Source organism: Taudactylus pleione, unplaced genomic scaffold (genome assembly GCF_031769625.1).
Source record: "Taudactylus pleione unplaced genomic scaffold, aTauple2 ptg000038l, whole genome shotgun sequence".
NCBI classification, from domain to species: Eukaryota; Metazoa; Chordata; class Amphibia; order Anura; family Myobatrachidae; genus Taudactylus; species Taudactylus pleione.
In genome coordinates, this window is record NW_028284440.1 from 2,506,597 (window position 1) to 2,562,972 (window position 56,376).

Consider the following 56,376-nt stretch of genomic DNA (forward strand, 5'->3'; position numbering starts at 1 on the left):
ATGGGCCTGGTGGGCTATAACACTTAGCACATGGCCCATCCTGTATTATATCCTCATTTAAACCTGCATCACATAATTTGCATGAGAGCAGTATGGGTGCAGCTGCTTGCCTGCTACTCTTGCCTTTGCTAGACATAGCTGCAGAGTAGTATAGCACACAATATGGCACTGAGTAACATGCAACCACTAGGTATGTGATATACAAGTGGGAATGCAATATACTGATCCTGTCTTATGCTTGGGCAAGCTGCAGGAGCGCACAGCACAAAATATGGCACAGTGCATTAACTAACTGTATGTGACAACTTTCACAATAACAAGAAATGTGAGGTACAGAAAACCCTGAATACACCTGTATGTTAGGGCAAAGATGAGGAAAAAGGGAAAGATATATGCTGGCAGTATAGAGAGAATATACAGACAGACAGCGCTAGCATAAGTCACATACAATGCAGAAATACATATTATCATCATTTATTTATATGGCGCCACAAGTGTTCCGCAGCGTCTTACAAAGTACAAAAACAAATAAGTTGAACAGTGACTTACAGTACAATACAATACAGGACAAGGACATGGATAATATACATTGCTACATTATACGACCGTAACACCCAGATAAGCAACAGAGCAAAGCAACCAAGTGTTAGGTGCCCTAGTGGGGAGTAAGAAGTAGATGAAAGTAGAGAAAGAGAAGCCCAAGAGGGTAGAGGGCCCTGCTCATAAAAGCTTACATTCTAAAGGGGAGGGACAGACAAACAGGTGTGACACAGATGGGGTAGGCAGGGAGGAAGGAGTATGTAGCAGCAAGCAAAGATGAGAGCTGGAAGGCTTTAATGAAGTAATGGGTCTTGAGAGCCCGTTTGAAGGATTATAGAGAGTCTGATGGGAAGAGGGAGAGTGTTCCAAAGGTGGGGAGCAGCGCGGGCAAAATCTTGGAGGCGGGAGAGGAAGTAATCAATTGATATGAGAGGCGGCGTGCATTTGTTGTACGAAGAGGGCGGACAGGAGAGTGACGTGAGATGAGGTCCGAAATGTAAATGGGAGAGGAATGGGTGATGGCTTTTTAAGTGAGTGCGAGAACCTTAAATTGGGTTCTGAAAGGGAAGGGGAGCCAGTGGAGAGCTTGTAGTAGAGGGGAGTCGGATGCAGAGCGTTTGGAGAGGAAGATGAGCAGCAGCAGCATTGAGGACAGACTGGAGAAGGGGAGGCCAGATAGGAGGTTACACTAGTCCAATCTAGAGATGACCAATGAGGGTTTTAGTGGCGTCCTGGGTGAGAAAGGGTCTAATCTTGGAAATATTTTTAAGATGAAAACGACAGGACTGCGTGAGATTCTGGATATGTGGTTGAAAGAATCCAGGATAACTCCAAGACAGCACACTTTGGGGCTAGAGGAGATAGTTGTACAATCAATTGATAAAGAAATGGTGGGAAGTGCGGTTATTTTGGGGGGTGGGAAAATGATCAGCTCAGTCTTAGACATATTAAGTTTAAGAAATCGCTGGGACATCCAGGAAGAGATAGCTGAGACACAGTTGGATATAACTGCAAAATGGCACTACAATCAACTACTCAGTCCTTACAGGCTGGTAGGCTATAGTGCTACATAACCTGTCTCCAGTGAGATGTATTTAGGGGGAACGGACCCTGTGTTTCCCTGAGAGAGCCGTGGCTGAGCCTGTAGAAGATGGCCACTGGAGACCTCTGAGGAGGCGTGGCTAGAGAGCAGCTCAGAGAAGCTAGGCCTGAGGTGAGGGGCCGCTGTAATTGGAAAAACTGACCTCCCCATGCTGATTGTTAACCACCGGGACGCTGGATTCCCGCTCCATATGTACCCTGGTGGTCTAGTGGATCACGTGGTCAGAGCCAGTGTTTACTCTCAGCACATCCGGTCTGTCCCGAGATCAGAGTTAAGACTTCCCATCTGCTTACCTGTCCCCATAGAAACCAGGCTGCAGCCCGGGTCTGTCCACTGGGCTGGCTAGCAAGGTCCCCGGAATGCCCGCTGAGAGCACCAGGCGGAGCTGGCATTGCGGCACCCAGAGGGGTAATGGAGTGGGAGCACAGACATCCCGCCAACAGTCTGCTGCTGCCGCTCAGAAGAATGAATGTAAAATAAAGAAGATCTTAAAAATAAAAGCATCTGGGCTGCTGAAGCAGTGTTATAATGGTGACCCGACTCCGGTCGGGCACAAACTAAACTGAAATGCCTCTGGCTCGGGGTATGGGGAGAACCTTTGCATCCTGGAAGCAAAACTTTAACTGTTCGGTGGCCGGTCCTCAACCACCACCTCCACCCCAAGGTCTCCCTGTGGCTCCTAAGAAGAAATGAGCTTTGAAAGCCTGTTTGAAGCTTTGGAGCGCACTAGAGGAAGGGATGTGGTCTCCAGTTTGAGTGGGGGGGGGGGGTGAAGGGATGGCATCATGAGTGAAGTTTGAAGTCCTGCGAGCAGGAGTGGGACGAGGTAATCATTTGGGTAGCTAATTGTGGGATATGTATTCCTTCATATAGATTATGTTATCAGCCACTTTTATTTATTTGTTGCATATGGGTTCCCCCTCCCATAACTTCTGAAGACAAGGGAAACAGATTAAGTTTATTGGTTGTTTCAATTTATCTTGTCTCCATGCATGAACAATTCATCTAAGTCATACTAGTGATCTAGCGCTTCAGTTATTATGATGTCATGTACTTTCTCTCTCATTTACTACAATAGCTTTAGTAAAAAAAAAAACTAAAAGTAACCTGATTTAGCATACATTGAAGTGTTTTCAATTTTTTTTTTTTTACTAAATGGATAAATGACAATTACTATTGCAGTACTGTTTAGACATACAAGAAAATAAATGTGTGATTTTATAGTACTATACTAGAAGACTCCTTATAGGATACTTATAAGGATGCTGTAGCTTTCCTTTTATTTTAACATTCTCAATATATATTAATGATAATAAAAAAAGGGTACGTTAAGCCTTTGCTGTCCTTCTGCCTGAACTAGATTATGTTAAACTGCCCCAGACGGAATAAATGCAGTTCAAACAACTCAGAAAAAAATAGAACATTGACTTGAAAGGGCAGTAGTTCACATATTCACTTTAGACAATGGAAGGTGAATACATAAAAGGAGTATAGATGAATAAAGAATGCTGCAAGTTGCCTGAAATCTCCATGAGGCATCCACCCTTATTGACTGAGTTAATGACCTTTGTATTCATCACAAGGAATAGGATCAATAATATTTTTTTCTAAATAACGGGCCATATTCAATTAGCGGCAAAAACTGCTGTTTTTTTGCTATTGGCGAAAACGGTTTTCGGCAAAAACCGCGAACGGCAACAGGCAAAAAGAGTTTTATCCATTCCAGACCAGAAAAAAAAAAAAAAAGGATACAAAAATGCGAAATCCCCATTTTTGGCTAAAAATGTGGGGATTCCTTTCAGAACCCTTTGAACACCTCCCCCCCCAACCTCAAAAAAAAATGTTAAGTTACCGGTCATTTTTTTTTGTAAGTTGCGTACCTTGGCGAAAAACAACTGCACAAATTATGGGCGAACAAAAAAAGTGGGTTTAATGTATTGGGTCTGATTTTTTGGGGGGCGTTATGGATGCGTGAAGTGTTTTAAACATCGCACGCGGTCGCAGCAGGCATTTTTTTTTTACGTTTTTCAATTGCGTTTTTACGATACGAAAATATACTTGCACCCATTTTAACGTACCCCCAATTTAAGTGGAAAAGTAATTTCCTGGAAAAAAATTGCTTTCCATCTTTTTCCAACGATTTTTTTTTTTTTTCCACCCAAAATTTGCGCGGTCGTTTTCCACCAAAGTGCGCAACTTACATATGTGTTTTTCGGTAATTTATCATTAAGGGGGGGTTGTCTAAAGAGATCCCCGCATTTTTAACCAAAATTAGGGATTTTGCTCTTTTTTTCTCCTGGTCTGGGGTGGAGAAAACTTTTCTCCAGAATTTTTTTCACCTGATGCCGTTTTCACCTGTTTTTTTTTTTTACAAAAATTTTGCATTTTTTTTTTTTTAATAAATTGTCATTTTCGCCAATGGCACATTTTCGCAGCTAATTGAATACGGCCCAAAGTTTGTTCCAATGAATAGCAGCTTAAGGGGAGGAACAACACAGGATGAACATCCAAGTGCCCTAAAACTGTAGCTACCACCAATCTCAAATCATAGTCACCAGTTAGTCAGTGGTATTCAGGCACAGACAGGATTTGTATTTGTAATTTGATGTCCTCCTGCTATACGCAAACACCTGCCATAGTATCTGACTTTTTGTAATTATCACACATGTACTATGAAATAAAAATTCCAGAGACACAAACTGGTACAGGAGCAGTAAAAAAATATCCTTTATTTTTTTTTCATATTAACCACTCATCATGTTGTGGCATAACACTTTTAATCACTCAGGTGTATATAAATTGGGAGTTACAGTGGGTGTGCATTTTCTGACATTGGTTCTTTGTGCACACATCTTATCTTGGGTACTTGCTCTACAAAACAATAACAGTCAATATGGTATGGGTCTTATCCAAAATTATAGTGTGACCTATTAATAATGTGAAATCATGGCTTTATGAGATGTTCTGCTCATATTACTCCTGTTTAGCTAATAAAGAAACGCAGTGTTAGCCTATAAATTGAGTGAGCAACTTCCATGTATTTTAATTGGTAACTAATGTCAGAGTTGTCTTCGCTCACTTGCACAGAGAGTGTCTTATAGACATGGTTTGTTGCGATACTGATAAAGCAACCTTTACGTTCATTCTACCTGGCTGACTCGGTATAATATAGAGATGAGTGATGTAGCTTAGGGTGTGCTGGCATTTTAGAGAGTAAAACTAAAGCTTTGTATTAACATAATAATAGCACACTCGCACAATGTCACTCTTAACCCTACTTCTGCTGAGATGATCTTTAACTAGCCAGCTACCCTTGTCAGGTTGAAGTAGAGGATTGATAAATACTAGAATATAGGGTGATTATGGGCCTGCTTCAGAAGTACTAATGCCGCAACAGATTCTGAACTTACCGGGATGCCCACTTGGAGCATCTTTCGCTGCACTATCAGTCATATCATCAAAGCTTGCACTAGCTCTATGGCATGTGTAATTTAACCACCCCCGTTACTTCCCAGGACTGCCCACTGAAATTCTTGGATATTTTACTTCCAGATTTGTTCTGTGACTCCAGGTGGTCACCATCAAGACGCATGCATTGTGCAACTCGGACCGATGCACAGTACTACCAACATCGCCAAACTGTACAAATAACAGAATTGCGTGCAGTTAGTGTGCACCTCTGAATCAGGCCCTATAGGTTGATTTTGAAAACAAATCTAATATGCCAAGTTCTATTTTGCACTTTTACAGTATGAATGTCTGCCTGCCTGTCTGAATTTAATTTATTAAATCCCATATAAAAATGACCAGTCGTTCCCCTAATGACCCAGTAAACACCCTTTCCCATTACTCTGGGTAACTGCGGTCACTGAAGGAGGATGTACTTAGTGATGCCAGCAAGTATTTGACTTATTTGTATTTCCTGTGTCTAATTAGTGGAACTCTGGGTAAAAGAACCAATAGCTGTAGATGATTACACTAATTCATAACTCCCGATTTCCTAAATAGTAAGACTGCACAAGTACCATTTTATTCATGTAAAATTAAGGGATGGATCAGGTGATCCATACTTCTGTTTCCTACCTAATGAAACATAAAACAGCATTTCTTACACCAATATTATCTAAAAACGTAAAATGTAGCAATAGGAGATTTGCAATATAATTAAGTATCTACTGTTAATGAAATGTTCTTCACATTTATTCAATATGAATACTGAATATTTGGATATTTTTTTTCTTCAAACTTTGAGTTAGCACTCACAGAGGTTTCAAAGTTCCCTTACATATAGACCTCTAGTAATTACACATTCCAACTCAGAAAATGGAAATCAACATTTATATATGAACCACATCATATCAACTAACATATCCTTCTGCATTTCAATATGATAAAACTTTAGAAAATTACAGATTCTTGTTTCATATCAACCTTAGTAACCAAACTTACACTTTTTGGTGTTCTCACAAATTATAAAAATGAAATGTTCATAAGCATCATGCAGGCAAATAGATTAGGGAACGGTCCATAGTAATATATTTACATTAGATCATTGCAGTAGCCTTCAAACTTTACTTCCGCAAAACTTCAAAATACCGGCACTTGTTCATTTAATAAGATGCACTAAATGCAGAAATGGCAGTCACTTCTTTTCTTTGTCTTTTTTTTTTTTTAATAAAAACATTTCTATATCATACTTAGGAAAATGGTCCTTACTAATACCGCAGTCTGGAGAGGCAAGCATTATGGCTTCTGAACTAATTTACTCTTATTCAACTCCTGTTCTTTTAGTTTGAAGTGTGTATAAGCTAAGATACCAAGCAGTGTACACAGTATTCCGGCTCCCTGATTAAGTGAGAGGGGGTCCTGAAATATGATGTATCCTCCCAAAAGAGTGATGCAGAACTTGAAGTGTCCAAACATATTGTATCTAAATATAAGTTAGGGATTAATAGCAACACAGAATCAAAGATGGTCTTCAATAAAACACTTTCAATAGAACCCATTATTTTCAATGAATGCTCCATAAAACCAAGGTTTACAAGTTAATAAGCAAACAGAACTTTATTTATCTACATATTTATTTTATTTAATAGACACATAAGCTGTCACACAGAAACAGGATTTCTGTTGATGGATGTAATAAATTGTATTCATAAAGTTGCTAGAGGACGTGCACATTGTTTTTTTCTTACTAAACTTACTAAATTCCTTCTAAGTCTTTTTTGTTTATTTTAAGGAACACATTTTTATTCCCAAGAGGAATGATTATTTTCATTGCCTTAAGCTACAGCACATAGTTCATTGTTGGGTGCAAATGCATTTAATGCGGAAAAATATTAGTGCTGAGGAAAATTTCTCTCTGCCTTAACGCGTTTCTCTGCCTTCTAAACTGGCAGTTTCAACCTTTTGATGAACCTGCCAGTTTAGAAGGCAGAGAAACGCATTACGGCATAGGTCCTGTGACTGCCAAAGACAGAGTTACCCTGTCCATTTACATGTACCCGCGGCACACTGCAGGAGTCCTTAACATATTCACAGCCATATCTGCCCACTGAAGCTACTGCCCGGTCAGCACTAACTTTACATAGCTCGCTATCCAATCTATTTATGCAGCGGCAGGAATACAACTGTTTACAAGGGGGTTTATACTAAAGCCGGAGAGAAAGAGGTGTGCGACCGGCTAACTGGAGTGTGACTGCCGCTACCAGAGTGTTTAGCTCCCATGCCAATTCGAATAACAGACTGCTCCTCCACAGATCCAGACACCTCATAGGACCCAAAGCAATTGTCAGGTCCTGGCGAGGAGACTGCAAAGCGTTGAAATCCACCCTACTTATTTGTCTCTGCTTACAGTTTAATACACTCTTTGCAATTACAAAATGACCACCAACTATGGCTATAGGTCAACCATAAAAGCATTTTTTATCAGCTTTAACTATCTATTCTAATGAAATCCTGATAGTATTAACTTCTAAATCCAGAAGACTTTGTGTGAAACTGCACACTGTAATTTGCAGCTTGCTGTGACAATCAAGAAATCCTATAATGTTACCACCAGGGGCGTATCTATAATGGGTGCACAGGCCCCGCACCGCACACCCATAATATACTTACCTCTCCGGAGTCCCACGTCGGCGCAGGGGTCCGGCGCTGTAAAAACGTCTGGAAAATTGGCACGCGGGCCCCCTCCTCACTAGAAATGCCCCTGATTACCACTTATTTCACCAGCAGTTATTTTTACTTTGTCTTTAAGTTATGCAACACCTTAGTCTTTAAATCCAATGAAAGTTCCACAACATTGACTCTCATAATCAAATGATTTGTGTCAGACTGTATGCTGAAATTTGTCTTTAAACTACTGCTCTGTGATAATTGAGATTCATTGCAACATTACCATTTAATTGCAAAAATTGTATTACAATGTACATTTTTTGTATCTTTTTTTATTGTGCCTTTTAGTTTATGGGAGTATTCAATTAGCCACAGGGTTCACCCCGCAACTGCTTGCCAGGAAAAATCCCTGTTGCGTGGGGAAAGGCTATTCATTTAAACAGCCTTTTTTGGCGCCGAAAAAAAATCGTGATTCAGGCATGGAAATCAGATTCTCGTAAGCTGCGGAATCAATGGTTTTTTTCCCACGTGCGAACCAGATTTTGTGTTTCTTACGCAGACTTTACTCATGGACCTGTGAGAACTGTTAGTCTTAAAGTTAGTGCTGCCTGCCTGTGGGGACTCGCACACCGGGTAATCCCCACTAATTGAATACCTCCAGCCTGGCATACCCCCCTATGTATTTTAGCTACTCTGTAATAAATTGTATTTATTGAAATTTACTATATCTCCTTCTATTATACAAACAATACACTTCTGAGAGCTTCTCTTAATTTCACCCCCTTTATGATAATGACTTTTTATAAAGTACATATGTGACAACCTTACAGACCTTATACTCAACACAGAAATATTAATTTAAAAAGGATACGTAACAGGTGAAGTATTCCCGATGATCCAGTAGATAGATAGGTTTACAGTGAACGCGATAATTCCAGAAAGAAGCACCATTATCTGTTAAATAGAAGAACATGAATTCATCTAAATACATTCCAGCATGTATTAATCTAAATACCTTCAGGCATAATATAACAAATAAAAAAATAAAAATAAAAAACTTACCAACGCTGTGACTGACCATGGTCCAAAAATCCCCCCCTCTCCAACTACTGGTTCAAAGATTGGTACAACAGAGAGCAGCATAGCAGAGGACAGAGGTGCCTGGTAGTACAGCAGTTGCATAGAGTTCACCTGTAGCTCATGTTGCTTGGATCCGACCCACTACAAACAAACAAATAATCCAGACAGTAAGTAGAACCATAGAGTGGAGTTCAAAATAAACTATTCAAACTGCAACTAGACTTCCCACAAAACTTTAAAGCTAACATAGAATGTCCTATATTTCACTGGAAACAACAATGAAATATCGTTATATACTAGTAATCACAATATTTACTTTAACAAATGTTTTAGTCATTTTTTTAACTGTGCATCCAACAAAGATGTCTAAAATGTCAAGACAACTATTATTGTTTCCCCATTTAGACTTGTGAAACATTAAAATATAACAGTATATATTTTACAGCACTTCCTCTTTCTAAAGCTGGGTACACAGATACAGTGCCTTGCAAAAGTATTCACCTCCCTTTGCATTTTTAATGTTTTGTTCCCTGACAACCTGGAATTAAAATGGATTGTTTGAAGGTGTGCATCATTTCATCACAGAACATGCCTACAACTGTGAAGTTGTGGGTTTTTTTATATTGTGACTCAAACAACATTTAGGACAACATAACAGAAAACTTCAGAGTGCATAACTATTCACCCCCCTAAAGTCAGTACTTTGTCGAGCCACCTTTTGCGGCAATTACAGCTGCAAGTCGCTTTGGATAAGTCTCTATGAGCTTGCCACATCTTGCCCCTGGGATTTTTGCCCATTCCTCAAGGTAAAACTGCTCCAGCTCCTTCATGTTGGATGGTTTCCGCTTGTGAACAGCAATCTCCAAGTCTGACCACAGATTCTCAATTGGATTGAGATCTGGGTTTTGACTAGGCCATTCCAACACATTTAAATGTTTCACCTTAAACCACTCGAGTGTTGCTTTAGCAGTATGCTTCAGGTCATTGTCCTGCTGGAAGGTGAACCTCCGTCCCAGTCTCAAATCACAGGCAGACTGAAATAGGTTTTGCTCAAGAATATCCCTGTATTTAGCACCATCCATCTTTCCCTCGACTCGAATCAGTTCCCCAGACCCTGCTGCTGAAAAACATCCCCACAGCATGATGCTGCCGCCAGCATGTTTCACTGTGGGGATGGTGTTCTTGAGGTGATGGGATGGTTTGCGCCACACACAGCGGTTTCCTTGGTGGCCGAAAAGTTAAATTTTAGTCTCATCTGACCAGAGCACCTTCCTCCATACATTTGGGGAGTCTCCCACATGCCTTTTGGCAAACTCAAATTGTGCCTTCTTATTTTTATCACTATGTAATGGCTTTTTTCTGGCCACTCTTCCATAAAGCCCAGCTCTATGGAGTGTACGGCTTATTGTGGTCACATGCACAGATACACCAGTCTCTGCTGTGGAACTCTGCAGCTCCTTCAGTGTTACCTTTGGTCTCTGTGCTGCCTCTCTGATTAATGCCCTGCTTGTCCAGTCTGTGAGGTTTGGTGGGCGGCCCTCTCTTGGCAGGTTTGTGGTGGTACCATGTTCTTTCCATTTGATGATGATGGATTTGATGGTGCTCCGGGAGATCATCAAAGTTTTGGATATTTTTATTTTTTTTTATAACCCAACCCAGAATTGTACTTCTCAACAACTTTGTCCCTGACTTGTTTGGAGAGCTCCTTGGTCTTCATGGTGTGATGCCTCTTGCTTAGTGGTGTTGCAGCCTCTGGGGCCTTTCAGAAAAGGTGTGTTTATACTGACAGATCATGTGACACTTAGTGAAATGAAGTCCACCTGTGTGAAATCTAATTATGTGACTTCTGAAGGTAAGGGATTGCACCAGAACTTTTGAGGGGCTTCATAGCAAAGAGGGTGTGTCAGGTTTGACGTACTGGAAACCCCTAGTGAGGGGTAGTGATGGTGGTGTAGTTCGGGGAACTGGCTTGGATATCAGGACTCCTCATCCACAGGTCCTGGATGTTGACGAGACCTAGTCAAAGGTGCAGAGTCTAACCTGCAGGGAGGTGTTCGTCAGTGACCCCCTCCAAGCAGGATATGGGCTTAGATGCACCATGCAGGCAGGTTGCGGTCCTTTGACCAGGTATCCAAGCCCTGTGGGAATAGAGACTCGAATATCAATGGCCCAAGGGAAGTGCCTATCAAAGGCACTGTTACACTAGGAGTACACAGAATTAATACCTGTGAGTATTCCTGGAATGAGCACTTGATGTACACTGGAGTCAATACTCGAGGGAGACACAGGTAATAATGCGTAGACGCACCTTTGCACCACGGGGTGGTACTCATGGGAGACACAGGTAATGACGTGAAGATGCCCTTTGCACAACGAGGTGACACTCGAGGGAGACACAGGTGACGTGAAGACGCCCTTTTGCACAATGAGGTGGCACTCGAGGGAGACAGGTAATGGCGTGGAGACGCCCTTTTGCACAATGAGGTGGTTCTCGAGGGAGACACAGGTAACGGTGTGGAGGCGCCCTTTTGCACAACGAGGTGGCACTCGAGGGAGACACAGGTAATGGCGTGAAGACGCCCTTTCGCGCAATGAGATGGCACACGAGGTAGACCCTGGTATAAATGTGCAGAAGCAATTTTGCACTGCGGGGTGCACTCGAGGGAGACACTGGTATTAATGTGCAGACACACTACTGCACTGCAGGGTGCACTCGAGGGAGACACTGGTATTAATGTACAGGCAGAGATGTTAGGTCGCACTGCTTCTCACTGAAATGGTGCGGATGCGGGGGAGACAGAGTGGTACGGTTTGGGAGCACCGAGCGACGTGGTGGTCTCATATATACGTGGAGGGTAGGCGGAGCAACCCAGACGCGCAAAACCCTTTGTAGGGACTGGGTTGGGGGAGGAGCTGCCGGGAGCACCTACCTCCCCTAAGCTGCATCAACCAGCTGGGTATGCTGGCCTCATGGCAGCAGATCTGCATCTGCTGCCGATCCCCGACATCAGATAAGGGCCCAGTGGTCTAGTGCGGGCGCTCCAGGGCCCTGACTGCAGCAGCTTCCGGTGAGTCTCCGGCACCGGAAGCAAGGAATCATAAGCGAGGAATCCCCTTACCTGACATCTCCGTGCGTCCGGTTGCGGTCCGGGTCCCAGCATCGCTGCTAGCACGCTCAGCCGGGACCCGCCGGAATAACCAGCCATTACTAGTGTTGCAGCCCAGCGGAGGTAGACGCCTAGTACTGCCAACCGAAAAACATAAAAATAAAGCATAAAATAAAAGCTTAGGACTGCCTGAGCAGTCCCTTGTTCCAAAGGTGCGTCTTAATCCTGCCGCACTAAACGAACAACTGAAGGCCTGTGGCTAGGGGTGGGGTATATATGGAGGAGGACCCGAGGCATCCTGGGAGCTGAAAGCTTTAACTGTTTGGTGCCTGAATCTCTCCAACCACATTATCCCCCATGGTATCCCTGAGGATCCCTATGGACCCTTAAGAAATCGCGTTGGCTGTGCAGCACAGCCGATGGCAGATATATATATGTGCATCGTGCTGTGTGTACGAGCGGTCAGATGGACGTCAGTACATTTGAAGTAGAGGCAGAGTGGAAGGGGGCACTACGCGACCCCCGCCCAGCGGGACTCGCGACCAGATGATGGTTGCAGATATATCTTTAGGTGTGTGCTCAGCTTTAGGCTAAAATAGGTTATCTGAAAGTACCACAGATGGGGGGGAGCCAAAGTGATGCAAATGGGTGTAAACAGTGGTGCGGATGCGGGGGAGACAGAGTGGCACGGTTTGGGAGAACAGAGCGACGTGGATGGGGGGTACAGAGTGGCATGGACAGGGGGAAGACAGAGCAGTGCAGGTGGGGAAAGACAGATTGGTGCGGATGAGGGAATAAAGAACTAGCACAGTTAGGAGACCACACAGCTGTAGGGATTGCGGAAGATAGAGCACAATGGAGGGGCAAATAGTGTACATGCATATACAGAGTATGATAGTTTTAGAAATTAGGGAGCTGAATGTGTATTCTGAATGAAATGGATGTATGGAGTGAGAAGTATGTTGGAACCAAGTGGGATTGTTGTGGTGACCGAATGGGAAGATTGTGGGCACTGAGTGGGATGTGTGCCACATAACTGCTCAGACCTCAGTTGCATAGACTGCATGTGTGTATTCCAATGAGTACACAATTCTGTGAATTAGCATCTGCACCATTTTGTGAGTGACCTCAATCTCACTCTGTGAGGGTGCTGAGTCTGCAGTTAACCACAGGCTGTGATGGCATATGATATCTGTATTGCGCAAGGAACACGTCCATTAAAAGGCGCCTTAATGATCGGAATTTCATTGCTTTTTTAAATTTGAGTGGCAGAAATGCAGTAGGTTTTGTGAAATTTCAGATTATGTCTAAGAAGCCTTAATGGGAATGTGAAACCATAAGGTTTCTTATATACATATACAAAGAAGTAGGTTCGGCACTCCCCTGTAGATAAGCTAAAATGCCTGCTTGCCCTTGGAATACATCATGTAGCGTTTCATTGAAATGCCTAGTCTGGCAAAACACCACACAGCACTGCAGTTTCTGATGATTTGATTTTTACTTCAACTTTTCGAGGCACACACGCCTCGTTCTCAGGAAGATAGAAAATACAAAGGCATTAAGGACTAAAGGGGGGTATCCACTTAGCGATTTTACCAAGCGATTGCACGATAACGACGCAGTTATTGTGCAAACGCTTGCAAATCGCTCATGAATTGGGCATGATTTGGTCGGAAACAAACAGTGATGCGCGTGCCCGCTGGTCGTTTCCGACATCCATCATCGCCCGTACATGCTGGTCAATCTGACGATTCCGTCAGATTCAACATATGCGGGGATGATGGATGTGCCTAGACTGAACGAGTGAACGTTCAGTCTAGGAACATCACTAGACATGAAAACGACAGCACGATTACAATGTCGTAATCGTGCTGTCGTTTCCATGTCTACTAGTGTATACGAGGCACTACTTTATAACCCCACCGAGAAAGTGATCAGAAGCGTTAGCAGCTGAACCGGTGCACGCGACCGAGGGATGTGGCGCATCCCAATGACATCATCTATTTCCCCGGCGGTTATCATAGTAACCTCTCACGCTACCCCGATCGATGGCTGCATAGAAGTGCTTAGAAAGAGAAGAACAACATAAGTTAATAAAAGTACACCTATAAGCACTAAAAACAGTCGCCACATAAATAAAACAACAAGGATTAGGGGATTACAGGATGCCAATTATATACAGTCAGGTGCATAAATATTGGGACATTGACAGAATTTTCATATTTTGGCCTCTATTCACCACCACAATGGCTTTGAAATGAAACAAACAAGATGTGCTTTAACTGCAGACTTTCAGATTTAATTTGAGGGTAATTACATCCAAATCAGGTGAACGGTGTAGGAATTACAACGGTGTCTATATGTGCCTCCCACTTAATAAGGGGCCAAAAGTAATGGGACAAACTAAACAATCCTAAATCTAACTTTCACTTTTTAATACTTTGTTGCAGATCCTTTGCAGGCAATTACAGCCTGAAGTCTGGAACGCATAGACATCACCAGATGCTGGGTTACATCCCTGGTGATGCTCTGCCAGTCCTCTACTGCAAATGTATCCAGTTCCTGCTTGTTCTTGAGGCATTTTTCCTTCAGTTTTGTCTTCATCAAGTGAAATGCATGCTCAATCGGATTCAGGTCAGGGGATTGACTTGGCCATTGCATAACATTCCACTTTTTAGCCTTAAAAAACTCTTTGGTTGCTTTTACAGTATGCTTCGGGTCATTGTCCATCTGCACCGTGAAGCTCCGTCCAATGAGTTCTGAAGCACTTGACTGAATATGAGCATATAATATTGCCCAAAACACTTCAGAATTAATTCTGCTGCTTTTGTCAGCAGTCACATCATCAATAAATACAAGTGAACGAGTTCCATTGGCAGCCATACATGCCCACACCATGACACTACCACCACCATGCTTCACTGATGAGGTGGTATGTTTTGGATCATGAGCAGTTCCTTTCCTTCTCCATACTCTTCTCTTCCCATCACTCTGGTACAAGTTGATCTTTGTCTCATCTGTCCATAGGATGTTGTTCCAGAACTGTAATGGCTTTTTTAGATGTTGTTTGGCAAACTCTAATCTGGTCTTCCTGTTTTTGAGGCTCACCAATGGTTTGCATCTTGTGGTGAACCCTCTATATTCACTCTTGTGAAGTCTTCTCTTGATTGTTGATTTTGACACATATACACCTACCTCCTGGAGAGTGTTCTTGATTTGGCCAACTGTTGTGAAGGGGTTTTTCTTCACCAGGGAATTAATTCTTCTGTCATCCACCACAGTTGTTTTCCGTGGTCTTCCGGGTCTTTTGGTGTTGTTGAGCTCTCCGGTGCGTTCTTTCTTTTTAAGAATGTTCCAAACAGTTGATTGGGCCACACCTAATGTTTTTGCTATCTCTCTGATGGGTTTGTTTTGATTTTTCAGCCTAATGATGGCTTGCTTCACTGATAGTGACAGCTCTTTGGATCTCATATTGAGAGTTGACAGCAAATGATTCCAAATGCAAATGTCACAGCTAGAATCAACTCCAGACCTTTTACCTGCTTAATTAATAATGAAAGAACAAGGGAATAGCCCACACCTGTCCATGAAATAGCTTTTGAGTTGATAGTCCCATTACTTTTGGCCCCTTAAAAAGTGGGAGGCACATATAGAAACCGTTGTAATTCCTACACCGTTCACCTGATTTGGATGTAATTACCCTCAAATTAAATCTGAAAGTCTGCAGTTAAAGCACATCTTGTTTGTTTCATTTCAAAGCCATTGTGGTGGTGAATAGAGGCCAAAATATAAAAATTCTGTCAATGTCCCAATATTTATGCACCTGACTGTAATAAACATATATAATGATAGAAATGAGAGAATAGGGTTAATTAAGAGAGCTCCATGTGATGCGTTCATTTAACCCCCGAGGTGCCACAGTGTTAAGTTTAAAAATCCAGGATGCTTCCAATTTTGTCAGTTCTTTTAGACGTATTTTTATAGGAACATGCTCTATTATTTTGTATCTCAACGAGGCCAATTGGTGCTGTTGGTTTTTAAAATGAACTGCAACTGATTGGTCAGTGTGGCCTTTCTGGCCGACCTATGGAGAGTCATTCTTTAAATTTACGGGATCTCATCCCTACATAACAGAGGCCACACAGACAGGTGATCATATATACTACAAAAGAAGAATTGCACGTGTTCTATATGAAAGATCTTCCCTGTGTATGGGTGTTGAAAAGTGGCCCCCGTCTACAGGTAGCTGCATGTTACACATGACGGACATCGATAACATAAAAACGTTTGCATAGGATGGTGATACTGCTGATCCCATTGCACACCATGATTTTTGAATATAATGTGACCATCAAACAGAAAGAAATTGCATGTCACAATTTTTGAATTAAGCCATTCAAAAAACTGAGAAATTGGCTTATCCAATTTCAAGAAATTGGCTGATCCAATTTCAGCCAATTTCTCAGCTTTTGGATGGCTTAATTAAACCACATGTAACCATAATGCCCACGTACCTAAAAGACACTACAACTTTTTTGACAATGATAAACAATATCACCAACATCACTGAGACTACAACTCTGTTCGTGTTGGATGTAAAAGATTTGTACACATGTATCCCTCACACCTTGGGGCTACCAGCGATGAGAGAGTTTCTCAACCATCTAGATCATTTTTCGTTTAATCATGATTTCTTTATTCTATTATTGGAAAAAATGTTGACACGCAATTTCTGTTTGATGGTCACATTATATTAAAAAATCAGGGTGTGCATTGGGATCAGCGTTATCACAATCCTATGCAAACGTTTTATGTTTCAGCAAGAACGACAGCTGTTTTTTTGATCTAGCAACATTGCTCAAAACATCAAACTGTACACACGTTATATAGACGATGTGTTTATTTTATGGGAAGGAGATGCATCTATATTGGAAAATAGTATACAAGAAATCAATTACTCTAACTCACCGGTCAAATTCACCTCCAGGTGGAGTAAGAACAGTATTGATTTTTTAGATGTGTTTAAAATCGAGAAGAGTCGAATTTCCACGTCTGTTTTCTACAAGTCAACTTATCGCAATACATTACTACAATATAAATAGTCATCATCATTCACCCCCTTTGAAGCGGGGTCTGCCTTATTCTCAGTTGCTCCGCATAGCAAGAATAATAAGCAATTGTGACCAGCTACCTGATGAATTAGACAAAATCATTGTAAAATTCAGAGAAAGAGGTTATGAAAACAAAGATTTGATTGCTACAACAGAGAGGATGCTATCCATGAATAGAACAACACTCTTGAATTCAAGTGGTCCGGATAAGTCACAAATGTCTACGTTCCCCTGGAGTACCACTTATGATACCAGCAGCGCTGTCATCCCTAATGTCAGCAGGGCTCTGTGGCCTATCATATCAAGTGACAAAGACCTACCTGGCCTACATAAAATTAGACCCATGACCTGTTACAAATGGGGATGTAATTTAAGAGACCTTTAGTCCGAACTGACATCACCAACCGGAGTCCACAAAAATCCATCCTAGTGACGGAAAAAAAGCCAGGCTGTTATCGATGTCCGTCATGTGTAACATGCAGCTACCTGTAGACGGGGGCCACTTTTCAACACCCATACACAGGGAAGATCTTTCATATAAAACACGTGCAATTCTTCATTTGTAGTACATATGATCACCTGTCTGTGTGGCCTGTGTTATGTAGGGATGACATCCCGTAAATTTAAAGGATGGCTCTCCATAGGTCGGCCATAAAGGCCACACTGAATAACGAACCCATGGACCAACCAGTTGCAGTTAATTTTAAAAACCAACAGCACCAATAAGAGGTGGTGATCGTCTAAAAGAACTTACGAAATTGGAAGCATCCTGGATTTTTAAACTTAACACTGTGGCACCCTGGGGATTAAATGAATGCATCACATGGAACTTTTAGTTAACCTTATTTATTCTCTCATTTCCATCATTATATATGTTTATTATATAATTGGCATCCTGTAATCTAATACTTGTTGTTTTATTTATGTGGCGACTGTTTTTAGTGCTTATAGGTGTACTTTTAATAACTTATGTTCTTATTCTTCTCTTTCTATGCAGCCAGCGACCGGGGTAGCGTGAGAGGTTACTATGACAATCGCCGGGGAACTAAATTACGTCACTGGGACACACTACATCCCTCGGTCGCGTGCACCCGGTTCAGCTGCTACGCTTCTGATCAGTTTCTCGGTGGGGTTATAAGGTAAGTCCTTAATGCCGTTGTATTTTCTATCTTCCTGAGGACGAGGCGTGTGTGCCACGAAACATTGAAGTAAAAATCAAATCATCAGAAACTGCAGTGCCGTGTTTTGCTGGACTGGGCATTTCAATGAGAAAAAAATATATTTTCTATAGCTCCACCCACAGTTCCTGAACCTGTTTTTCCAGAAAAAAAAAAAGGCCCTGGTTGTTGGTCCCTCCCATCTTTACACAAATGCTTCGCTATCTATATGAAAGCCAGTTTCTATTGTTCTACATGAATAGAATTGCCATCCTGTGATGGTTTAGATATCTAATCCTTCTGTCTCTTCTAGGTACTTCCAGCAATTGTATTTCACAACTGGGCCATTGAGATGACTGTTTGAAAAGATGAATTTCTGTTTATTTTTAACCAGCCTTGGATGTACCTTTTCAGGCTTCAAAAGTATAATGCTATCACTCTGGATAAAATATTAATGGAGACAAAGGGCCATATTTCTATGGGCAATTCCTCATTCTATCTATTGGCCTTAAATACATTCTTCTGATTACCATCTCCATGGCCATTTGGCCTGGGCTTAGTAACGTTAATTGCTTGCATTCTTTTCTAAAGATAAGTCTTTTGTTGTCAAATCTGGTTGTGTTCACATTGTTTTCTTATTCTTTTTATATCTACTTCCAGATTCCAGTTTGCCTTTTCCTATTGTTTTTTAATTTTCTTTTTGTTACTTTCTTATCACACTGAAGGAGCACTTTGTTGTTTTTGCTGAATTTACAACAATCTGTGAATAATTAATAATACCCCTCCCCAAGTGCTGTGAATGAGCACTGTGACTATGTGGTCACTGAACTCCTCAATGATTTCTGATATACATATTTTCAGTAGTTGTGCATTATTCCATATACCATCTGTCTACAGAATAGCAGGAGAGTCCTAATTTAAGAGCTTTGAGAGCTTACAGGAAAGTGGTAGTACTTCACTATAAAGTGGTTATGCTTTAGGCTAGGATTTGTGTGAATTGGGAGTATAATTTGTCTGGATCGAGGAAGGGCTTAATTTGTCCCCATTCTGCCTAGAGAAGGTATTAATTTACCATTACATGTGCCAATACTTAGTAGTGTTTTATTGTAACTATTTACTAGAGGTGTGGTATGATATTTCGGCATTTATCATGTAAACGCTGATGGAATGTCGACACATCGTCCATTTTGGCCCATTGATCACTTACCTACTCTTGACGGGCTGCAGCAGCTCGCGGTGCTGCTTACGAAAGGTCATGTAACTGTCACTTTCGTGTGAGACCTCCGATGCTCCAGCATTCTGGCGACTATTTTCCCAGATGCATAACCCTTACCCCTAACCTTCCCTCTAGTGCCTAACCCGAACCTCCCTCCCTCCCTCGCAGGCTAACCCTAATTTCCCTCTAGTGCCTAACCTGCCCATAGCTGAAAAATAATGTCAATACTCTGAGAATGTGCACATGCATGTCGACATTATATTTATTTCTAAATGTTGACCTATTGGCTACATTCCATTTACTAGACCTCTTGCTGGGAAAATGAAAAATATGAGATATGGTAAGAACTTACCCTTGTTATCTCTATTTCTACGAAGTCCATAGGGTTCCACAGGATACCTTGGGGTATAGGTGTGACGTCAGTCGCAGGGCACCAAAGAGTTAAGCTTTCAGCCTCCCAGGATGCACTAGGTCCCCCTCCTATACCCCGCCCCCGGGCCAAGGCACCTCAGTTAGTTACCAAGCCATAGGCCGGAGGAGGAGAAGGAAGAGAGAGAACAAAGATCTGGACACATACAAGAATCACATTCTCACCAGAGGGAGACGGAAAACCGGTGACCAGAGCAAAGCCCATCTGCAGCACAGGTGCGACAGGGCGGGAGTCCTGTGGAACCCTATGGACTTCGTAGAAATAGAGATAACAAGGGTAATTTCTTACCATATCTCATATTTTCTACTTCAGGGTCCATAGGGTATCCACAGGATACCTTGGGGATGTCCCAAAGCAGTATCCTTTAAGGGTGGGGACGCTCCTGTGCAGAAAGGAGAATCCGCCGCCCGAAGGAAGCATCCTGAGAGGCGAAGGTGTCAAACCTGTAATACCTCACGAAGGTATGGACAGAAGACCACGTAGCAGCCTTGCAGATCTGAACTGCCGAGGCACCACGTCGAGCTGCCCACGAAGGACCCACAGACCTAGTGGAATGAGCCTTCAGAGAAGGAGGGACCGGTAGGCCTTCATGAAGATAAGCTTCAGAAATAGCCATACGGATCCAGGCTGCCAAAGTTTGCTTTGAAGCAGGCCAACCCTTTTTACAGAAGCCATAGAGGACAAACAAAGCGTCCGACTTCCTAAACGAAGAAGTGCGGTCAACATAAGTCCTTAAGGCCCGCACAACATCCAAAGAGGCCTCACCCACGGAAAGACCCGGTGAGTTAAAGGCCGGAACAACTATTTCCTCGTTAACATGAAACTGGGAAACAACTTTGGGAAGAAACTCGGGTCGAGTGCGGAGCACTGCCCTGTTCCCATGAAAAACCAAGAAAGGGGGTCTACAAGAAAGAGCCCCTAACTCAGAAACACGTCTGGCCGAAGCAACGGCCAGAAGGAAAACAGTCTTAGCTGTTAGCCATTTAATATCCACTGAGCCCAGTGGTTCTTGGAGAGCCCTCAGGACCACAGCCAAATCCCAAGGCGCCACAGGTGGAACAAAGGGCGGCTGAATACGGAGAACACCTTGCATAAAGGTGCGCACATCCGGGATTGTAGCAATCCTACGGTGAAACCAGACAGATAGGGCCGAAACCTGTACCTTCAAAGAAGCAAGGCGAAGCCCATGATCTAGTCCCGCTTGCAGGAAGGCGAGAATCCGAGACAGACGAAACTCCCGCGGTGCATAACCTCTCGGTCGACACCACTGGAAGAACGTATGCCACACGCGATGGTATATCCTCGCGGAAGACGGTTTCCGAGCTCGTAACATGGTACGCACCACAGAGCTGGAAAACCCCCGGGACCTCAGCATGGCCGTCTCAACAGCCACGCCGTCAAAGACAGCCGAGTCAGGACCGGGTGAAGACAAGGACCCTAAGACAGAAGGTCCGGTCGTAGCGGCAACCGCAGAGGACTGTCCACGGACAGACCCTGAAGGTCTGAGAACCAGTGCCGTCTGGGCCACGCGGGAGCTATCAACAGGAGCGTCCCTCCTTCCTGTTTGAATTTCCGGATTACCCGTGGAAGAAGGGAGACCGGAGGGAACAGGTATGTGAACCGGAACGTCCACCGGACGGACAGAGCATCCACCAGAGACGCCCCTTCGTCTCTTGTGCGAGACCCGTACACCGGCAACTTGTTGTTGTGCCGGGACGCCATGAGGTCGATTTCTGGAAGACCCCACCTGTCCACCAGTAGTTGAAAAACGTCCGGGTGCAGGGACCATTCCCCTGGATGAACGTCCTGACGACTTAGAAATTCCGCCTCCCAATTTAGCACTCCCGGGATGAAGACCGCTGATATGGCCGGAAGATTGCGCTCCGCCCAAACCAGGATCCGAGAGACCTCTACGAGAGCCGCCCGACTGCGAGTTCCTCCTTGCCTGTTTATGTAGGCCACGGTGGTAGCATTGTCCGACTGGACCTGCACCGGGTGACCCTGGAGAAACCGCTGTGCCTGCAGGAGAGCATTGAAGACCGCACGGAGTTCCAAGATATTTATTGGAAGCTCCGCTTCTGTCGGCGTCCACCTGCCCTGGAACAAGTGTGGACCCGAAACTGCTCCCCAGCCCCGAAGACTGGCGTCCGTTGTCAACAGGACCCAATTTGGAACCCAGAACGGACGTCCCTTGTTGAGGTGGGTCGTCTTTAACCACCACGCAAGGGACAGGCGAACCTCCGGGGTGAGCACAATCATCTGGAACTTCAGAGACTGAGGCAGCCCGTTCCACTTGGACAGGATCAGGTGCTGCAGAGGTCTGGAGTGAAACTGGGCGTATTCCACCATGTCGAACACCGACACTATGGAGCCCAGTAACCTCATCGCCGAGTGTAAGGACACCCGGCGGCTGTGCAGACAACTGCGCACCCTTGACTGTAAAGCAGAGATCTTGTCCTCCGTCACAAAGATCCTTTGCTGTCCCGAGTCCAATAAGGCTCCAAGATGCAGAATCCTCCGAGACGGGATTAGAGTGGACTTCTGCCAGTGGATTAGCCAGCCATGCCGTTGCAGCAGTGCAATGGTCAGGTCCAAGTGGTGTAACAGGAGCTCTGGAGATCCTGCCACCAATAACAGGTCGTCCAAGTACGGCAACATGCGGACTCCTTGCAGCCGCAGAGAAGCCGCCATGACCGCCATCACCTTGGTGAAAACACGTGGTGCTGTCGCCAGGCCAAAAGGTAACGCCCGAAACTGGAAGTGGTCGCTGCGGATTGCAAACCGAAGGAACTCTTGATGGCGCAAAAGAATAGGGACATGCAGGTAAGCGTCCTGTATGTCCAATGACACCATGTAGTCCCCAGGTTCCAGCGCCAGAATGATGGACCGTAGGGTCTCCATCCGAAACTTCGGGACCCGCAAAGACTTGTTGAGTGCTTTGAGGTTGAGAATCGGACGATATGACCCATTGGGTTTCTGTACCAAAAATAGATTTGAATAGAAACCCTGGCCCCTCTGGAAGAATGGAACAGGCACTATAACTCCAGCCTGGAGCATAGTGTGCAATACCTTCCGCAGCTCCGTAGCCTTGTTCCGGTCTGATGGTAGACCCGTGGTGAAGAATCGAGCCGGGGGTCTGTGCCGGAAGGAGAGGGCGTACCCGTGGGAGACCACCTCCAGAACCCAAGTGTCTGTCGTAGTGAACGACCAACATCGGGAGAACTGCAGCAGGCGGCCTCCCACCCTGGGATCCCCCAAGGGGAGACCCGGACAGTCAGGTCGCAGGCTTGTCATCTGGCTTGGGGGCCGGACGTCTGGTACTCCATGCCTGTTTCCGGGGCTTGACCGATTTCTTAGGGCCAGCCTGTCGAGGAAACGACTGTGGTTTGGGCCTGCCCTGGGCCCTAGAGGACCGAAAGGACGATGGTCCAGAACCAGAAGGAGCAGCGGCCGACGGGAGACAAGCAGATTTGGCTGCCGCCAGCGTGGCCACAATCTTATCCAGATCCGGACCGAAGAGAACTTCTCCGGTAAACGGCAACGCTTCCAGACCTTTCTTGGAATCTGCGTCCGCCTTCCAGGATCGCAGACACAAGGTGCGATGAGCAGCTACCGCTGCTGAAGAAATTCTAGACACCAGAGTACGAATGTCTAGAGCCGCCTCGTTGATGTAGGTGGCCGAATCACGGAGATTGCCAATCAACTCCGCCTGTTCGGCCGGACAGTCGGATTCAAAAGAAGCCTCTAATGAATCCGCCCAGCGCTCCATCGCTCTGGCAACCCAGCAAATGGCCATAGCCGGCCGTGCTGCCCCCCCTGCAAGGGAATAAGCGGACTTCAGGCAGATTTCTACCTTGCGGTCCGTAGCATCCTTAAGGGAGGACATGGATGGCATCGGCAATGTGGCACTACGGACAAGACGGGTCACGTGAGAATCCACCTGTGGAGGGGATTCCCACTTAGCAAAATAATTATCCGCGAACGGATAAGCCACCGCCAGACGTTTCTGCGGCTGGTATCTTTTGCCAGGTTGTTTCCACGCCTCCTCTAAATGGTCCACCAACTGACCCGAAAGAGGAAAGACTGTGGCATCGCCCTTCACATCTTTGAAAAAGGCATACTTAGATTTAGCCGCTGGGGGAACTTCGTCCTCAATCACCAAGGCTGTGCGGACCGGCCGAATAAGTCCAGGAATATATACTTTGGACTTAGCATCAGCGTCCTTAGTATGGAGAGGTTCCTGATCGTAAGGATCCAGAATCTCCCCATCATCAGACGTCCCTTCGTCATCCTCATAAGGAGCGGACAGAGACGCCACCGGCCTTTTATGAGGCCGCATCACAGACTCCCCTTGCAACACATCCGACAAGTGCTGTACAGAACTCGTCAGGGAGTTAACCCACGCTGGCTCCTGAGAACCCGGGAGCGGGGAAATAGGGAGACTGTGGGGTACCACCAATTGTCGTGGGAACCCCTGCATGGGTGACGACACCACAGACTGCTGGGACAAACCCATCGGAGTAAACGCGGGCTGCGGAGCTAACTGGCCCACTAAAGCTGTTAACGCCTGAGCGAAACAAGCCCAGGGCGGCTCCTGTACCGGTGCTGTAACCGTAATAGGCCGCGCCATGGACAAACACTGCCGGCAAAGGCCCTCCGCGCTACCCTCCCCCTCCACTAACGGTACTTTGCACGTGGTACACTGTAGCCGGAGGGGAAAATCACTTTCAGACATGATGGCACCACATATGTGACCTCTCTCACCAATTAAGTATTAAATAGGCGAGAGACCACCCTGCAGCATCGCACCGCAAGGGCTTTAGCAGAAAGAACAGGGACAGTAATAAAGCTGACAGTTTAGAGAAGAAAAGTTACAGGCAGCGCTAGCACAGTCACATACAATGCAGAGAAATAACAATTCCTGCACTAACAGTGCTGATCACTCAACTACACAGACACAGGGCCTGGTAGGACACAGCGCTGCATACACAGACCTGAGCCACAGCGGAGGAGAGGTATGCGGGGGGACCCAGACCACGATGCTTCCTTCCAGACTTCCAGCAGCGTTCACCATGCGTTGCAGAGAAGATGGCCGCCGAGGAGCAGAGAGAAGCTGGCCTGGGGGAGGAGCGCTGATACAGGACCAGTCAGCACAGTGCAGAGAGGGCTGTGTGCAGCGGGGGAGGCGCCGGCTGTGAGACAGGGAAGGCGCGCTCCCCTGGCATGCATTTAACCCCTGGGACGCCGCAGCGCTACCGCTCTGCTGCGGTCCGCTGTCCCAGGGGGTAGTGGAAAGCGCAGGTTCAGTACCTGGCTCCACGCTGCAGCCAGTCCCCAGGGAGCCCCCTGCCTGGGGACTTAGGACCATGTGACCAGCGGGGACCCACCGCGGGACCCCGCTGCTTACCTTTGTCCCCCTTGGATCCGGCCATGGTCCGGAACATCTGGGGTCACCGCTAGCTGTGACCCCAGATGCTCACCAGCATCCCCGGATCGGTACCGGCGTTCTGGTACCGGCGGGGGTGTAGGGAAGACAGCATGGACGTCAGGACTGACTGTCCATGCTGTACATCCAGATGTGCAGCCACAGCTGCACTGAAGAAAGCTTCAGAGGCTCTTCTAGCCCCCACTCCGACAGGTGCACCAGACGCCGGCCGGGCACCAAACTAAACTGTGGTGCCTTGGCCCGGGGGCGGGGTATAGGAGGGGGACCTAGTGCATCCTGGGAGGCTGAAAGCTTAACTCTTTGGTGCCCTGCGACTGACGTCACACCTATACCCCAAGGTATCCTGTGGATACCCTATGGACCCTGAAGTAGAAAGTTGGTTACATGGCCTTTAAGTTTATCAACATGGTGAAAATACATTTCTACGTACACTAAGAAAGTAAGCAGTAGGAATACAAACCACTTGATAAAGAGATGTTACTAGGACACCGAGGGTAGCAAACACCATCCCCAAGATATTAAACTTCACATCGTAATAAGAGTTCAGAAACACTCCTAACGTAATAGGCACCTGCAAAGAAATACATAATTTATGTAGTTTTACTACAATCACAACATTTAATTCAATGAAATCCCAATTCATTACTAAAAAAACAACAAACATTCTCAAGAAATTTACACATCAACAGTAGTAAAGACGCAGGAGGATTAAAAAACGTATACAACCTTATTAGGTGAAATTATGATCACATATTGGTGTTTTCAGGTGTAAAGGGGCCTATCCATCAGACAACTTTTTGAATGATCCGACCAAAACCAGGAGGTTTTGGTCAGAGCGTTCAGAAAGTCGTCTAATGGATAGCCGGCAAGGACCAGCGATGCGCGTGACGCCGACTCGACAACCTGATGACGATCTTAAGGTTCCACATGTTCGCCGATAGGGAGGTCGGTCTCCTGCACTGAATGACGCTAGTCGTTCAGTTTTTCAGCTCGCCTAATGGATAGGCCCCTTAAGAGGTAACTATAGAAAAACTATTAACGTACAACAAATAAGTAGATTACTTTCTGGTCGCTGAAGTTCAATGTCCTCCTCCTTGTTACTTAGAAATGTCTTCCGTGTATACAAAAAAATATTCAATACTACTACACTATAATGTATTTTCAATAATATTGAGTCCATGATGAATTAATTTAAAGCGAAAAATAAAAAAAACAACTTTCTTGCCCTCATGTTGATTGTTTAGAATTCGTAAAGCTTATTTTTGCTTATTTGATTATTTTATTGTAATTTCTTTAAAACAAATAAAACCTATATTCACAAAAAAAAAAAAAAAATGGCCCAAAAACCAAAAGGTCAGCAAATTATACGGATAGAATAATCAAGCTTACATGCATAAAGTCTTTCATAAATTAAACCACTTTCAGACAGAAAAATCCCTAAAACCTGGGTTTTTCCCATATCTTTCAACCCGGTAAGGACCCGGGAATTTGCTCCTAACCCCCTTTCACATGTGTATGCACCATAAGATATTACCTATACATTCACATACACCCTTCTCCCCTCCACATACACACGCCCCTCCCCTCTCCATACACACACACCCCAGTTACTGCTGCTCTTCCCTGCATCGCTATGTTGGCTCCAGATAAGGGGCAGCCTCTTTTTGAATACAAGATGGCCAATGTGTAACTGCTTTATGAGATACAGCACTTTCACATTTGCCATCTCAGATTCAAAACAAGGCTGCTTCTGTCGTGTAACCGACTGCAGTAATAGCAGTTAAGTGGACTCCTTCAGGATAATGAGACCAGGCAAGTATAAAATAATAAATTAAAACATGGCTGAAAGTTACTTTGTGCCTGTGTGTCTATTTATTCAAATGTTTTGTTTTTTTTTTCTTAAAATATGTTAGTTACATTTTCCTTGGCAAACTACAGGTACTACAGCAAGCTGCTACTTGTAGTTTCAACTGCCAGCAGGCCCTGGCATCCATTTTGCAGCCAGGGCATCATGGGACCTGTAGTTCGAAGACAAATTTATTTTTTAAATAGAATATAAACCATTACATTACCCCCGTAATCTCAGGGGGTAAGGCCTTACCCTGGCACTTTTGGTGCCAGGGTTGGTTATAGCCAGGAAAGAGGGCCTACACACTTTTTTACAGGCCCAACTGGAGATATCAGTTTTTATACCAACTGGCCTGGGGTTGATTGGAGTCATGGTGGGAGAACCCCCATGCTGCAGTGAAACCCTCTATGGCTCCACCAGCTCAGGTGGGCAATAGCCAGTTCTTGTTACTCCAAACTCAGGAGGGACCCCATGTCGCTTTCCCCCCTGATTTGGGGGTTACCAGCACTGGGATCTAAGCACCAGTGCTGGTTCAAAAGTGGGGGGACTCCACGCATTTTTGTCAAACTAATGGTCCCAAGTGGCCCTGGTGCCAGGGTAAGCTTGCACTTGTGGTCTCCAAGCGACAGCTTCCCTTGGCAGCCGGCCCATGCTGGCACCTGTAGTTCACCACAAAAAAAAACAACATCTTGTTTTATTGAAAAATAATATATTTTAAAATCGACACATACAAAATATTATAACACACACACACAGACACACGCACAGGGCCGGAAGGGGGGGTGACAGGGGCGATCGTCCCTGGACACCCACACCAGAAGGGTCCCCACACCCAGCCATCGGGGTTAAAGTGAACAGGAACCAGTTCCGCCTCCTCAGGCCAACCTAACCCCGGCACCGCACAGATACACCATTTCCCAGGCGCCCGCTGAGATTGTAACCAGCGGGCGCCAGGCTCCCTCCCTGCAGGCTGGAGCTCACTCGTGAGCTCCAGAATCCTGCTCACGCAGTGCACTATGGGAGAGACGTCATTACGTCTCTCCCATAGTGCAGAGGAGCAGCCGAGCGGACCAGAAGGCAGCGGGAGTGGGGTTTAAGGTAAGTATGACTTTTTTTTTTTCTTTTTAGCGCAAGCGGCTTTTCTACTGAGGGCATTGCTCGGGGGGGACATTAATACTGGGAGCATTGCTCGGGGGGGGGGCATTACTACTGAAGGCATTGCTCGGGGGGGGCATTACTACTGGGGGCATTGCTCGAGAGGGGGCATTACTATTGGAGGCACCATTTCTGGGGGCATTACTACTTGAAGGCACGGCATTGCTACTCGGGGCTCTAATACAGAGGGAGCATTACTATTAGGGGCACTAATACAGGGGCATTACTACTGGGGGCATTACTGGGGCCACTACCACAGGGGGCATGACTACTGGAGTATTACTACTGAGGGCATTTATACAGGGGGCATTACTATTGGGCACACACAGGGGCATTACTATTGGGGGCATTACTACTGGGAGCATGCATAAGGGGCAACACTCCTGGGGGCACGGCATAAAGGGCACCACTACTGTGAGCTATGCATAAGGGGCACTACCACTGTGGACACGGACACTACTGGGGTCCCCATTGTGCATACCTCCAGTTCCTCACATTTAATAGGAGCCCCCACATGTCTGTTGCCCAAGGGCCCCCACAGACCTTAATCCGGCCCTGCACGCACACACACACACACCACTACTGTGGAAAAGTTTTAGGCAGGTGTGGAAAAAATGCTGCAAAGTAATGCTGCATACACACGGGACGATTTTCCTGAACTATATGAACGATATTGTTCAACGATAAATCGTCCATATCGATAATTTTTATGCAGTGAGCGATCGACCAACAAAATTAACTAGGTACTAATTAAATCACCTGTGCTCTATCATGGATTTCCTTAAAACCTGCACCGTTAGGGTGCCTTGAGGACAGTACAGAACCACTGCAGTAAGAAATAAAAAATAATTGGCTGGTCTAATGAATAGTTGGTTAGATGTATGGAGCAATACCGTCATTTTTTGTGTAATTGACTGTCCTCTTGCAAAGCACACATATTTGGCAGTACTTATAAAGAGTAAAGGTGCGTACACACTGGGCGATATTACTGAGCGATTGCGACATCGTAATCGTGGAATCGCTCAGTAATCGTGCACTAAAATCTAGGAAACAACCAGCGATGCGCGCGCTGGTCATTTCCGACATTGGCCATCGCCTGAACATGCAGGCCAATCTGTCGATAACGACAGATTGGCCATGTTCAGGAATGATGGAGTGTGCCTGCACTGAACGACTGATCGTTCAGTGTAGGCACTGCAGGGGGGGGGGATCAGGAACGATGGTACGATTACAATGTCGTAATCGTACTGTCTTTCCTGATCGCACAGTGTGTACGCACCTTATCTGTAACCTAAGGAGAACGATCTCAGTAGGGGCAATTCAAATGTTTCCTGAGGAGGTGAGCAGAAATGTGCAATAAATCTGTGGTTTGGGCACCGTAACCTGGACTTTAGACGGGTTTAGCCATTTTACATGGCTAAACCCAGTCTAATTGGGCGTGACAATTAATGGGCACCCAAAGCAATTGGATTGCAACATTGAGCACCCATTAATTACCAAGATTCAAAATACAATTGAATCATCCCCAATGAATTTAACCTCTTAAAGCTTTCCTTTAAAACCTTGGGTTACCATGTGCCACCTCACCAATATTTATTATTTACCAACCTGGCTGGATTAAAAAAAAACCAAACATACTGTAGAACTTAATGACCATGTTACTGATATGGGACAAATATAATATGATAAAGTGCTAGTTTATATCAGACTAGGTGTAAACCTGACTGCAATCCCAAATCTAGGAAATAAGTTATTCCAATTACAGGATTATAATTGTTCACTCAATATAGCATAAAACATATAAACAGGGAGCATGTTGCTGATGTGAAGTCATACTCACCAATGTGAGCTTGATCCTGAGGGGAAAAGCCTTCCCATACCACAGGGTTTGGATGAGGATGATGACAGGAGTGGTCATGACTTTTGCCAGCTGGTAGGTGCCTATGGTGTTGTTCTGAAGGGACAAGTTTGTGAAGACCACGAAGCCACAGAAGCTGAGGGCCAGGAGCAGCACCTTAGAGACAGGAAGGCTCTTAGGGCAAAACAGCCCAAGTCTCTGACATAGGTACAACCCCAGCCAGGTGACCACAAAGTGCACCAGTGTCAGGCTCATGTTGGGGAAGCCATGATGAACATAGATCCACTTATTGATAAATACAATACAGATTGAAGACAGCAGGTTTGCCAGAAGGCCGGCAGCTATCCTCCAGGGAGCAGGCACAGGCATGCTGAGCAAGGGCAGGAAGGACAGTGTACCCGGACCGTTATCTCACACAGATCATAGGACGCTGCAGCGCTGGAAGTTACGGGCAAGTGACGGGAACAGTGACTGGAAAACAAGAACGGCAGAGGGGCGGCCGGTGGGAGAAACAGAGATATAGCAGCAGAAAGATAGTCAGGAACACGGGAAGCGGACGGTGTCACAGAGCTTAACACTGCACAAGGCAGATGAGCATGTGAGCAGCAGGAGGAACAGTCCCCTCAGAATCCTCCTCCCTCCAGTCCCTGCTGGCTGGGCCACCCCTGCCTCCACTCCGGCGCCTGCGCAGTGCGCTGCACACTGACACGTCGCATCGTTCATTGTATGTAGGGGGTGTGTCTCCAATGACTGCTTAGCTTAGCCCAACCTTAAGATGGTTTACTTATGTACTGCTGGTATCTCCGAGCAGCCGACTGTAGTCCTGGTATAAAAAAACAAAAAACAAAACAGAATTTGTAGAACTTTAACGCTTGTTTGAGGGGTAGATTAAAGGCCCCCATACATCAGAGATTGATTGCAGCAATCGTGCAATTTGCAATCGATTGTGTATAAAAATCTTTCCCTTTTTCAACGTATTGCAGACTTGCAACAATCGATTGAAAAATAGAAAGATTGTTATACACAATGGATTTCAAATTGCACAATTGCTGCAATCAATCTCTGATGTATGGGGGCCTTTACCCATAGCAACTAAACAGATTGCTAGGATGCAATATAGAAATGATAGCTAGACTCTGACTAGGGATGGCCCTCAGCCATTCATGGTTGTCCAACCATTTATGGTTTATGGCTTGCTAAGTGTTTTTTTGCCATCAATGGTACGCACCGATGCTGCATCATCAATGGCGGCCCATGATGTTGAGAAAAACATCGGCAGCGCCGTTCAAATGGCTGTGGACTGCGCATGCACTCAAGTCTTGATCGACTTTCCATGGCCATCACTAAATCTAACTGCTTACTATGGGCAATACCGCCACTTTTAATTTTTCTGAAAGCTTTAAGGTGCGTACACACAATACAATTAAAATGCACGATATGAACGATACCGATCATATCGTTAGCGTTCATATCGTGCATGTTTCAGTGCCTCCAACCCACCAACGATCTGCAATGCGCAGGCACTTTTGGATGATAAAGATATCGTCCATCAACCGTACATGCAGGCCAACCTGGTCGATATCGACCAGGTTACTATAGGGACCCGCGATCTTGCTAGCCATCGGTAGTGTGCTGGATGATCGATATTGATCTTCCAGCACACCCGGGAGATTGTTCAACGATATCGTTATCGTTGACAATCGGTCTGTGTGTATGCACCATTAGTAAATCTATGCCTAAGGGGATGATTCAATTGTTTGTAGCTCCCGTCTAAAAAGCAGCACATGAGCTAGTCAATTGTTTGCATGACCAGCTCCTTTCTTGCGTGAGAATGCACAAGGTCAGCTGTGTTAAGCAGGTTCTCCAGTGCTAAGTACTGGGCGCGTAGCAGTTATTGCGTACCTGGCACTCCCGACCAGAGGGTGCGAGCAGAAATCTGAGATAAGTGTACCCTTTGGGCTGGTTGTGCAAAAAGTTATATAGCATCCGTACAGTGTAGACTGGAGCTGCAAGCAATTGAATCTACGCTTTTTAGCATTGACTAAATCTAAGGGGAGATGTATCAAGCCTTCTAAAGAGTGTAGAAGTGGAGGTTACCCATAGCAACCAAGCAGCTTCTATCATTGTTTCTTTTCCACTCTTTATAAGACTTGATACATCTCCCTCTAAAAATGTTACATTACACATGATGATCATATTTGCACAAACAATGTCCCTGATTCAGAGCCGGACGCTCTGACAGAGCGCTCGCTCTGAATCAGGGCCTTCCCTCTGAAATTAAGAGCGGCCTCCTGGCCGCTCGCATAGCTGTGGGTGACCATCCACAGCTATAGCGAGCGGCCAAAATGATGGTCGCGATGGTCAAGACCATCGGGCTTGCGACGAGACCCTTGTGGTAGGGTCTCGTTGCCGCAAGCCCTGGAGTGCTTTTGGCTCTATCAGAGCCAAAAGCACTCCCACTGACATCACTAGTGATGTCAGTAGGGCCGGCCCCAGATGGTAGGTGTTCCCATGGGAACGCCTCCGTCTGGGCAGCCACGCCCACCAAAGGGGGCGTGCTGTCAATCACCATCGACGGCACGCCCCCTTTGGTGCGAGACCCATAGCAACGGCTTGGCCATCGTTATTCGGGTCTCGCGCATGCGCATGACGGAGCCGACTGCGTCGTGCACATGCGCACTTGGCCAACATCGTCCCGCTTGCGAGCGCTCAGCGTTCGCGAGCGGGCCTGAATCAGGCCCAATGTTTGCTGCAAATGTGCCCAAGCTGGCTAGAAAGAAAATGAATCTCAGTGCATATCCAAAGAACATTTGTATTTTTCGAAGTTATATTTATGGGTACTTGCTGTGAGCCTGATTTAGCAGAGGACGGAATTGCAATTCCGTTCTCTGCTATAATGCAAATGCAGCACGAGGTGTCTTATACCTCCAGCTGCATCTGCGATCCCTGCTCTGTGACCATCGGTCGCAATGTTGGACGGCACGGGCCAGCTGAGCAAGCTTGCGTTTATGCCAGCATGAGAGGCCAGGAATCTGCGTCCCTGGACATATACCCTAGCCTTGGCAATCCCGGGAAAAGGGGTTATCACGCCCCCATTTCGAGGAACTTCATTCCTTCCACGCCCCTCAAAAACCATTATTCAGGCAGAGGCATAGCAGGGGCTGTGAGCGATCTCGCAGGACCCATTCTGCATATACGCAGAAGGGGTCCTGTGCAGGCGCAGATTCCTGATAATTGGGAATCTGCGTCCAACAACAGTTTAGCATCCTCTGCTGAATCAGGCCCTGTGATTCTAATTAATTAATGAAACCATGTAAAATAGACATTTCATAATTAAGTGCAAAGCTATGGTCATCCAGTATTTATAAATGGTTCCTATTTTCTTTTTTTGTTTTTGACTTTCCTAAAATTCTGGATAGTGTTGATTTTGGGAAAAAAACGGGGTGTAGTGTTTGAAGATCATGGATCTGGTAAATATGGCAAGTTTTTTATTATTATTGCTTTAAAATCTTGGGAGGTCATGGTTGCTTTCCTGTAGCATTCCAAACCATTAACATATAAGATTGCACTCTGGGGGTCATTCAGACTCGCTCGCGAGCAAAGGACGCTCGCAAGCGGGTCGATGTTGTGCAAATGCGCATGCGCACAATGGAGGGAGCTCCGTCGTGTGCATGCCAGGCTTGCCTACCCTACCGATTTGGCAGGGAGCCTCCCGATTTTCGGGTGCCGCTCCCGGCCCCCCGGAAAGGCAGGCAAGCCTCCTGAAAGCTTGCGACCCTCCCGGCCTCCCCCCTGAAAAAAACGGAAACCCCCGCAGCGGGGGGCCGGTGACGCGATTCGCGCAGAATCGCGTCATCGTGGCCCCGCCCCCTGCTACACAATGCTGAAAATAACAGCATTGTGAAGAGGGGCGGAGTCACGATGACACAATCGTGCAGCCCCGCCCCCATCCCCAGTGTGCCACCAAATGGCCGGCTCCGCCCCCAATGGCCGGCCCCGCCCCCTGCTATTAGCCGACAATCAGCTCCCTCCGGAAGGCTGGAGCTGATTGTCGGCAAGTATGGCGCATGCGCGAGACCCGGCGAGCGACGAGTAATACGTCGCTCGGGGTCTCGCACCAAAGGGGGCGTGCTGTCGATGGTGAGTGGTAGCACGCCCCCTTTGGTGGGCGTGCCGGGGGCGTGGCTGCCAGCCCCTTAAAAATCCCCTGACCTGAATCAGATTGAGCATGCATTTCACTTGATGAAGACAAAACTGAAGGGAAAATGCCCCAAGAACAAGCAGGAACTGAAGACATTTGACGTAGAGGCCTGGCAGAGCATCACCAGGGATGAAACCAAGCGCCGGTGATGTCTATGCGTTCCAGACTTCTGTAATTGCCTGCAAAGGATTTGCAACAAAGTATTAAAAAGTGAAAGTTAGATTTAGGTTTGTTTAGTTTGTCCCATTACTTTTGGCCCCTTAAAAAGTGGGAGGCACATATAGGAACCGTTGTAATTCCTACACCGTTCACCTGATTTGGATGTAATTACCCTCAAATTAAATCTGAAAGTCTGCAGTTAAAGCACATCTTGTTTGTTTCATTTCAAAACCATTGTGGTGGTGAATAGAGGCCAAAATATGAAAATTCTGTCAATGTCCCAATATTTATGGACCTGACTGTACTTGCCTACTTATTTTTCCTCCTCCCTGGGAGAAGCCCGGGGAGGAGAAGCAAGTGGGTTGTGACGGGGGTGGGGCTGACAGTTTGCGTCATTAAGCCCCACCCCTTCACAGTAAATTGAGGTTATTTGTGCAAATTTAAATAGGGTGTGTGTCTAAATGACACGATTAATAAAGAATTGCATCATTAAGTTCCGCCCCTACATGGGGACCCGCGATCGCTGCCGAAATTCTCCCCATTTTGCCCACTGCATTAGGAATTGAACAGAATGCAGGAAAAGTGCCTACCCATCCGGGGGTGTGGAGGGTTACCTGAAAAATCGGGAGCCTCCCACGAATTCCGGGAAGGTAGGCATGTATGGTTCACTATGAAGCTGATTCTGGGTCACACACACAAAGTGTAATTACATGCATGGTGACCTGCAAATCGCCATTAATGTGTTATGTCCAGCTGCAGGGTTAATTATTTGTCTGAGAAGATGCCAGCAAAGGAGCCAATAGACAGATATTGGTAAAATTATGGGCTCTTATACATTCCGGGCTTGCCCTTCTCACCAACATGAGGATGGCCTGGGGAGAGTTCTTCTTACCACCACACCACCAAAATAATGTTGTGCTGACAAACAAGATCTTGGTTAACTTGCAAAAAAGGCAAGGAAAGGGGGCGGGGGCAACCTGAAACCCACAAAGGGACAAATACCATTTCTCAAATGCAGAACTTTCTACAATTCTTGGGAGCTAATTTGACATTGGGAATTGCTCCATCTTCTTGCATCTCCCCGCAAACAGATTCATAAAAGTGAGACTTTCATTTTTTCCCATTTTGTTTATAAGAAAATTATTTGCGTAAGACTATCTTTGTATGCCATTCTTAGAAATTGTTTTTGTATATATTTTAAGGCATACTTGCCAACTGTCCCTGATTGTCAGGGAGACTCCCTGAAATAGTAGCAATCTCCCTGACTCCCTGAAGAGTCTAGCAATCTCACTGATTGCACCGTACCCCCATTATGAAACTCTTTTAGATAAAAATAACAGATAGATATATACATTCAAATGGGATCATTAATATAATTTCCTTGTATTGGTTTTTAAAGCACAATGATCCCTATGGCTACATGCATTTTCTGAAAACTATCAGTGTGTTTTCATCAACAAGTAGATCTTACTAACTGCTTTGGGGCCCATTTACATTTGGTTGTAAATCAATTTTATTACACGCCTCTCAGATGTAGCAGTACACGCCCACAATGCTATCGCACTCAGAAAGAAACTAAGAATGTTTTCATAAATCAACAGGCCTGAGGGAGATGGAGTATGTATGTGCCACAACCAGGGTTTCTTGGTATAGGGGACGACTGGTATTACCTGTGAAGGTGCTGTGGTGTGGTCATTCTGGTGGAGGGGCTGGTGTCTGGTGGAGGGTGTTGGCTGTACAGAGTGTTCCGCAGGCACTGTGTCATTCTGGCCGGGGTAAGCCTGGTGGTGTTTCCATTCTGCTCTGGTATGGGTGCCGTCATGTGACTTAGCTGCTCCAGTCCAAGCATGTCACATGCTCTGCCTGACCTATCACGATTCTGCACTCGGTACTTAAGGGAGTTCAGAGCTTCCCATAGTTGCAGTGCAACATGTTTCACAGCGTTTGCTGTGAGAGAGTTCCTGTGCTCCTGTAAACCTGCCTGTTTGAGTACTCATCTGTTTTCCTGCTGGATTCCAGCTTCCAAGTAGCCAGTACCGCTCTGCCTGCTCACAGTCTCCTGCTGGAACCATCCTGCACCTTTTACTTACCCTTTCCCTGTCAGAGGATCTCTGCGTACAGTTAATACTGAACTTACACTGCCTCCATTTACCTAACTCTGTGTTTCTACACTGAGTCATCTCAGTACAACTCTCCACTGAATTCATCAGCTGCTGCTATTCTAATTACTCCATTACCTCTCCGGATTTCACCTCACCAGTTTCAATTAGTACTGTTATCCTGTCTGCAGCCTTGCAGTGACCATTTGGATTACAAAGACTTTTATTAGTTCTGCCACTACCTGGAAATTACCTATACATACTTCACTACAGTTTCTAATCATCACCCTCCTCTTAATATTCTGGACTTTATTTTATCCGTATACATGTCTGCATAAAAAAAAAACACTTTTCAATTTAAATCTGTTCAGGTGTCTGCTCTATTTCAACCCCAGGTCCACAACAAACCCAGATCCTAACAGTTTGCACTGGCCCAATGGACTCGGCCACGGGACAGGAGTCCAGAACGGATTTAATTCAGAGCATAGCAACCCGTTTGGAAAACCTGGAAACTATGCAACACCAAATGGCTCAGTTCTTCCAAGAAATGGTTAAACGCCAAGATATCATGCAAACTACTTTGACTACTTCAAATGTTACAGTGATTACACCTGCTCCTCCATCTGATAATACAGGTTACAGAGCATCTCCTCAGTTGGATCTACCTATGCCAAATAAATTTGACAGCAGTCCCAAGTTATGTCGCGTTATTATGCATTTTACCTTGCAGCCAGATAATTTCCCTTCTGCTAAAACCAAAGTAGCCTATATCATGTCCTTATGGACCGGCTCAGCTTTGGATTGGGTTTCTCCACTCTGGGACCGTTCAGACCATCTTCTGGACAATTATACTGAATTTCTAACATCATTCAGGAGGATATTTGATGAGCCAGGAAGAACAGTTTCGGCCTCATCCAGTATTATGACTCTAAAACAGGGAACCCGTCCTGTCAGCCAGTATGTTGTACAGTTTCAGACTCTGGCATCAGAGCTCAAATGGAATGAACAAGCCCTTACCTCAGCTTTTTGGCACGGACTTTCTGATCGATTAAAGGATGATTTGGTCACCAGCGAGCTTCCAACTAATTTAAATGATATGATTTCTCTCTGCTATAAAATTGACCTACGCTTTAGAGAATGCAAGGCTGAGAAGCATAGAACTGACCATTACAAGCCACCCCCACTACCCACTCCTACCCGCCTACCTCCTTCTCCTACAGATGAAAAGCCCATGCAGGTGAATCATACTCGTCTTTCTAAAGAGGAACGACAGAGAAGAATATCATAAAACCTCTGCCTTTATTGTGGAGATTCGGGTCACCTGGTGGCCTCCTGCTCCCATAAGCAGGGAAATGCCCATTCTTAACTGGTCCTGGGGACATCAAGTTAGAAGTAATAAGTCCATCCCCAAACTCTAAAGATTCTGTCTTAATCTTAGCCATAGATCTTAAGCCTAAACCTGTTTTTGTCCCTGCTCTGTTAGACTCTGGAGCAGCAGAAAACTTTGTAACCTCTAGTTTTGTTGACAATCTACAAATTCCTTGTACATCTCTTGATCACTCTATCTCCCTGACCTCTGTAGATGGATGACCTCTGTTAAATGGAACTGTCTCTAAGAAGACTCAGCCAGTCTTGGTTCATATTGGAGCACTCCATTCTGAGCATCTTTAGTTCTTAGTGATACCCAAGGCTTTCCATGAAGTTATTCTAGGATTACCATGGTTACGTCAGCACAACCCCAGAATTGACTAGTGCACTATGGAGATTCTCTCATGGAGTACAAGTTGCCAGGAATCTTTTCTTCCCAAAGTATGACCTGTGAGGAAAATAGCATCATTAGTACCTCCAGCAATTCCTAAAGAATATCAACCCTTCGCAGATGTCTTTTCTGAAAAACAAGCTAATGTCTTACCTCCTCACAGAAAATGGGACTGCCCAGTCAATCTAACAAACAACAGAAACATTGCGCTATGATCACAGCTGACTGATAGAATGATTATGCATACAAATTACACAGAATAAAATAGCTGAATGAAATAATCTTTACTGGTATATAATAACATGTATGAAGTACTAAAAGATCAATGGCAATGTCGACTTAAAAATTGAGAGACATATAATACACATATCATATAATTGGCAATTGAAATTGGGCTCTGGCAAAGTGAAAGTCTGATGAAGATATGAACTGGTTACACTGTTGCTATAACGTGGAAAAGTTAAATTCCGGTTAAATTGTAACAAGTTATTCGTTGAATGTATCCTTGTATGAAATTATATGCTGCTTACATCTGCTGCATTCAGACATCCGTTAATATATAAATAAAGATTGTTACTTATTGTAAGTACCTGTGAGCAAGAAGAAATGTCAGTGAGCTGCGCTGGTGTCCCAGCATGAATGGCAAACTGTAATGTCTAGGTACGTGATCTGTAGCCACAGATGAATGAAGAGTGTCCCTGTAGGAGTCTGTGACCGCCGGCACAGGAGCTGTGTGTCGTATCAGACAGGAGATCCTGTTCTCTCTGAAAAGGAGAGAGTACGTTACGCCGCTGTGAAGGGCTGGAGACGAGCGCTCCGTGCACTGCGGCTTCAGCTATCTGTATCTCTATGGTCGGTCAGCTCTGGGGGTTTCTCTGTGAAGGCAGGTATAAAAATAGCAGCAGGAGGACAGGAGGCAATAACGTCAACGCGTTTCGTCTCTATTGGCAAGACACTTTTTCAAGACAATGACATTGTGGATGCCATATTTATCCTCCAAATTAATTAGTCTTTATAATTACTTGCCAATACCCTAATAGGGCCCAATCTTCCTCAAAAAAGATATAAACAATAAGAAAATAAAAACAAATGATAAAGATAAGGATAAAAATACAAATAAGAATAAAAACAATAATAAAAGTAAAAATAAAGGGTATCAAAAAAACCCGACTACAGATGGATTAGTCTCTATGACAAAAGAAAAAAATGAATTTATTTCAAAATTTAACGTATAAAATCCAATAAAATAAAAAAGATTATTCAAAATAATTACGAAATTTTGAAACAAGATACTATATTAAATTCTTGTATACAAGATAAACCAATAATCACTTTCAGAAAAAATACTAGTTTGAAGAATCTGTTAGCTCCAAGCGAACTGAGATCCAAACCTAAGACAGACAATAAACCGATATCATGGTTGCCCCCCAAACCATTAGGTAACTTTCGTTGTAACAAGTCAGTATGTCTGACTTGTAAATATATGAAAAACAAACAGACAAATATTACATCTAAAACCAATGGTAATACTTTTCAAATTAAACAATTTATTAATTGTGACTCCACTAATTGTATCTACCTTCCACTTCTCCTGCTGGAGCAGGTTTCTTTTTTGTTGCTAAAAAAGATGGTGGTCTAAGATCATGTATAGACTACAGAGGCCTTAATGATTTTACAGTTAAGAACAGATATCCACTTCCATTGATTACAGAATGATTTGATAGAATCAAAGGATCTACCATATTCTCCAAGTTGGATTTACGAGGGGCCTATAATCTTATCCGTATCCGCGCAGGAGATGAGTGGAAGACCACTTTCAATACAAGAGATGGACACTTTGAATATCTTGTCATGCCCTTTGGGTTGTGCAACGCACCTGCTGTTTTCCAAGGTTTTGTCAATGAAATTTTCAGAGATCTGTTATATGTTTCCGTTGTTGTCCATCTAGACGACATTTTGATTTTCTCTTCCTCCCTAGAGGAACACCATAAACGTGTAAAAGAAGTCCTGTCTTGTCTGAGAAAGAACCATCTCTTCTGTAAATTGGAAAAATGTGTCTTCAGCATTCCTAGTGTACCATTCCTTGGTAATCTCATCTCCGGTTCCAGTCTAGAAATGGATCCTAAAAAGGTTCAGGCAATTCTGGATTGGTTTCGACCTCAGACATTGAAGGCTGTTCAGAAACTTCTCGGATTCGCCAACTATTGTAGGTGCTTCTTCAAGGGATTTTCATCTATAATGGCTCCCATTACAGCTTTGACCTGCAAAAACGTCAACCCCGCTCTGTGGCCTCCTGAGGCAGAAACAGCCTTTCAACTTCTGAAACAGGCTTTCATAACAGCTCCAGTCTTAAGACAACCTAACTTGGATAGACCCTTCCTGTTAGAAGTGGATGCATCTTTGGAGGCAGTGGGAGCCGTACTTTCCCAATGATTTGAGATTAATCGAGTCCATCCATGCATTTTTTTTCTAATAAGTTCTCTCCAGCTGAAAAAAACTATGCCATAGGAGAACAAGAACTTTTAGCCGTTAAATTGGCATTAAAGGAATGGCGATACCTTTTGGAAGGGGCTAAATTCCCCTTTACCATCTTCACTGATCATAGGAACCTTCTTTCCTTTAAAAGAAGGGTTAGGCACTGGGGGGGGAAGGTTAGGGTTAGACCCCCCTAAGGGGGGTTAGGGGGTAGAATTAGGTTAGACAATACTTACCTTGGACAATCGGGATTTCATCCTCTGTCGGGATACCGTTGTCGGGATTCCAACCACCGGGCATGGGTCCGGCAGTAAATCATACCGATTCCCACAAAACAAGCTACCAATGGACAGCTGACATTGCTGGTAATGATCTCTATGTACAAACTGGCTCTACAGAGGCAAGATGTTGTCGCCATTATCATCCTCAGTCTCATGAGTGTGTACATCATCTTTAAACAATATTAATTTGTCCTCGCTGGAATCCACCATTCCAGGTGCATGTGGACATTTATATAATTGCTGGTAAAGATCTTCCTTGTGGAATTTGTAGTTAATTTTGATGAACATCATCTTTTTCACAAGTAGCCTCCTACGGCGATCGTTGAAAAGGTTCCTGGCTGTGCTGAAAACTCTTTCTGGGTACACACTGGAGGGTCGGCAACTTAAGTAAAGCAAAGCTAGTTTGTGCAAGTGCCTCCAAATTGCCTTTTTTTCCTGCCAGTAGTCAAACGGACTAATCGACATGCCTATTTGAATGCTATAATTAAAATAATCCTCAACCATTCAGATGGTGTCACGGTAGAGGTGTCACTAATTTTTGGCAATTCTTTTAGACCTGACCAGATGTCAAACTGTTGTGTTGACTCATCTGCATCACCAGTGGGTCTCTTAGGAAAGCTGACTTTTTGCTGGCAGCCGCAGTTGCTGGAGAAACTGAAGGCGACATTGCCATGTCACGTGCCGCTTGAGCTGACAATTTGCTCACCAGCAACTCTTTGCATCTCTTCAGATCTGTGTCCATTGGAAAGAAAGACATGACATACGACTTACTGTAAACCTAGGAATGAGCACAGTCGACAAAATGTATTGATCCGATTTTAAGATGCTGACAACCTTGGAATAAAGAACTACAAATAAAGACATACAAGTGCGACATACTTAGCGAAATCGCTTAATTTCAGCTCCTCTTTCAGTTTCTTAAGCTGCTTCTCCAAAAGTCTAATTAGGGTAATTACCTGACTCAAGCTGGCAGTGTTTGAACTCACTTCACAGATGACAACTTTGAAGATTTTCAACACCTTGCACAACACAGAAAGTATTCTCCACTGTGCTGGAGTAAGGTACATTCTCCCTATGTCATGGCTCGTTGTGTAGCTTTGGATGGTTTATTGCTGTTCCTCCATCTGCTGAAGCATATAAAGGTTGTAATTCCACCTTGTTACTACTTCTTGCTTCAGCTGGTGGCAGGGCAAATTAAATTGTTCTTGCAGGTGCTGCAATCTTCTACATGCAGCTGCCGAAATATTTCAGGCCACAGACAGCATTTCTTGCATGGCCCTATCATTTTAAAAAAAATTCTGCACCAGCTAATTGAATGTTTGAACAAAACATGGGACATGTACAAATAACCCAGCTGTAATGTACTCACAATATTTGTGGCATTGTCAGAAATGACAAATCCTGAGGAGAATCCAAGCGGGGTAAGCCATTTTGCAATGACTTCCATGAGTTTTTCAAAGAGGTTGACACCGGTATGCTCTTACTGAAGCTGGTGATGTACAGAGCAGCCTGCATCTGAATGAGCTGCTGCTGTTGGTGCTTCTGAAAGCAATGCACCCACCGAGTGGGCTGTCACAGTGATGTAATCTTAGTTTGCCCTGTTCTGCTTGACCACATATCTGTGGTTAGTAGACAGTGGGTACAACAGCATTTTGGAGGCCACTAATTAAATTTTTTTTAACTTCCATGAATAGGCAGGAATTGCTTTTCTAGTGAAGTGGAATCTAGATTGGACTTGGTAGCAAGGACACAGGACCTCAATTAACTGTCTAAAACCCACTGCATTAATTGTGGATATTGGACGCAGATCTAATATCAGCATTGCTGTTATGGTATCAGTAATCCGCCGTGCGCATGTGACTGCTGTCATACTTGCTTTCTCTCTCAAAGGATTGTTTTACAGTCAATATTTTTTTTAAACTAGTACTAGGGTGTAAATTTACTAAGATGAAAGTTTTTAGAAATGGATATGTTGTCCATAGCAACCAATCAGATTCTAGCTATTATCTTCTAGATCTAGAAGGTGCTAGTTAAATGTTAAGTAGAATCTGATTGGCTGCTATGGGCAACATCTCCATTTCTAAAAACTCTCACCTTAGTAAATTTACCCCTAGTAGTAGGGGTAAATAGAGGATTACGAGCGTCACCTGAGACCAGTTATACCTATTTTACAATAATAATGTTGCTAAAGAGATTTAAAAGTGCATTACCCTAGGGGTTATGTGTGTCAGCTAAATCAAGAGATTTAAAGCAGTGGTGATCTGTAATTTGCATAAGAATAGCGAACAGTGGACTTGATAACCAGCGCCAAAATCAATATAATATAAGAATAACGTTATGTTCAATAAGGTATCATATGCAAGATATTTAAAGTGTCAGTGCTAGAAAGGTGTCTACATCTGAAAATGCTGATGAAGATATAAATGCCTTCAAGTAAGAAACAAGCAAAGTATGTAGAGTGCATCAAGTGCCTGTTCAATACAGTGTGTCCAAAATGAGATTACTTGTGTCAAAGAAGGGGTAAAAACCTTCCAAATAAATGTTTAATGTATCAGATAAATCAGCTGATATGGTCGGTGCAAAAAATTTGAATTACTTTATAGCTCATCTATTAGGTACCAATGACAATGCAAGAAATTGAAAAGTTAAAAATACATTTATTTAAACTAATTTCAATATAAAGATGAAAACAAATTACAGCAAAATAATTTAAAAAATACTGTCAGCCTAATCGGTATACTCAAAGCATTTTATTAAACATTTTCATAAAAAATGCAAAGATAAAAACAATGTGCTGAGTGCAATCTTAATCAAACTATGAGGCAGGTTCATGAAAGGTAAGTTTATGGAACTCCTAAACGGTTGCATCTGGTTTTCAGACTTCTTCAAGCGGACTCCCTTAACCTTATCAAATTAGATGCAGGACTACTTTCAATCATGATTGAGGATAGTGATGATGAAGGTGTTAGTGGTGGAGATTGCAGGTGCTTGGATCTTGCAAAGAGAAGTTAGCTAGCTGATGCTGGACAGCTTGTTACTTTTTTAGCAAAAGGGTCTGATTTCGCTAAAACTTTTAATGCAAATTACGTAATAGAGAGGAGGTTCCTACATGGTTAAAGTCCCTACCACTACTTACTGTGGCTTTATAAATGCTACATAAGTGCTGCCTCTATCTATATTGCCCACTTCCTGCCTAGTTATTTCTACTAATACATCATCATATCCTTTTGAGATGACTGTTTCTTAAAATCTCCGATTGTTTAAGGCAATCATCAAAAGTACAATTTGTCCTTATATGTTGGAATTGGCCCTTTGGTATACTAGTCAGCCAATTATGGTGATGATTACTCTTTCGATCATGACATGATAGAAATGTTCAAATATACAGTATACAGGGTTTTAACAAGATAAAGGAAGGAGACATTCTTTAAAGAAAGAGAAGTATTAGAACAAGAGGACATGTTCTGAAACTGGAGGGTGGTAGGTTCAGGGGAAATTTGAGGGAAAAATTACTTCACAGAAAGGGTAGTAGACAAGTGGAATAGTCTCCCATCAGAGGTGGTAGAGGCTAAGACAGTAGAGCAATTTAAACATGCATGGGATAGACATATAAGATAATTGTTGTCCGTATTCGGGTAAAAATATTTCCACATATAAGAGGTGGATTTTTTTGTCTTATGTCTAGGCATGATGATGGCTTTCTTTTCACGGGCAAGAACTCCTTCCACTGGTGCCTCACTTACACAAACAAGATCCTCATCATCAACATCCTCAGTGCCTGTGTCAGCTATGAAAATATCCCCCTCATCCTGTTGCACTTCTACCATAGCGTCCTCAATGTCTAGGTCAGCAACTTCTTGACTTGTGCTGTTCATCCCCACATTGGCAGAGGGTGCTGAAATGGAGGAAGGAGGCTTCTCTATGAGTACAGAAAGGTCAGGTTCACACATAGCACTCGCGGACACACTTTTTACTAAAGTGTGGGTTTTCATAAATGGAGATGTTGCCCACAGCAACCAATCAGATTCTAGCTATTATCTTAATATAATGTGCTAGATAAATGTTAAGTAAAAATCTGATAGGTTGCTATGGGGAGCATCTCCATTTCTAAAAACCCACACTTTAGTAAATATAGCCCATAGACTCTCCTCAGTGATTTGTGACATTTCTAAACAACACACACAGTTTCTTCTACTGCCTTAGCGGTTATTTTTAGCACTGATTTTCTGGTTTTAATTTTTTTTGACACGTCTTCTACATTCTGAGTGAGAAGGGCTTGCATCGTCATAAGAGGCAGAAGATGCCTCACTGACAGCAGTTACAGAACCACCACTCACAAGACCTGAGCCTTTCCTTTCCTTGCCATTGCATGTGGTGAATGGCATGTTGGCAATTTTAAGTTTTTCTGCACTAAACTTTCCCTTTATTAGATGTGTTTTTTTCTTTGCCACTGTAAAATATATATATATTTTTTTTTAGATGCCCTGACCGAAAGCCTCTATACCCTTGAGCATCGGCTTTAATAGATGACGTTAAAGCAGTATTGTCAGGAGTGGGGAGTTTTTCAAAATATTACGTCCCCAAATCACAGAGACTTTAACTAATGTATTTAACTCCATAATGGATAGTAAAATAATCCCTCACTATTTTAATTCGGCCATTATAAAAGTTCTGCCGAAGTCAGGCAGAGACCCCCTTTTGCCTTCATCATATAGACCCATTTCTCTACTTAACGTAGACTATAAATTATTGACAAAAATTTTAGCAGAGCGGTTGAAGTTGATTCTCCCGTCTATCATACACCCGGACCAAACCGGGTTTATTTGTGGCAGAAATTCTGTCACAAACATTAGGAAAGTCCTTACGGTGCTGCAGTCTCTGCATATGGGCGAGACGGGTGATCCCAGGTTCTTGTTGTCTTTAGACGCAGAAAAAGCGTTTGATCTGGTAACCTGGGATCACCTGTTTGAATCTCTGCGTCGGTTTGGTATGCCCGCCCTTTTTGTTGAGATCATACGATCCTTATATACTTCTCCCCTTACTCAGATTCTCACTAATAGATATTTATCACCTGTATTCTGTACACAGAGAGGGACGAGACAGGGTTGCCCGCTTTCTCCACTTTTGTTTGCAATTGCGCTAGAACCATTGGCAATAGCAATAAGACAGGAAACGGAGGTAAAGGGTATTACTATCAGAAACCAAACATGTAAATTGTCTTTATTTGCAGACGATATGATGCTTTTTATATCTGACCCCCTACGATCCATCCCTACACTTCTGGATCTAATTACCACATTTGGATCATTTGCAGGTTATCGCATCAATGTGAGTAAATCTGAGTTGCTCCCTATTGATGCAGCTACTTTTTTAGCTACACATCCCCACATAGCCTCTCTTTTCACAATTGCAACACATAAATTAAAATACTTAGGTATATTTATACCAGCTCAATTATCCTCTCTATATGCTTTTAATTTCTCTCCATTGCTAAATAGATTAAACTCCCAACTCCAGAATTGGAAAGATCTTAAACTCTCTCTACTCGGACGAGTAACTGTAATAAAGAGTGTGGTGTTCCCGAAACTAGCCTATCTTTTACAAACTTTACCCATTACTTTAACAAGAGTGGATGTACTGAAGTTTACGCAGATCTTTTTTAAATTCATTTGGCAGTACAAGAAACCCAGAATGCCGCGTTCCCGAGCTTACCTATTGAAAAAAAATGGAGGGCTGAGCATCCCAAGCATCTCTGCATTTGCAAAAGCTGCCATATTCCGATATATAACTGATTGGTTATTACATACCGATCACTATACTAATCCTGACTTGGAGGAAGCATTATTTCACCCATATGCCCCAGCAGCCTTGTTACACACCCCTAAAATACACATTCCTAAGATATTTCGTTCTAATATTTTATTCTGGGACACTTACACTACGTGGTTGAAGGTTAATACACATTTGGGGAAAAATCCTTTTTCATCCCCGTACATCCCCTTATGGGGTAATCCCTGTTTTCCCCCTTCACTTGACATTCCTCTTTTTAAAATGTGGAATCAAAAGGGAATCATGTCCATCAAAGATGTATTTGATCCGGGTGGCAATTTGCTCTCCTTTGTACAATTACAGGATAAATATGACATCCCTCGTACACAATTTTTTATGTTTCTACAAGTACGTCATTTCATTCAATCCTTAGATAATCCTTTATGGATCTCAATTAACACAGATACAATGGGTCGCATTCTACTCTTATGTCGCTCAACCAAATTCAGAATAGCTCATTTATATAAATACCTGATTGAAATTCCTATACATGCTTGGGCACCAGTTGCGGAAGCTTGGCACACAGAGATACCCGAATTATGTGACTTGGAGCCATTTGTTGCGAATCTGGATTGTGTTTTACCCTGCCTTAAGTCAGCGAGACTTCAAGAAATTCATCTTAGAATTTTAAATCGTACATATATGTCCCCTCAAAATCAGCACCTACACTAATGGAATGGAAAACTGCGCTGCTGGAGGTAATTTATGCGGAGAGACGTATGGCTATCTTTAACATCGAAAGAGGGGTACGGATTTTTTCCAAAAAATGGGAACCATACATACAATGTTTACCGGTCCAGATTCAGAATAACATATGGAAAGTCTTTGATCACACGGAATGGTTTATGCTAAGAAATATCACTTAAAATGCCCCTATTTGTGCTATTTATATGTAGCTCTCTGTGAATCCCCCCAGACAAGGTATCTCTCACCTTCTGTCAGTGATTCCCCCTCTATTTCTATTTCACCTTTCTTTCTTCTTCTGTTTCTTTTATCATTTTATTCTAACTCTCCCCCCCTTTTTTCTAATATAATTCTGCATTGATGTAGATTATATTGACGCAACGATTGACTGATATACCGAAGTTGATGTGATAATTGGTTAACTCAAAATTCAATTGCTGCTTACACTGGCTCTATAAGTTGCATAGTTTGAGTGACATTGATTGTATATTTACTTGCATTTCTATACGGTGTACTATATTGATTTTTTTATACAGTATTTGTAATTTTGTAATTTTCTACATTATATTATATTCAAGTACTTTGTTTCTTTGTACTTTGACATAATTTCAATCTATATTTGTACTATTTTCCAAAAAAAGTTTGAAAAGATTAACAGTAGTTTGTATATTGTTTGTTCCAAGAAACAGACTAGTCGTTTATCAGACAATTTTATTTTCTCTAATTCTTGGATTGTGCAATGTATAACTGTTTTATTGCTGTTCAATAAAAAGATATTTAAAAAAAAAAAAAAAAAAAAGCAGTATTGTCATGATGACTGGTGGTGGCAGCAGCTGCAGCGCTAGTGCTTGGTTGCTGCTCCTGCTGTGTTGATTGATCATCGTGTTCCATATTGACGCCTGAATTGTTTCTCCAAAGAAAAAAAATGTGCCCATCGACTGCGACACACTACGCGCTGGCCCTTGACTTAGTAACCGTTACTGACTGTTATATATCACAGACAGACACAGTATCACGGCCTGAAGTAGCTAGAGATAGCTGTAGCTTAGATCAGCTCTGGGCATAGATGCCATGCAGCATCACTCTGGAGAGATTAGAAAAGCCAGACCTGAGGAGATGGTATTGTAACTCAGTGCAAGGAGATTGCCGGGCTCCAGAGGCATCCTGGGCCCCACAGCAGTCCCATTGTCTGCACCTACTATAACTTTGCCCTTCCTGTGAATGGCAGCTGGTCTGACAAAGATTGGTACAATGTGTACGGTGACACAATCCTTTTAGTAGATTGTTTTAGCAGATGCTGATCTAAGATCTGCTGCAAATTTGGACATGTGTGGATGCATATATTGGTTGTTGAATCTGCGTCCAGGTCTCCAGTCGGATGCTGTTAACAGTCTAGTCTGGAGTTGGATTCCGGGAACATTGGACAATGTATACCTATCTTAAGTCATCCAGCTTCATATCATATGAATAATTAGCTTTATCCATTATTTCTAAATTAAAAACTGCAGATGATATGGGAGGTATCTGAAAGGGTAAGGGTGGGAGGACAAAATTTGTTATATAGTCAGGACCGGCACTAGGCATCCCTGTGCCTTGCATGGTCCGATGCTGCATGGTCCGGTGTGTGCCCATCTTAAATCATGCAGCCTCATATCAGATGAATAATTTGCTTTATCCATTGTTTCTAAAATGGAGGGAGGTGTCTGAAAGGGTAAGCATGACAAGCCAAAATGTGTTATATAATCCTTACCTGAAGATGTTATTCAGATTCTATTTCTGAATGTTTTGCTGTACATAACCTTATTGGAAGATGTAATCCAAAGTCCATATCATTAGTTGTTATCCAAATGTGCTTAAATAGAGAAGGAACTATTCAGAGAGTATCAATGTAGGACAAAATGTCACCACAAAATGGCTGCCAGTACATCCTTTATGTAAAGCTGTGATATGCATTGTGACATCACAATGCATGTATGCAATAGCTTGGGATGGCTGTAGCTTAGATAAGCTGTGGGCACAGATACCATGCAGCTGCACTCTGGTGAGTGGCAGCTGGTCTGCCAAAGATTGGTACAGTGTGTACGGCAGGGTTGGACTGGCCCACAGGGGTACAGGGGAAATCCCCAGTGGAGCCTACTACCTGTGGGCCCACCCCCTCCTCTATGTTTCATGTTTCAGACCTCAAATTATGCATTGTTACTCTATTAGTTACCTGGTGGAGCAGGACCACTGATCAACATGCGGGCTTGGTTCCCTTCTGTAGAAACTGCACCAAGATATGCCTAATGGTTAGCCAAGCATCTGTGGTAGTTGGCCACACCCCCTCTGGTGGATGACCACATCCCTTAAGCATGAGCCCCTACCATTGATTCCCCTGGTGGGCCCTTCATGTCCCAGTCTGATACTGGTGTACGGTGACACAATCCTTTTAGTAGATTATTTGAGCAGATCATAGATCTACTGCAAAATTAGACAGATGTGGAGATAAAATGGAGGCAGGTGTCTGAAAGGGTAAGCATGACAAGCCAAAATGTGTTATACTGTATACTGTAGTCCTTACCTAAAGATGTTATTCAAATTCTATTTCTGAAGATGTTGCTGTTCAGAACCTTATTGGCAAACGTAATCCAAAGTCCATATCATTGGTCAAAATCCGAATTCACTTAAATAGAGAAGGAACTGCTCAGAGAGTATCAATGTAGGACAAAATGTCACCAGATAATGGCTGCCAATACCTGGGCATCCTTTATGTAAATCTGTGTCCTGCATTGTGACATCACAATACATGCAGGCAGTAGCAATAGATGGCTGTAGCTTAGATCAGCACTGGGCATAAATGCCATGCAGCAGCAGTCTGGTGAGATTAGAAAAGCTGGGGCTCAGGAGATGGCAGTGTAATTCGTGGAGAGAGATGGCCTGTGCCCAGGGGCTGGCAGGCAACTTTTAGCCTGGGGGCAAGTCCAGGGCACTGGCCCATAAACAATGGCTTATCCTTAAATAGAGATTGTGAGGTCTCGCGTGCAGATCAACCGCGAGAGCGTATCCTAATCAATGGCTCAAATAGGGATGTTAGTTTCAGTACATACACTTCAATAAAACATAAGAGGAAAATAGAATGGTGGAGATTTCTCAGAAACAGAGACAATATAGGGCCCCATTTAACAACGAAACAGAATACCTTTAGCACTTACTTAAAAAGGTTATGGTCCTCTTTCAGTATCTAACAAACAGCAGTAAGACACATTCCCTAGCCCCAATATGTCTCTATCTCATTCCCTCAGACCCAGTGTGTGTCTCTCACTCATTCCCCCAGACCCAGTGTGTGTCTCTCACTCATTCCCCCAGACCCAGTGTGCGTCTCCCAGCTCCACACCCCCAGACCCAGTGTGCATCTCTCAGCCCCACTTCCTCAGACCCAGTGCAGTGCCCTAGTAGTGACCAGTATGCAGTGCCCTAGTAATGCCCCTTAGGTTGTGCCCCCAGTAATGTCCTTAGTAGTGCCCCTTATGCAGAGCCCCTAGTAATGCCCCTTTATGCAGAGCCCCCAGTAATGCCCCTTATGCCGAGCCCCCAGTAATGCCCCTTATGCAGAGCCCCCAGTAATGGCCTTAGTAGTGCCCCTTTATGCAGAGCCCCCAGTAATGCCCCTTATGCAGAGCCCCCAGAAATGCCCCTTAAGCAGAGCCCCCAATAATGTCTTTTGTAGTGTTGCTTATGCAGAGCCCCCAGTAATGCCCCTTATATTGTGCCCCCAGTAATGTCCTCAGTAGTGCCCCTTATGCAGAGCCCCTAGTAATGCTCCTTATGTTGTGCCCCCAGTAATGCCCCTTATGCAGAGCCCCCAGTAATGCCCCTTATGCAGAGCCCCCAGTAATGCCCTTAGTAGTGCCCCCAGTAATGCCCCTTATGCAAAGCCCCCAGTATTTCCCCTCTATGCAGAGCCCCCAATAATGCCCTTAGTAGTGCCCCAATAATGTCCCTTTATGCAGAGCCCCCAGTAATGCCCTTTAGTTGTGCCCCCAGTAATATCCCTTATTTTGTGCCCCCAGTAATGCCCCTTATGCTGTGCCCCCTCCCAGTATAGAACATGCTCCACTCACCTGTCTGTGCAGTACTTACCTATCTTCATGACGGCCGCTGGGCACCATTCCAGTCCACGCCATCCCGCGTAGATGCTGCCGCTGACTGGATCTATTTAGATCCAGACTGGCGGGAGCTGGCACCGCTCATCACCGGCGACATCATGAAGTCACCCGTGTGCTGCATCACTGGGAACGCTGGCCTCTGAAGCAATCAGAGGCTTCTGATCATTTCAGAGACATCTGTTGCCAGCCTGTACTGCCCGATCGGAGCTGTGCTTCGATCGTGGCAGGGATGTGGGCCGCATGCGGCCCGCGGGCCGGCTATAGCTGCCAGATCGGAGCTCAGCTCCAATCGCGGCAGCGGACCAACATAGGGACCGGCTCAGCAGGGACCGGCCCAGGGGGAAGATGGCACCCTCCCCCGCCGGCCCAGCCCACCACTGCCTGTGTCCCAGAGGCATCCTGGGCCCCATAGCAGCCCAATTCTCTGCACCTACTGTAGCTATGCCCTTCCCTGTGAGTGGTAGCTGGTCTGCCAAAGATGGTATGCAGTCGGGAAGCTGGCGGACCTAATCCCGACAGCCGGCTTCCTGACTGCTTTATCCCGGTGAGGGTTAAATGACAGGCATCTAAATCTAGACGCCTGTCATTTTACCGATGCCGGGAAACCTGGCACCCGGCATCCCGATCGAAGGGATGCCGGGCGCCGGGAGCGGACAGCCGCAGGGGGGAGGGGACAGCCGCAGGGGGGAGGGTTAGGTTTAGGGCTCCCAGGGGGGACTTAGGGTCAGGCAACCCCCCGGGAGGTTACGGTTAGGCTAGGGGGAGAGAGTGTTAGGGTTAGGCATCCCCGGGGGGACATTTAGGGTTAGGCACCCCCCTGGGGGACTTAGGTTTAGGCGGCGGGGAAGGGGGTGTTAGGTTTAGGCACTGGGGGGAAGGTTAGGGTTAGGCACCCCTAAGGGAGGGTTAGGGGAGGGAATTAGGTTAGTCTATACTTTAGGGACGATCGGGATTTTCACCCATGTTGGGCAGCCACTGTTGGGATTTAAACTACCGGACTTGTGCCCGGCGGTAAATCATACCATTTCCGCCAATGATTGGTACAGAGTGTGTGATGACACAATCATTTTAGTAGATTGTTTCAGCAGATGCAGATCTAAGCTCTGCTGCAAAATTGGACAGGTGTGGATGCATAAATTGGCTTTTGAATCTGTGTCCAGGTCTCCAGTAGGGTTGTGTCAACAGTTTAGTCTGGAGTTGGATCCCCGGAAGATTGTACAAGTGTGTATCTATCTTAAGTCATGCAGTCTCATATCAGATGAATAATTTACTTTATCCATTGTTTCTAAATTACAAACTGCAGATAAAATGGGAGGTGTCTGAAAGTGTAAAGCTGGCCACACATCTAAAGATTATCTGTCCAACCAGCCAACTAGTAGATTGGTTGGAATGAAAATCTGGTAAGGTATGGGAGTAAATAATGATCAGCAATTTGTGTGGCCAGCTTAAGGGTGAAAGGCCAAAATTTGTTATATAGTCTTTACCTAAAGATGTTATTCAGATTAATTTCCAAAAGATGTTTCTGTTGAGGACCTTAGTGGAAGATGTAATCCGAAGTCCATATCAGTAGTTGTTATCCAAAGTCGCTTAAATAAAGCAGGAACTACTCAGAGAGCATCAGTGTAGGAAAAAATGTCACCACAAAATGGCTGCCAGTAGCTGGGCATCCTTTTTATAGGGCTATGACCTGCATTATGAGATCACAATGCATGCAGCCAGCAGCTAGAGATAGCTGTTGCTTAGATCAACTCTCTGCACAGATGCCATGCAGCAGCACTCTGGTAAGAGTAGAAACAAAGGTGGTTCAGGAGATGACAGTGTAACTCAGTGCAAGGAGAGTGGCAGGCCCCAGAGGCAGCCCTATTCTCTGCACCTACTGTAACTACGCCCTTCCCTGTGAGTGGCAGCTGGTCTGCCAAAGATTGGAAGAGTGTGTGCGGTGACACAATTCTTTTAGTACATTGGTTTAGCAGATGCAGATCTGAGATCTTCTGCAAAATTAGGCAGGTGTAGAGATAAAATTGAGGGAGGTGTCTGACAAGGTAAGCATGACAAGCCAAAATTTGTTATATAATCCTTACCTGAAGATGTTATTCAGATTATTTTTCTGAAGATGTTGCTGTTCAGGACCATATTGAAGATTTAGGGCCTGATTCAGACCTGGACGCTATGCTGCGCTCGCTCGCATTGAGCAATTTTTCGCAATCTGCGCATGCGTATGAGTCGCAACCAGTTATTGCGATGGGAAAGTGATCACCCGGAGCCCGCAGTCGGGCCGCTATTTTGATTGACAGAATGAGCCATTTGTGGGTGGTAACAGGGGAAGGTGCTTGAAAACTGAGGTGTGGATGTGCGAACGCAAGCATGCCTGACCGTCAGAACGACGTTTAATGGGTGTGCATAATTAGCAAAGTAGCGTCTATACACACGTGACTAGGTTGTATTTTAGCCTGAACTGCTCACAATGTTGTGGTGGGAAAAGGCTACCACAAGCACTGCGAGCAGCTCCGATGGCTCTCGATGTTCCCGATTAATCCTACAACTGCCGGAGATGACGTGTGCTGCAAGTGGCAAAGGGGCGTCTTTATACAGGTGCGAGCGCATAGTGCGGCCACTCGCTATTACTTAGTGGGCGGCTTTACACGACGCAGTGCGAGCACATGATTTAAATAGCCGGCCCCTTTTAGCCAGCGAGCGGACGCAAATAGCGTCCGGGTCTGAATCAGGCCCTTAATCCAAAATTCATATCATTAATTGTTATCCAAATTCGCTTAAATAGAGAAGGAACTGCTCAGAGAGTATCAATGTAAGACAAAATTTCACCACCAAATGGATGCCAGTAGCTGGGCATCCTTTATGTAAAGCTGTGACCTGCATTGTGACATCACAATGCATGCAGACAGTAGCTAGAGATGGCAGTAGCTTAGATCAGCTCTGGGCACAGATGTCATACAGCAGCACTCTGATGAGATTAGAAAAGCCGGACCTCAGGAGATGGCAGTGTAACTCGGTGCAGGGAGAAGGAGGCGGCCTGGGTCTGTAGCAACCACATTCTCTGCACCCAGGGACGGACTGGGGCTGTACATCGGCCCTGGCAGTCCGCCCTGTGCATGCTTGAAGGGGGTGTGGTTTAGTTTCAAGGGGGACGTGCCGTGAGTCACGGGCCTCACGGCATGCCCCCTTTTCTTCTCGGTCCACTGCCACATCCTTTCCCTCCAGAGCTATTACCCTGTATGCCGCGGTGTTGGGTGGAGGGTGTGGGTACTTCCGCCCTCCTCAAACCGGCCCAGAGACCAGCGGCCCTTCTGGCAAATGCCAGAAGTGCCAGATGGCCAATCCGGCCCTGTCTGCACCTATTGTAGCTTTGCCCTTCCCTGTGAGTGTCAGCTGGATTACCAAAGATTGGTACAGAGTGTACAGTGACACAATCCTTTTTGTAGATTATTTGAGCAGATGTAGATCTGAGACTGGACAGGTGTGGATGCATATATTGGGTTTTGAATCTGTGTCCAGGTCTCCAGTAGGATTCTGTTAACAGTGTAGTCTGGAGTTGGATCCCCGGAAGATTGGACAATGTATACCTATCTTAAGTCATCCAGCTTCATATCATATGAATAATTTGCTTTATCCATTATTTCTAAATTTAAAACTGCAGATGATATGGGAGGTATCTGAAAGGGTCCATATCATTAGTCCTTATTCAAAAGTCGCTTAAAAGGGGAAGGAACTACTCAGAGAGTATCAATGTAGGACAAAACTTATCAAAGTACACATATATTATAGGATTTCATTTTTCATTGCGATATTTACTTATTACAATGTTAGGGCGTACCTGTTCTGTTTTTTCCATTGCCAATTTAGATCCCTGAATGGCAAGGATTTCACAGGAGGAGCAACTAACCTTATTGTTTTTCAAAGTTTGTTAATCCTAGCGCGTTGTGGGTTTGTTTTAATTTATGCTGTTAATGTAACACGCTAATGTGAAATATTGTTTTCTTAAGCTGGGCACACACTGAGACAACCGCCAGTTGTGCAGATGTCCAGGTTCATCGCATGATTGCCAGTACACACTACAGTGATTAATAAATGACGGAATGATCACTTGTTCTGTCCTACATTAACATACATTAGGTCACATGCGATATCATCAAGTTTGATGTGAAGCACAACAAACCTTACGACGTTGCATGCGACTGCGAGAGAGCGCATATTGGCCGTACACACTGGGCAATGTAAGCAATTTGTTGTTACAAAACTGCAAATCAGCCAGACATTGCTCCAGTTAGTTTTTTCCATGTGTGCGGTACTATAATGATGATGCACTGTATATTTTGTCTGTATGGGTTGATCATAAAACTTGTATTGCTTTCAATTAATACGTTTTGTTGCACAGTGTCAAAGGTCACCACATTAATTATCTGTTACTCTAGTTCTCTAGTTGCACTATGATTTGTCCTTGACAAAAAAAACTCTGTATGTAGTTAGCTGGATGAATTGCGTGTAAATTAACTTTAAAAATATGTAACAATTAGTTACATTATTGTTTGTTTATCATAAAAATATGGAGGGTAATCACTAT

At 44.3% G+C, this 56,376-nt stretch overlaps 1 protein-coding gene across 1 annotated transcript; it reads right to left on the minus strand.

Annotated features, from left to right (window-relative positions):
* Positions 1–5,958: 5,958 nt before the first annotated feature.
* On the minus strand, positions 5,959–30,907 carry SLC35E3 (solute carrier family 35 member E3). Its single transcript, XM_088452462.1, has 5 exons — positions 30,148–30,907; positions 25,764–25,874; positions 8,819–8,977; positions 8,628–8,710; positions 5,959–6,572 (listed from the first exon to the last, which is right to left on the minus strand). Exons 1-5 carry the CDS (start codon positions 30,532–30,534, stop codon positions 6,386–6,388), a joined length of 927 nt encoding a protein of 308 aa, XP_088308588.1. The 5' UTR covers positions 30,535–30,907; the 3' UTR covers positions 5,959–6,385.
* Between the last annotated feature and the right edge of the window lie 25,469 nt (positions 30,908–56,376).

Coding starts and splice junctions, on each gene's coding strand:
- SLC35E3 (XM_088452462.1), bottom strand. CDS start 30,534: ATGCCTGTGCCTGCTCCCTGGAGGATAGCTGCCGGCCTTCTGGCAAAC. Junction 8,978..25,763: donor TAACATCTCTTTATCAAGTG/GTTTGTATTCCT, acceptor GTTTGTTTGTAG/TGGGTCGGATCCAAGCAACA. Junction 6,573..8,627: donor GGGAATACTTCACCTGTTAC/GTATCCTTTTTA, acceptor ACTTATATTTAG/ATACAATATGTTTGGACACT.